Source organism: Symphalangus syndactylus, chromosome 3, assembly GCF_028878055.3.
Source record: "Symphalangus syndactylus isolate Jambi chromosome 3, NHGRI_mSymSyn1-v2.1_pri, whole genome shotgun sequence".
Classification (NCBI taxonomy): Eukaryota; Metazoa; Chordata; class Mammalia; order Primates; family Hylobatidae; genus Symphalangus; species Symphalangus syndactylus.
The window spans coordinates 29,295,878-29,367,966 of NC_072425.2; positions in this window are offsets into that span (position 1 = coordinate 29,295,878).

Here is a 72,089-nt window from a genome sequence, read left to right on the forward strand (position 1 = left end):
TTTTAAGTCCTTAAGTGTTGAGAGAAATGCTAGATGGGGCTAAATAACTGGAAAAAAAAAAAAAAGAAATTAGTGTGAACGTGACAAAAATATAAAATACATGGCATTGGCTTTGGGACCAGGCTGCAAGCAGAGGCCAGAGGGTGATGAAACTCTTAGTGGAGGATGGTGCAGAAGTGTGGAAATTGCTTTGGAGGCTGCAGGAAGGGTGATGGGTGTTATGAGTAGAAACATTATTACTTACAGTAAAATTGAAATTTTAAGAAAAAATCGACCCAATGAACTTGTGAATCTTTCCGAGATTTTCAGGAAGAATATTGACAATATTAATTGGGTCTTTTGTCTGCCTATTATGAGAATGGAGACTCAGTTAAGAAAGGGATGTTCATTTCCCAATCAGAATTTGGAGAAAATACTTCCAACCTAGGATTTACAGGACTCGAAAATAGAACTGTATCTAATTCTCAGCTACTCCTGCTGGCATATGACTAGAAAGTAAGATATGACCTCGGGGCAAATGTAATAACCTGTATACTTCCAATGAAACGTGAGGATGGGATCAAGGTCAAATCTAAGGTGTGGTTTTATCACCCATTATGAAGACATCAGACATTTTTAAGTTGTTACATTTAAATCTTTCTCAGATAGTCCACAGAGCTAAAAATCTTTAAGGGTATTGTTCCACAGCACCTTGATTCTGAGTCCGAAGTGGAGAGAGTTAGAATTTGAAGAGATAATTCAGGTGTGAGAGTATCTCAGGTCAATTATAACTGGATATTTAGAGACCCCATAAAGTTTTTTATTGTTATTTTTTAGTGTGATTATTCTGATATCTTTAAAAAACTAGTTCGACTGATGGATTTTTATGCCAAAAAATTCACCCACTGTAAGTATAGTTTTTTGAGTTTTGGCAAATGTCTATAATCATGTAACCACCACCAAAGTCAAGAAATATTGGTTAGAAGTGGTGGCTCACACCTGTAATCCCAGCACTTTGGGAGGCCGAGGTGGGCAGATCACCTGAGGTCAGGAGTTCAAGACCAGCCTGGCCAACATGGCGAAACCCATCTCTACTAAAAATACAAAAATTAGCCTGGTGTGGTGGCACACGCCTGTAATCCCAGCTACTCAGGAGGCTGAGGCACCAGAGTTGCCTGCACCCAGGGGCGCTGAGGCACAAGAATTGCTTGAACTAGGAGGTGGAGGTTGCAGTGAGCAGAGACCTCAACATTGCACTCCAGCCTGGGCGACAGACCAACCACAACAAAAAAAGATGTAGAACTCTTGCAAACACCTCTGCCAGGCAAAGATTCATAACAGCTATCAATTTGCTATCTGTTACTCTAGTTTTAACTTTTCTAGAATTTCTTAACAATTTAATTATATAGCCTGGAGGAATTTTTGCCTGCCTACTTACCCTTAGAATAACCTTTTCGAAATTTGTCAGTGTAAATGTATCAATAGTTCATTTCTTTTAATGGCTGATTGGTATTTGGTTGGTATGAGTATAACATTATTTATTTATTTATTTATCAGTTGATAGATTATTTGGTTGGTATGGGTATAACATTATTTATTTATTTATTTATCAGTTGATAGATATTTTGGTTGTTTCCTACATTTAACTATTAAGGAAAACAACTGCTCTGAACATTCTAGTACAGGTTTTATTGTGAACATAGGTTTCTACCTTTCTTGCATAAATACCTAGGAATTGTATTGCTAGATTATATAGTGAATATTTATTTAATTTTGTAAGAAAAATCAAACTACTTTCCCAAGTAGCTTACAATATTGCATTCCCACAGCAATGATTGAGAGTTCCAATTGTTCTACAGTCTCATCAGCACTTGGGATGGTCAAACCAATGATACCCATTTGGGTATGCATATAGTGGTATCTTCTGGTTTTGATATGCATTTGTCTAATGGCTAATGATATTGCACATCTTTTCACGTGCCTTGGCCATAACATTTTTTTTAACTTGGAGTTTTTATTTTCTTGTTATTAAGCTTTAAGTATATATATGTGTGTGTGTGTGTGTGTGTGTATGTGTACATATATATGTATACATGCATACATATATAATACAAACCCTTAATCAGATGTATGGTTTGTAAATATTTTCTTTCAGTCTACTCTGTGACTTACCTTCATTATTTCTTAACAATGTCTTTCAAGGAGCAAAATTTTTAACTTTGGTAAAATACATCTTAGACATTTTGAAGTTTTTGGTTCATGATTATGCGTCCTTTCTAAGAAATATTTGTCTAAACAAGTAGGAAGATTTTTCTCACTATACTCACCAAAATAGCATGTACTAGTATAAAAATAGGCACATAGACCAATGGAATAGAATAGAGAACCCTGAAATAAAGCCAAATTATTATAGCCAACTGATCTTTGACAAAACAAATAAAAACATACAGTGGGGAAAGGACTTCCCATTCAACAAATGGTGCTGGGATCATTGGCAAGCCACATGTAGAAGAATGAAACTGGATTATCTCCCACCTTATGCAAAAATCAACTCAAGATGCATCAAAAACTTAAATCTAAGACCTGAATCATAAAAATTCTAGAAGATAACATCAGAAAAACCCTTCTAGACATTGGCTTAGGAAAAGACTTTGTGACCAGGAACCCAAAAGCAAATTCAACAAAAAACAAAGATGGAACTTAATTAAACTAAAAAGCTTCTGTACAGAAAAGAAAAAAAAATCAGTAAACAGACAACTCACAGAATAGGAGAAAATCCTTGCAAAATATGCACCTGAAAAAGGGCTAATATTCAGAATCTATGAGAAACTCAAACAAATCAGCAAGAAAAATACAATGCCAACAAAAATTGGACTAAGTTTATTAATAGACAGTTCACTAAAGAAGATGTACAAATGGCCAACAAACATATGGAAAAAAAAAGCTCAGCATCACTAATGATCAGGGAAATGCAAATCAAAACAACAATGCAATACCACCATACTCCTGCAAGAATTTTTTTTTTTTATTATTATTATACTTTAAGTTCTAGGGTACGTGTGTATAACCTGCAGGTTTGTTACATATGTATGTAAACATGTGCCGTGTTGGTTTGCTGCACCCATTAACTCGTCATTTACATTAGTTATTTCTCCTAATGCTATCCCTCCCTCATTCCCCCACCCCACGGCAGGCCCTAGTGAGTGATGTTCCCCTTCCTGTGTCCAAGTGTCCTCATTGTTCAATTCCCACCTATGAGTGAGAACATGCGGTGTTTGATTTTCTGTCCTTGTGATAGTTTGCTCAGAATGATGGTTTCCAGCTTCATCCATGGGGCTACGAAGGACATGAACTCATCATTTTTAATGGCTGCATAGTATTCCACGGTGTATATGTGCCACATTTTCTTAATCCAGTCTATCGTTGTTGGACATTTGGGTTGGTTCCAAGTCTTTGCTATTGTGAATAGTGCCGCAATAAACATACGTGTGCATGTGTCTTTATAGCAGCATGATTTATAGTCCTTTGGGTATATACCCAGTAATGGGATGGCTGGGTCAAATGGTATTTCTAGTTCTAGATCCCTGAGGAATCACCACACTGACTTCCACAATGGTTGAACTAGTTTGCAGTCCCACCAAAAGTGTAAAAGTGTTCCTATTTCTCTACATCCTCCCCAGCACCTGTTGTTTCCTGACTTTTTAATGATGGCCATTCTAACTGGTGTGAGATGGTATCTAATTGTGGTTTTGATTTGCATTTCTCTGATGGCCAGTGATGATGAGCATTTTTTCATGTGTTTTTTGGCTGCATAAATGTCTTCTTTTGAGAAGTGTCTGTTCATGTCCTTCGCCCGCTTTTCGATGGGGTTGTTTGTTTTTTCCTTGTAAATTTGTTTTTCATTGTAGATTCTGGATATTAGCCCTTTGTCAGATGAGTAGGTTGCAAAAATTTTCTCCCATTCTGTAGGTTGCCTGTTCACTCTGATGGTAGTTTCTTTTGCTGTGCAGAAGCTCTTTAGTTTAATTAGATCCCATTTGTCAATTTTGGCTTTTGTTGCCATTGCTTTTGGTGTTTTAGACATGAAGTCCTTGCCCATGTCTATGTCCTGAATGGTAATGCCTAGGTTTTCTTCTAGGGTTTTTATGGGTTTAGGTCTAACATGTAAGTCTTTAATCCATCTTGAATTAATTTTTGTATAAGATGTAAGGAAGGGATCCAGTTTCAGCCTTCTACATATGGCTAGCCAGTTTTCCCAGCACCATTTATTAAATAAGGAATCCTTTCCGCATTGCTTGTTTTTGTCAGGTTTGTCAAAAATCAGATCGTTGTAGATATGCGGCGTTATTTCTGAGGGCTCTGTTCTGTTCCATTGGTCTATATATGTTTTGGTGCCAGTACCATGCTGCTTTGGTTACTTTAGCCTTGTAGTATAGTTTGAAGTCAGGTAGTGTGATGCCTCCAGCTTTGTTCTTTTGGCTTAGGATTGACTTGGCGATACGGGCTCTGTTTTGGTTCCATATGAACTTTAGTTTTTTTCCAATTCGGTGAAGAAAGTCATTGGTAGCTTGATGAGGATGGCATTGAATCTATAAATTACCCTGGGCAGTATGGCCATTTTCATGATATTGATTCTTCCAACCCATGAGCATGGAATGTTCTTCCATTTGTTTGTATCCTCTTTTATTTCATTGAGCAGTGGTTTGTAGTTCTCCTTGAAGAGGTCCTTCACGTCCCTTGTAAGTTGGATTCCTAGGTATTTTATTCTCTTTGAAGCAATTGTGAATGGGAGTTCACTTATGATTTGGCTCTCTGTTTGTCTGTTATTGGTGTATAAGAATGCTTGTGATTTTTGTACATTGATTTTGTATCCTGAGACTTTGCTGAAGTTGCTTATCAGCTTAAGGAGATTTTGGGCTGAGACGATGGGGTTTTCTAGATATACAATCATGTCATCTGCAAACAGGGACAATTTGACTTCCTCTTTTCCTAATTGAATACCCTTTATTTCTTTCTCCTGCCTAATTGCCCTGGCCAGAGACCCATCAGTGTGCTGTATTCAGGAAACCCATCTCACATGCAGAGACACACATAGGCTCAAAATAAAAGGATGGAGGAAGATCTACCAAGCAAATGGAAAACAAAAAAAGGCAGGGATTGCAATCCTATTCTCTGATAAAACAGACTTTCAACCAACAAAGATCAAAAGAGACAAAGAAGGCCATTACATAATGATAAAGGGATCAATTCAACAAGAAGAGTTAACTATCCTAAATATATATGCACCCAATACAGGAGCACCCAGATTCATAAAGGAAGTCTTGAGTGACCAACAAAGAGACTTAGACTCCCACATAATAATAATGGGAGACTTTAACACCCCACTGTCAACATTAGACAGATCAATGAGACAGAAAGTTAACAAGGATACCCAGGAATTGAACTCAGCTCTGCACCAAGTGGACCTGATAGACATCTACAGAACTCTCCACCCCAAATCAACAGAATATACATTCTTTTCAGCACCACACCACACCTATTCCAAAATTGACCACATAGTTGGAAGTAAAGCTCTCCTCAGCAAATGTAAAAGAACAGAAATTATAACAAACTGTCTCTCAGACCACAGTGCAATCAAACTAGAACTCAGGATTAAGAAACTCACTCAAAACCGCTCAACTACATGGAAACCGAACAACCTGCTCCTGAATGACTACTGGGTACGTAACGAAACGAAAGCGGAAATAAAGATGTTCTTTGAAACCTACGAGAACAAAGACACAACATACCAGAATCTCGGACACATTCAAAGCAGTGTGTAGAGGGAAATTTATAGCACTAAATGCCCACAAGAGAAAGCAGCAAAGATCCAAAATTAACACCCTAACATCACAATTAAAAGAACTAGAAGAGCAAGAGCAAACACATTCAAAAGCTAGCAGAAGGCTAGAAATAACTAAAATCAGAGCAGAACTGAAGGAAATAGAGACACAAAAAACCCTTCAAAAAATTAATGAATCCAGGAGCTGGTTTTTTGAAAAGATCAACAAAATTGATAGACCGCTAGCCAGACTAATAAAGAAGAAAAGAGAGAAGAATCAAATAGATGCAATAAAAAATGATAAAGGGGATATCACCACCGATCCCACAGAAATACAAACTACCGTCAGAGAATACTACAAACACCTCTATGCAAATAAACTAGAAAATCTAGAAGAAATGGATAAATTCCTGGACACATACACCCTCCCAAGACTAAATCAGGAAGAAGTTGAATCTCTGAATAGACCAATAACAGGCTCTGAAATTGTGGCAATAATCAATAGCTTACCAACCGAAAAGAGTCCAGGACCAGATGGATTCACAGCCGAATTCTACCAGAGATACAAGGAAGAACTGGTACCATTCCTTCTGAAACTATTCCAATCGATAGAAAAAGAGGGAATCTTCCCTAACTCATTTTATGAGGCCAGCATCATCCTGATACCAAAGCCGGGCAGAGACACAACCAAAAAAGAGAATTTTAGACCAATATCCTTGATGAACATTGATGCAAAAATCCTCAATAAAATACTGGCAAACCGAATCCAGCAGCACATCAAAAAGCTTATCCACCATGATCAAGTGGGCTTCATCCCTGGGATGCAAGGCTGGTTCAACGTATGCAAATCTATAAATGTAATCCAGCATATAAACAGAACCAAAGACAAAAACCACATGATTACCTCAATAGATGCAGAAAAGGCCTTTGACAAAATTCAGCAACCCTTCATGCTAAAAACTCTCAATAAATTAGGTATTGATGGGACATATCTCAAAATAATAATAGCTATTTATGACAAACCCACAGCCAATATCATACTGAATGGGCAAAAACTGGAAGCATTCCCTTTGAAAACTGGCACAAGACAGGGATGCCCTCTCTCACCACTCCTATTCAACATAGTGTTGGAAGTTCTGGCCATGTCATCTGTTAATACAATAACTTTACTTCACATTTTAAGGTTTGAATATGTTTTATTATTTTTTCTTACATAATTACTATAGCTAGAACTTCTAACACAATTTTGACTAACAACGTTCAGAGTGTGAAACCTTTTCTTGTTTCTTTGGGAAAAATATTTCAGCCATTTACCATTGAGTAAGATGCATGCTGTGGGTTTTTCATAAATGTCCTTTATCCATGTTAAGGAAGTTCCCTTCTATTCCTAGTTTCTGAGTACTTTTATTTTATTTTTTATATGTTTTTTTATTATACTTTAAGTTCTAGGGTACATGTGCACAATGTGCAGGTTGGTTACTTATGTGTACATGTGCCATGTTGGTGTGCCGCACGCATTAACTCATCATTTACATTAGGTTTATCTCCTAATGCTATCCCTCTGCGCTCCCCCCACCCCACAACAGGCCCCAGTGTGTGATGTTCCCCTTCCTGTGTCCAAGTGTTCTCATTGTTCAATTCCCACCTATGAGTGAGAACATGTGGTGTTTGGTTTTTTGTCCTTGCAATAGTTTACTGAGAATGATGGTTTCCAGCTTCTTCCATGTCCCTACAAAGGACATGAACTCATCATTTTTTATGGCTGCATAGTATTCCATGGTGTATATGTGCCACATTTTCTTAATCCAGTCTATCATTGTTGGACATTTGGGTTGGTTCCAAGTCTTTGCTATTGTGAGTAGTGCCGCAATAAACATACATGTGCATGTGTCTGTATGGCAGCATGATTTGTAATCTTTTGGGTATATACCCAGTAATAGGATGGCTGGGTGAAATGGTATTTCTAGTTCTAGATCCCTGAGGAATCGCCACACTGTCTTCCACAATGGCATCTCACACCAGTTAGAATGGCGATCATTAAAAAGTCAGGAAACAACAGGTGCTGGAGAGGATGTGGAGAAATAGGAACACTTTTACACTGTTGGTGGGACTGTAAACTAGTTCTGAGTACTTTTAACATGACATGATATTAAATGATTGGATTTTTGCCAAATGGTTTTTTGAAATCAATTGAGATAATTGTGGGGGTTTTTTCCTCTTTATTCTATGAATATGATGTATTACTTTGATTTTTTTTCAATGTTGAGCCACTCTTGCATTTCTGCAGTAAATCCTACTTGGTCTTTTAGATATGCTATAGAGTTCACTTTGCTAGCATTTTGTTGTGGCTATTTGTATCCATTTCAATGATGAATATTTGTATGTAATTTTATTTTCTGATGTGTTTATCTTGCTTTGGTATATGGTTAATGCTGGACTCATACTATAAGTTAGAAAGTGTTTCCTTATACATTTTTGGAAGATTTTGAGAAAGACTAATGTTAATTCTTCTTGAAATATTTTACAGAATTCACCAGTGAGGCTGTCTGATCCTGCACTTTTATTTTTTAGGTAACATTAATTTTTTCTTATAAACTTTCTATTTTACAAATTTGCTAAACTAACTTATTATTTCTAGTAACATATATTGTAAGATTATAAGGATATTTGAAATAGAGAATCATATCATCTGCAGATAAAAACAGCTTCATTTCTTTTTAACATTATATGATATTTTTCTTGCCTTGTTGCACTGGCTAGGACCAATAATATAATGATAAACAGAAGTTTTGAAAATGAACATCTTTGCTATTTTCCCTCATTTTAGCGGGAAGCATCTCTCATTTCACTGTTAATTTTTATGTTAGCTTTAGGATTTCTTAGGTGCCTTTATCAGTTTGATAATTTTTTCTTATTTTTTTCTAGTTTTCCTAAAAATTACTTAAGAGTAAATATTGGATCTCATCAAAAGTTTTTTTCTGTATCTATTGAGAAGCTTATATATTTTTATTTTATAGTCTAATAATAGGATGGATTGCATTGTTTCCCAATTGTTAAATTAATTTTACATTACTGAGTAAACCCATTTGGTAATAATGTACTAAATGTTTTAGATTTTGCTGGATTTGTTTGGAAAACATTCTTGCACTTGTGTTCATGAAGAATGTTGGTCTATAGTTGACTTTTTATAATAGTTTTAACTGTTTTTGGAACCAAAATAAGAGGAGTCTCAAACTGAGTTAAAAATTAGTCCTTCTTGGCCGGGCACGGTAGCTCACACCTGTAATCCCAGCACTTCGGAAGGCTGAGGTGGGTGCATCATGAAGTCAAGAGATCGAGACCATCCTAGCCAACATGGTGACACCCCGTCTCTACTAAAAATACAAAAATTAGCTGGACATGGTGGCACACACCTGTATTCCCAGCTACTTGGGAGGCTGAGGCAGGAGAATCACTTGAACCTGGGAGGCAGAGGTTGCAGTGAGCCGAGATCGCGCCACTGCACTCCAGCCTGGTGACAGAGTGAGACTCTATCTAAAAAAAAAAAAAAAAAAAAAAAAAAAATTAGCCCTTCTTGGCTGGGCATGGTGGCTCATGTCTATAATCCTAGCACTTTAGAAGTCTGAGGCAGCAGGATTGTTTGAGTACCAGACTAGGCAACATAGTGAGACTTCTCTACTAAAAATTTTTTAAAAAGCTGTACGTGGTGGCCCATGCATGTAGTCCCAGCTACTTGTTAGGCTGAGATGGGAGGATCACTTGAGCGTTAGAGGTCAAGGATGCAGTGAGCCGTGGTTGTGCCACAGCACTCCAGCCTGGGCAACAGAGCGAGACCCTGTTTCCAAAAAATGATAATAAAATAAAAAATAGCAATTCCTCAGGGATCTAGAACTAGAAATACCATTTGACCCAGCCATCCCATTACTGGGTATATACCCAAAGGATTATAAATCATGCTGCTATAAAGACAAATGCACACGTATGTTTATTGCGGTACTATTCACAATAGCAAAGACTTGGAACCAACCCAAATATCCAACAATGATAAACTGAATTAAGAAAATGTGGCACATATACACCATGGAATACTATGCAGCCATAAAAAATGATGAGTTCATGTCCTTTGTAGGGACATGGATGAAACTGGAAACCATCATTCTCAGCAAACTATTGCAAGGACAAAAAACCAAACACCACATGTTCTCACTCATAGGTGGGAATTGGACAATGAGAACACATGGACACAGGAAGGGGAACATCACACTCCGGGGACTGTTGTGGGGTTGGGGAGGGGTGAGGGAATAGCATTTGGAGATATACCTAATGCTAAATTATGAGTTAATGGGTGCAGCACAGCAACATGGCACATGGATACATATGTAACAAACCTGCACATTGTGCACATGTACCCTAAAACTTAAAGTATAATAATAATAAAAAAAATAAAAAATATATAATTCATCCTTCCTATTTTCTAGAAGAGTTTATTTAGACTTGATATTATTTCTTCTTTGAATATATGATGGAATTCACCAGTGAAGCCATTTGTGTCTATAATTTTCTTTGTAGAAAAAATTTTAACTACAAATACAATTTTTTTAGTGGACATATAATTGTTCCATATATCTATTTCTTCTGGAGTGGATTTTGTCTCTCAGAACATTTGTCTATTTAAGTTTTAAAATTTATTGGTATAAACTTGTTCATAATATAATCTTACCTTCCTTTTGATGTCTATAATATGTATAGCAACATTCTCTCTTTTTATTTTTTTGTCAGTCTGGGTAGAGATTGATCAATTTTATTGATATTTTCAAAGAACAAGGTTTTGGGTTTATTAATTTTCTCTACTGTATTTCTTTTTATTTTGGTGAATTTTAACTCTTTTTTCCATCTTCTGTTAACTTTGTTTTAAATTATCCTCTTTTTTTTCTTGTTTCTATAGGCAAAAACATATTATTATTAATTTGGATTGTTTTTCATTCTCTAGTATAAGAGTTTAGTCCTTTTGATTTATCCATAGAGTCTATTTTAACTGTACACCACAAATTTTTGATATTTTCTCTTTCCATTTTGATTAATTTATTCTTTGACACTTGAAGCATTTAAAACTGTGTCAATCCTAAACTTCATATGGAATCACATAAGACCCTATATAGTGAAAGCAATCTTGAGAAAAACAGATTTAAAGGCTTCATAATACCTAATTTCAAATTATATTACACAAATCCTAGTAATCAAAACATTATGGCACTGGCATAAAAGCATACTCATAGATCAGTGGAACAGAATAAAGAGCTCAGAAATAAACCCATACATATACAGTCAGCTAATCTTTGGCAAAGTGTCCAAGAATACACAATGTAGAAAGGATAGTCTCTTCAATAAATGGTGATGGGAGAACTGGATATGAACTTGTAAAAGAATGAAATTTGATACTTATATGTTAAAAAATCGTCTGAAAATGGAGTAAAGTCTTAAACATAAGATCTAAAACTGTAAACATGCTAGGAGAAAATATAGGGAAGAACTCTTTGACATTGGTCTTGTCAATCATTTCTTGGATGTAACACCAAAAGCACAGGGAACAAAAAGTAAAAATAAACAAGTAAAATTATATTCAACTAAAAAGCTCTACACAGTAAAAGAAACAATACACAATGAAAAGGCAAGCTACAGGATGGGAGAAAATGTTTGCAAATCATATATTCAATAAAGTTTAATATACAAAACATATAAGGAACTCACATAATTCAATAGCAAAAACAAAATAAAACAAATAACCTGATTATAAGATAGGCAAAGGACATGAATAGACACTTTTCCAAAGAAGGAATACAAATGGTCAACAGATACACGAAAAAATGTTCAACATCACTAATCATCAGGGGAATGTTAATTAAAAAACAAAAGATATCACCTCACAATTTTAGGATGGATATTATAAAAAAATCAAAAAGTAGCAGTGTTGGTAAAGATGTGGCAAAAAGAGAATGTGCACTCTTGGAAGAATTGTAAATTGGTAAAGCTATTATGGAAAATAATTATGAAATTTCTTCAAAAAACTAAAGATGGAATTACCATATGACCCCAAAATCACACTTCTGATATATATTAAAATGACAAGAAATCAGTATTTTCAAGAGATAGCTACACTCACATATTCATTACAGGATTTTTCACAATAGCCAAGACATGAAGACAACCTAGGTTTCCATAGATGGATAAATGGATAAAGAAAATGCTTACCTATATATACATGTAATTCATCCTTAAGAAAGAAGAAAATCCTGTCATCTGCAACAATCCTGATAAACCTAGTGGACATTATGGTAAGTGAAATAAGCCAGACACAGAAAGGCAAATGCTGCATGATATAACTTATATTTGGTATCTAAAAAACTTGAACTCAGAGTAACAGAATAGAATGATGGTTGTCTTGGGTTGAAGAGGCAGAGGAAAATGAGGAGATGTTAGTCAGATGGTATAAACTATCAGTTGTAAATTGAATAATTTCTAGAGATCTTAATGAACAGCATGGTGACTATGTTAATAATAATGCATTGCATACTTGAAGTTTGTTAAGAGAGTAGATCTTAAGTATTCTCACCATAAAAACAAGTAAATGAGCAATGAAAGTAAATAAAATAATGTTGCTTATTATTCAAGTATTTGGAAATTTTCCAGACATCTTTGAATTACTGATTTGTAGCTCATTTTGAGAATGTATTGAGCATAATTTCAGTCATTTTAAATTTATTGCAATTTGTTTTATGTACTAGAATATGGCCTATAATAGTGAATGCTGTTTGAAAAGAAGGTGTGTTCTATTCTTTGGGGGTGAAGTATTCTATAAATTTTTATCAGGTCAGGTTGGTTTGTGATTTTGTTCAGGTTTTCTCTATCTTTATTGATTTTTATGTTTGTTAGCTTGTTTTATCAATTCCTGAGAAGAGAGTGTTGAAATCTCCAACTAGATTTGTACATTTTTCTTTCCTTTTCTATTACCAGTGTTTTTTGCTTTATGCATTTTGCAGTTTCAATACTTGATGCATTCACATTCAAGATTATTATGCCCTGTTGATTAACCTCTTATCATTATGGAATGTCTCTCTTTGTCTTTAGTAATATCCTTATTCTGAATCTGTTTTGTTTAATATTAATATAGCTACCCTAGCATTCTTTTGGTAAGATTTTCCTTGGCATATCTTTTTTTTCCTTTTACTTCTAAACTCCCTATCTTTATGTTGAAATGAATTTCTTATAGACAATATATACGTATGGTTTACATTTTATCCAATCTGAAAATCAATGTCTTTTATTTGGTACATTTAGACCCTTTAAATTTTATGCAATTAAAATTTGGTAAATCTACTATTCTGCATATTGTTTTCTATTTGTCTCATGTTCTTCTCTCCCCATTTCTTTTGTTAATTGACTATTTATATTATTCCATGATACATGTACTTATGTTTTATTGGTTATAATGCGTTTTACATTTTAGTGGTTGTTCAACAATTAACTAATATTATACCACTTTATATATAGTATAAGTACTTTATAACATAGCATTTTTATATTATTCTTTCATCCTGTGTGCTATCAGGTTCAGAGTTTTATTTCTACATGTGCTATAAATAGCAAAATAGATGATTTTGTCTTGTTCTATTGGTGGCCTTTATTGAATGAAGTCTTTTATTATTGTCACCACCATTACCATTATCATGTTGACATTTTCTATCTGTTTAACTCTTTAGAAAAATACCTGGTATTTTTGGATTTTTAAAGTTTTTTATCTATAAAACAGTGAGAAGATTTTTCTCATAAAATTATAAGAAATTTTTCTTCATAAAATATGGCACATTGCAGGCATTTTATAAGGGCTGAGTGAACCGAAATAAGTATGAAACACATGTATAGCTCTGTGCTAGGCACTAAGGGAAACAGAAGTAAGTATAGGAATATTAACCTGCATTTACAGAATTAATTATGAATTTCAATTATAGAGAAAATAGAGTATACATTAAATATTGATTTGGAAGTTCAATTTGAATTTCTTATAAATCTTAATAGAAGTGATATAGACATGCAAGATTAAACTCAGATTAAGAATTGTGTGTAATAATAATTATTGGAGTCAAAAGAGATATCAAAGAGAGAGCAGTGACTATGTGCTCTGATATAAAAGCATTTCTAGAAATTGGAAACATTAATTTCAATAGGATAAGTGAGGACTGTAGCTGAAACAAAAACATAGAAGCAAGATTGTTCAAAATGTATTTGCCTATCCATATCTTCTATTTCACTGATAGGCCAACTAAATACAGGGTGCCATTAAACCTTGGCTGAATTAAATTAATTGTTTTTTCCATCTTTTGCAAGCTCAGAGTGAGACATCAAATCCATTCCCTCCTTATATTCTGTCCTTAAGTATAATAGTAACCATCTATCAGATTCCCGGTAGTGAAGGAGGCAAATAAAGAGAAGATACATGAAGTGTTAAAGAATTGAAGTTAAGGAATTTGCATGCTCTGTGGGGAGATAGGATACGAAAGCATTTATGCAGAGGCAAGAATCTCTAGGATTGTTTTTATGGATGCGTAACAATTGTATAGATTTATGGGGATACATGTGATATTTTGATACATGTATACAATGCGTAATTATCAATCAGGATAGTTATGCCATCCATCACCTCAAATATTTACCATTTCTTTGTGTTGAGAATATTCCAAATCTTCTCTCCTAGCTACTTTGAGATATATAATAAATAGCTACTGTTACCCTACTGTGCTATGAAACGCTAGAACATATTCCTTCTCTCTAACTACTTTTGTACACATTAACCAACCTCTCTTCATCTTCTACTTCCTCCTACCCTTCCCAGCCAGTGGTAATAATCTAGGATTATTTTTGATTTCTGACAAAGAATCATTGTAGTAATAAGTTTGTACAAACTTAACTTTCTGGGTAAAAAAAAAAAAAAAAAAAAAAAATTACAGACTTAGGATAAAAGTAGAAATAAAACCTGGAAATCATCCTTGATTTCTCTGCCTCTTGTAGACTGTCTTACAGTTGAACACAAAATCTTGTGTATTCTACTTTCTATGTATCTACTAATTCCATGGAGCTATTTCCATCCCACGGCCACCATTCTAATCCCAAGCACTATCATTTCTCCTCTGATTAAAGTAGATCAGCAGTAACCTCACTATCTGCCAGCTTCCACCCTTGTCCTTCAAAATCCGTTCTGCAAATTGCAAGCCCAGTGTTTTAAGGATCATTATTTTTGACATTCTATGATTTTATGGTAAAAAAAATTCTCATATCCTTAAGAATCTTTCACGACAATAAAATCTTTCATGTTCAAGTTTTGCTTTGAGCACTTACTAGCTTGTGTGGACCCAGTTAAATGCAGACCTGAGAAATTTGGCCATCAAAATCTCTTTATGAGAATAACCACATAGTGACAATCATTCATTTCTATTAAAAATTGTACACTGGGAATGTGATAAATGCCTGCATCAGTCATTGTACAGGAAGCCATAGCAGTGAAGACAGTGGGTGAGTGTGGGAATGTATCAGAGAAACAAGGAGATTCTATGTGCATCAGGTGATGAAAACTTAATGACAAAGGGGAAAAGAAGTGTAAGAATTTCTTCCTTCCTTCCTTCCTTCCTTCCTTCCTTCCTTCCTTCCTCCCTCCCTCCCTCCCTCCCTTCCTTCCTCCATTCCTTCCTTCCTTCCCTCTTTCTTTCTTTTTTTTTTTTTTTTTTTTTCAGAGTTTTGCTCAGTTGCCCAGGCTGGAGTGCAATGGCATGATCTTGGCTCACCACAAACTCCGCCTACTGGGTTCAAGCTGTTCTCCTGCCTTAGCCTCCCGAGTCGCTGGGATTACAGGCAAGCGCCACCACCCTCGGCTAATTTTGTATTTTTAGTAGAGATGGGGATTCTCCATGTTGGTCAGGCTGGTCTCGAACTTGCGACCTCAGGTGATCCACCCCCCTCGGCCTCCCGAAGTGCTGGGATTACAGGCATGAGCCACCGCGCCCGGCCAGTGTGAGGATTTCTTAAGAGCTCAATGTAGCCATATAAAGAGTGTCTCTAGAAGATGTAATGTATCAAGCTTAAAAGATTACTCAGAATTTATTCAATTATTTTATTTTTCAGAAACAAAATATGTTATCCCCTTTGTGTGGCTATTTCAAGAAATATTTTTGCAGGGGTCAGAATCTTAAAGAGTGAGAACATTGTAATTCCTTCTTCCAGGAAAATACACACACACACACACACACACAAATATTTTACAATGAGTATTTTTAAATAGCCTTCAAGGGATGACTACAATAAGTTTATTTTAACTTAATATCTCTTTTTTCAGCATTTGTATTTGATGTGGTAGTTTTTGTATGAAGGGAGGCTTTAGAAAAGATACAGGTAAACTTTCAAGCAGGATTCTACTCTGATATCTCTCTGCAAAGAGTGCAAATGTAGGGCAAAAAAGTAAAAGCTGGCCAGTTAAATAAATTGGGAACACATTATGCCAGAAGTGGAAAATATTTCAAACAGCTCTTATAGCCTGGACATCCCTTCATTTATGCATTTGGTCATCTGGCAAATATTTATTAAGCATGTTTCACTGTAATAAAATAAATGCATTTTATATTTAGGATAACTTGGTTCCAAACTCTGAAATTTATAAACTGATTTGGGGTAAATCAGTTATTTTATCTTATCCCTACATTATTTTATCAGGAGTAAATAATCAGAATTGCTTTATAGGATTCGAATAAAGATAAACTGAGATGACTTTTGAAGGTGCTAGTCCAAGGTTAGGAACATGTGAAATACTTTGAGCTTATCTCATATAAAGAGGAAATTTGGATGCAAAGATGGATAAGGTGCTTCCTTTATCCTTGAGTACCATAAATACTTGAAGATGAATATAAATTACTGGATATTCAATAGCGAGAGACACAGATAAGTGGAAGGTTTGGGTTGCAGCTGTGATCTAGACCTGAGTTCACTTTCTTCAGAGTAAGAAAAATGAGTGTCGTTATACTTAGAACTGAGGATTGCATATAACTTGCACCCTCTTTACTTGAGTAAAAATGGCCAATAGTGCTCTGTCACTATGTTTGGAGTCTGCCAAGATGTAAATGTGATCCACCAAATGTAGAACTGGGATTAAAAGATTGAGAACCATTGCAGTGCAGTGGAGTCAGCATATTGACATAATGTATGCCATATTCTCACCTCCTGTGCATTGGCAGATGTCACTATCAGATTTCAGTCCTCTTTGCTATTGAACAAAGATGTAACCACAAGGTTTTCTCCAGTGACTTCAGGATCAAATAAATATGACACCTTAGAAGAAATACACTTCACTTTTTGTTTTAGATACAGATAGGAATGGTAAATAGGGTTTCCATTTATTGACAGACTTCAATCAAAGGGTAGTGATTGCGTCATGGAGTAGAGAATTCTGGAACTTTGTTCAGGCTTTTGAGGAAAGAGAAACATTAGTGAGTGATGCCTGCTCTAGTGTATTTTTAGAGGCCCTGGAAAAGCATTTTTGTTCCTCAACTTATCTTTCAAGTCGAATATTAACATAATTTGTTTATCCAAAGTGACATGCAAAATGCTAGATCCATAAAATGACAATTCCACTTAATTTAGTAAGAGTAACCATAGGAATAATCATCAGATCCCATGGGAAAACGACTTTGGGGGAAGAGGATGTATCACAGGATGCTTCGAAAGGAGTAACCCACGAAATGAATCTTAGAGAAGGAGAAATCATGAGACAAAAGAGGGAAAGGGGTAGTATTCTAGACACAGGGATTTTTTGAGCAGAGATTAGAAGCTGAAACTAGCAAAATATATAAGGGATGCCAAGAAGAGTCAGTTGTGCTGAAACATGATGGGAAAAGCAAGGAGTGGTAGGGATGAGGCTGGGCAAGTAGGCTAGAGCCTGCATCAAAAAAGGTCTTGATTGTCGTGCTAAGTTGTTGATACCATTTACTAAAAATGGAAAATCATAGAAATAATTGACGGAAAAGTGACATGATCAGAATTGTGTTATTAAGAAAGACATTGTTAGTTGCACTGAAACAACAATTAGATGAAATAAGGAGTTTGGAAGCAGCAATCTTGGCTTCCAATTCCTGCTTGGGGACTAAATTATTACATGGTATTGAGAACAAAAGTTCCCCCTTTGGATCTATCTGTTTAAGTGAAAAATGATTGAGTTGGGCAAGGTGATTTCATTGGGCTCTTTTAGATACAATATTTTATACTAATCATTTGGTAACTGGATTATTTGATTATCTGCTCCTCAATTGTATCGTTGGAATAGTAGAGAAACTTATCTTTGGGTTTCCTACCATGTACAAAGAGATCGTATGATGTAAATGAGGTTACAGATATTTTGGAGAATAAGAAAATAGGCAAGCAAAGATGACAAATTGTCGTTTTGTTTTCTAAATAAATAGCTAGCCCACAGATAATGGGGAAAATACAAGTTTAATGCATTTCCCCAAACTTGCATTTTCCCATTTATCTGTAGATAATTTCTTCTTCTATTGTGAAACATATCTTTGTGTATGACTAATGTGGGAAGTCTTTGCTGGACCTCTATAGAGATGGGAAAATGCATTAACCTGACAAAGAATGGAGACAGGACTGGGTCACCTTTTTTACAACTTAGAGATCTAGTTCCTCAGAGCTGCAAGAAATGTTATATATCTTCTTGTCCCATAGTTTTCCGGTTCTGTTCTTTATGACTTAGATGTTCTATGGAGGCGCCTGAGGGATAACCTACCAAGGAAGAGAGCAGAGATGAGGAAGATAACTTTTTTTTTCTTTCTCTTCTCCTAAAACCATGTTGCTGCCACACATTGAGAGTGCACTGAGAAGAAAGCCAAGTAGATATAGGTACATAGGAAATGGAGATGTGTATCTCTGATGACAGCTTTAAATTCTTCACCCAGCCATATCTGACATGGTTCTTCCACTTAGATTTCCTGGTTATTTGAGGTAATAAATTTCCTGTTTTACTTTTAAGCTTGTTTGAATTCAGTTTCTGTCCCTTTTGAGAAGTACTTTATATGAGAATTTCATGTATGACTTTATTTAATAAAATATTTTTCCACTGTTTATCGTTGGGAAAATATAAATTTGGGAACCACTGATTTCATGCAATGTAATCTTTTTTAGAGGAAGTGACTGAAACTAAATCCAGGTTTATTTCCCAAAGTTACACATCAAATACATGGCACTGTTGGTGCCAGAATGCAAAGCCCCTGATGTTTGTAGCTGCTCATCTCACTCTAGTTATCTTCCCACATGCACAGTATCACCACTTATCTCCACCCAACATCACTGTGACTTACCAAATATCGAGGAATAATATTCCCACACTGGCCAACAGGAAATTATTTGAGGAAGAAGGCTTATCCATCTCTATAGAGGTCCTGCAAAGACTTCCCACATTAGCCACACATAAAAATGTGTTTCACAATAGAAGAAAATTTGCTCAATCAACCAGACAGTGTGGAAAGACCTTGTAGGATTCTTGGAATCCCTTAGCCCCAACAGGGGCAATACTGCTTGGACACTGTTAGTGATGTGTCATCATGGTACTGGAGCACCACCTCCTGGTTGTGTTGAAAGTTTAATTTACCTTCTTAAAGAAGGTCTGGTATTTACTAGAAATTTATGACCTTGGAGCTAGAAGGGCCTTTAAGAATGACCTGGTCCATCACTCTTCTTTCATGGATGGGGAGATAGGCCAGAAGAGGAAAAGTGATTTCCTCCCACCATAATAACCAATTAAGAGCAGGGACACAATGAGAACCCAAATGTAGTCTCCCTTTCCAGTGCCTAATTCTATGGTTGTAAAAGTTGAGAATTGTTTAGTGTAAGAAACCAAAAAGAGTCTGAATTTACCTGAGGAGAAGAAATAGTGAAAGTAAGTACAAACAACTTACAGAATTGAGAAGTCATTGAACAATTGAGTCACAGGCAAGAGATAATTGGGGATCTAGATAGAAAGAACTGTAGGCATTCTGTTCAGGAACTATCCCAATTCACATGAATCAGCTTTGAATGTTTCCCATTCACGCATTACTTCACTCAAGAGTTATATCCTAAGGAAACGAAGACTGATTGGCCTAGATTGAGGTACTTGCCAAGCCATGGTGTGAAAGTATAAGAGCCTCTGACATAATTTCATCGAAACTTTATAGGAACTACCCCTATAGGGAGGGGTATTTTCTCAAAGGAAAATTCAATGCTATTCCCATAAGAAAAGGGAAGGGAGCTGGGAATGGTGGCTCATGCCTGTAATCCCAGCGCTTTGGGAGGCTGAGGCAGAGGAATCACCTGAGGTCGGGAGTTCGAGACCAGCTTAGCCAACATGGTGAAACCCTGTCTCTAGTTAAAACAAAAAAATTAGCCAGACGTGGTGGCATGTGCCTGCATTCCCAGCTACTCAGGAAGCTGAGGCAGGAGAATCGCTAGAACCCGGGAGGCGGAGGTTGCAGTGAGCCGAGATCATGCCATTGCACTCCAGCCTGGGGGGCAGAGCAAGACTGTGTCTCAAAAAAAAAAAAAGAAAAAGAAAAAGAGAAAAGGGAAGGGATGCCAGCGAACAAAAACAACAGATGTCCAATGCAGAAACAAAGTCAAGTTATTACTCAGGCATTTTCAAACTAGTGTCATGAAGCATCTACTCATACACCAGAACACAAAATTCACATTTAAAATCTTCCTATGCATCATAGATGCCCTAGCTCCAAAGCATGGACAGCCATGACTTTACCACCTCTGAGTATCTGATACACCTCCTCTTTGGCACTTTCTGTTCCACTGCTTCTTGATATCGAAATGACAGCTGTTTTACTTATAGCTATTTCAGGAACAACAAACCAGGTCACAGAATAAGACCATATAATTAATACCTGGGCCTTGCTATTGATGGAAAATATGAAGGGCTCAATAGAAAAGCTCCAAAACCATAGCATTCTAAGACCTCTCTTCTAAGAGGGGGTTCCATCTATTATACGGAAGGTCCCCTTTAGGACAGGGCTTTTCTACTTTGGCAAAGTTGACATTTTGGGCTGGAAATTCCTTGTTGTGAGAGGCTGTCCTGTCCATTGTAGGATATTTAGCAGCATCCCTGGCCTCCACATACCAGATGCTAGGAGTACCTTTCAGTTGTGACAACTAAAAATGCTGGTTGACTTTGCTAATTTTCTCCTAGTGAAGGTGACAGGGAGTGTGTAATGTATTCTAATTGAAATACATTACTGGCATATGTATTTGGAGGTGACCCCAGGATACGTAAAACTAATTTCATTTTTTACCTCAGAGGGAACTTTTTATCAGTCAACACGACTCAACAGTGGGAGACTTTGCCTTGGAAAGTAAGAGGTGTTTTAGGGATATTGAGCTGAAGCTGGGTACATACTGGTTAGTGATGCTGTTGGGAGTGGAGCAACATCAGATAGATGGTTTTTTTGTTTGATTTTTGTTTTGTTTTATTCTTTAAAATGAAAAAAACCCTCAGATACAGTTATTATATCATTTTATTGCTCTTTGTCCAATAGATATGTGTTTCTGTTCAGTTCTTTTGGTTACAAAGAAGCCAATAGAAACTCAGTTTAATGCACAGAAAGGAGTACATGTGAATCGGATATGGAAAAGAGAAGTCATATAAACAATTAAGGTATTCTACAGGACCCAATACGCTCTCCATCTCTCCTTCCCTCAGGGAGCCCACAGTCAGTCTTTTAAAGTGCCTCTGACCTTTTCCTCTGTTGTCCTCTTCCCAGCAGCTGGCTACCTTTGCTTACTCACAGTCTTTGCTTCCTTAGGACTTGCGTTGGCAGTGACTCATTAAGGCAATTCCAACGTCTTTCTCTAATTAGTATCCTTGGGGATTTTGCTACTAACCTAAAATTTCTCTTTTTCCGTTGTTTCAAGTTCCAATTTCTGAAAAAGAAAAAAGAATTAAAAGTTAGATTATCTTTCTGCATGTCTGCATGTGACAGCAACATGGTAGTTGGTCTATGTCTAAATTTGCTGTATTTGTTACTGTGTTCTTAGTTACAAATAACAGAAAACCCTGATTCAATTGGCTTAAACAATAAGCAACGTCTGTTATCTAATAACATAAAGTCCTGAAATAGGGCCTTTCTGGGCCAGTTAATCTTTATATCATCCCTGCAAATCCCATTGATGACCCAAGGATCTAGGTTCTATACATGAATCTGATCTGCTATGCTCAGTGTGGTGGCTTTGTTCTAGGGCTAACTCCTCGTCATGATCATTACTGTATCCTATCTAAGCCATCTTAGCCAGACATAGCAACATCCTGTGTAAGAAGGCACTGCTCTTACTAAGTTTTCTTTTTAAGAATGAAGAAACCTTTTCCAGAAGTTCACCCGGAGACTTTCCCACAACAACCTCACATTTCATTAACTGGAATTATGACACATGCTATGACTAAGCCAAATGCTGACAAGGGGAATGAGACTACTATGTTTGACTTAGACTAATCATGTTTTAAATGTGATCAGGGGAATAGAGTCAACTTTCCTAAACAATTGATTCTTGTACAAACATCAGATTGTATTATCAAGGACAAGATGAAATAGAATGTTTGTGGTAAGGGTGCCTGATTCACCTGGCTTTGGATTGAGTGGTTACTTCTTGCCATTCCTTCTGTGGTCAAGGAAGATGAGATTCATGACACAACCTTGCTGCCTAGCTAATCTATGGATGTATCTGTCCTTGGATCTGGTGCCCATCTCAATTTCAATAAATTGTTATAAATCATTCAGCTGGTGGAAATGACAGCTTCGTATGTAGCAGGGACCATGACTATGACAGTTTCTTTTCAGATGGGGGAGTTGCTAGTACCATGATCTTGTGTCCAGTAAAAATTTTTAACTCCATCTGTTTTTATATATATCCTCATCTTTCTCATTTGTTCAGTTATAGGTCTATCAGTCCTGTACTGAGTGCCTACTATGTGTGAAGTACTTTGGATACATAGATGAATAGTACATACAACAGAAATTGAGGAATCCATAGTAGCAGTGCCACAAACTGGAGGCTGTGTTTACCGGCATGAAATGAAATCTCCTAACAATTTCAGCCAGGACAATATATTACCAAGAAAGGGTCAAACAGTGGTATATATGAGAAAAAATAGTTGGCTTATGAAAAAATAGCCTCTTTGCTTAAGTTTTTAATTTTTAATAATACTGAAAGTAATCATAGAATTACTTTATATTCTGATACTGTTTCATAGTGCACAATGCACTTTCACTTAGCAAAGTTAATCTTTATATCATCCCTGGGAATCCCACAGCAGAGCTATCTTGATTCTTACCAGAAATGGTCTTAGGATAATAATTCTCACCTGACCTCAAGTATGTAAAAGGTAACATAAGTAAGAAACAGAAGAATAGGGGTTAAACCCAAGATCTCTGTTTCCATATCCACTCTTTATTCTAATTCATAGGCTACTAAAAACATTGTGTTTCTTTCTTGATAAAAATAAAGTCATAGGTTATTAAGTGGAACTAATTATGGCACTCATGGCCTGTCCAAGTTAGTATCAATATTTTAAAAGTTTGATGATTACAAAATAAATGAAACTGACTTCTCTCAGGAACTCATACATTGGGTCAAACTAAGCCAAGTCCCATAGGTAGAAATCACCATAGGGACCTGCTATAATAAATAGATAAGAATAATCTGTAACTAGCATGTCATCTCTCTATGTATAAATTATGTTTTAAATATATTGGGGGAAAGTTTGCTCGCTTAAAGAGGTTAAATATTGCTGCCTGCCATCCTGTTTACACTGTTAATTTGCTTTCTAAATCCTTTTAGCTAGATAAAGCAAAGGTAAACTTCAGAATAGGCTCTGTACAAATTATCACCAATTGTAAATTAATGAGCTTTTTGCTTTATCTGAGTTGCAGAAAGACTAAACAAATGAGCTGGAATCATATATTTTCTTTCCATCTGAAGGGCTATATTCCCCCCTTTACCACTATTTCTTCTCTCAGGAAATTCAAGAGGTCCACTGATTTAATACATCCAATGTTTCAATATAAAATGGACAGCCAGGCCACCCTTTACCTTTTTTTGTTTCATCCAGTTGGTGACTAAGCCTTACTTACTGGTTTAATCTAATTTTTCCCTTTCCAAACTTACATGCAACTTAATCAAACACTAATGTAATTGTGTATGATGTCTTCCTTTCTTCACAATTCTATAACGAGGGGAAAAGGTTTTGTCAGTAGGAGTGGTATCATATGTAGTTTAACTAAAGGAGCAATGACTTATTGTACTCTCTCCCATTATGTGGCCCAGTTGAGGCTAATTAACTCCCATTTATATACCCTTTACCTCAATTCATACCAGGAGTTTGAACCTGCTTTTCCCAATTCATGAATTTTGTAATGGAGAACATTGGATCCAGACAAATCCTGATTTAATTTCAACTTTACACCCTCAGGCGAGTTACTTCCCTTTATTAAGACTCCATCTTTCCATATGTAAAATGAGACTATCTGATGTGATTAAGATCTCTTCAAAATATTCAAAATGTTTTACTTCCACTTTGCTAAATTTTTATCAAAGTAGTGTTCTCTAATTACCCACATCATCAGAACTACTCAAATATTGTTCATGCACTTCTTTAGAGCGCTTTGGAAAATTTCAACAGAATTGGTTGTCTGGTAAACCCAAGGTCACAGGCATAGAAACCAGTTTATAGCATTCTCTTGCAAAATATCTAATGATATCCATAATGTAGAAAGCAAACAATAATTTTGTGTCCAAAAATAGAATAAACTATTCTACCTGGCAACCTTTGCCAGGAGAACAAATGCTTGCTTTTGAAATTTATCCTTCCCTACACCATGACCGGGCTGAATGTATATGTTCGTGACCTATGCATTTTTCCTGCCACCTCCAAAAATTTGTTTTTCACCATTTGTCATTTTGTCTGGATAATGTGCATGATGATTTCAAAACCTAGTAAAACCTATACATGTTTGATTTGTTCCTCTTTCTACAAATAAAACAAAATAAGAAAAAAGTGACAAAAAAGCAATACCTTACAGGTAGCTACATTTTATAAAACCTATTTACTCTCTTTTCTTATTCAATAATAACAGCCAAGCAAGCAAATAACAGAAAAAGGAAAGGAAACCAAACAACATCAAAATTTAAAACCAACCAACTAGTTACGTGTGGTGCCTCATGCCTGTTATCTCAGCACTTTGGGAAGCTGAGGTGCAAGGATCACTTGAGGCCAGGAGTCTTAGACCAGCCTAAGCAACATAGCAAGACCCTGTCTCTACAAGAAAAAAATAAAAATAAAAATTAGCTAGGTGTAGTGTGTACCTGTAGTCCCAGCTACTCAGGAGGCTAAAGCAAGAGGATCTTTTGAGTCCAGGAGTTTGAGGCTACAGTGAGCTGGGATTGCACCCTCACTCCAGCCTGGGCAAGAGAGCAAGACGTGTCTCAATAAACAAAAACAGAAATAAAACAAAAAAACCAAGTAACCAATCACCACCACCATCACCACCACCACCATAACAACAACAACAGAAAATGCATGGTTTCAATCACCACCTGTTTGTAGAGAACTGTTGATTCCATAGACCCAGGCCAGATCTCTCACCCCCTGGGCTATAAACTTGTGTACTTTTTTTGCCCCCTAGACATTTCTATCTGCATATCTCACTGAAATTTTTATTTCTATATACATATCTAACTGAAAATGCTTAAAACTGAACAAATTTCTCCCCAAATTCTGTTGTATTATTCATGTTACCTTATTTCAGTGAAGACGAAACCAAGACAAAAATATAGGGATTATTTTCGACTCCCCTTTTTGCCACACCTTTTATAATGAATCACTTCCTAAGTCTTTATGATCTAACTTTTCAGAATTCTCAAATCTTTCTCCTTACTTTTATCTCCAATTGCAGCATACATATTAGTGTGTGTATGTATGCGTACTACCATCATCCTTGCAGCTGGCTTCTTAATGATGCTACTATTTGCTGATCAATGGATTTTCTATATGGCAGTTTCAAATGTGAGTGGGACTCTTTACTCTTCTGCTTATTACTCCACAGTGGCTCCAATTGCCCTCCAGGTAAAGTCTAACTCATTAACATGGATCACAAGTCTTGATGAGATCAGAACCCTGATGATTTTCTCGTTTCACTTTGACTCTGTTCACTGTCCTCCCCTTAATCTCTGATTCAGTATTCTCAATCCTGACTGCAACTTAAGATCATCTGGAGAGAAAAAAAATGCTTCTCCACCCCTCACCCTCATACAAATGATGATTTAATTAGTCTGAAATAAGGTTATTAATCAGTAGTTCAAAAAAAATTGCCACAGATGTTTCTACTATGCAACTACATCCAAACACACAAAGAGCTCTTTTGTCTCTAGATTCTTTCTACTAAGAACCCTCTATTTACCTGTTTTACTACTCCTGTCTGTATCTCAGATAGAGACTTTATTCATTAAATATTGGCTACATGTGTTCAGACAGGCATTTAGGCGGGTTGGGTATGGAGAGAAATAACAACGTGTGCTGAAAGAGAATAAAAAAGATCTGGATTTGAATCTCCATTCTGATAGATAGTAGATGTATTCAGAACATTACTTAAACACGGTAAACCTTGGGTTCATTATTTGTAAATTACAGAGAATACTATCTACTGCCCAGAGTTTCTTTGATAATTAAATTTGGTAGCATATGTACATTTCACAAAACAGGGACTACAAGAATACAACTTTAGTAAAGAACACTGGCTTTGGAACCATCTAACACTCATAATCAAGTTTTAAGTCATATGCTTAATAACAATATCACCTACTTTAAAAGTTGCTTAAGGCCGGGCGCGGTGGCTCAAGCCTGTAATCCCAGCACTTTGGGAGGCCGAGGCGGGCGGATCACGAGGTCAGGAGATCGAGACCACGGTGAAACCCCGTCTCTACTAAAAATACAAAAAATTAGCCAGGCGCAGTGGCGGGCGCCTGTAGTCCCAGCTACTCAGGAGGCTGAGGCAGGAGAATGGCGTGAACCTGGGAGGCGGAGCTTGCAGTGAGCCGAGATCGCGCCACTGCACTCCAGCCTGGGCGACAGAGCAAGACTCTGTCTCAAAAAAAAAAAAAAAAAAAAAGTTGCTTAAACTCTCTTGGCCTTAGTATTTGTAACCTTAAATTAGGAATGATATTACCAAAGTTAAAGTTTGTAACAAAAATTCAGATAGATATGGAGAACATTTGTAATACATAAAAATTCTCTTGATACTCTCTTCTGTGTATGCGTTAGGCTTGAATAAAAAGTTTAAAGTCTGTATAAATTCTAGATATTATAATAATTATAGAATCCATTATTATTAACGTTATTTTCTTATTTGTAAAATTTACTCCTTTTCATAACCTTGTTCATGTCCTGTAAGTACCTATAAAATATCAGTTACTTATTTTATGTAACACTTCCCACTATAATGGGAAGCCTTTCTTCAGCAACTAGTGTTTTAACTTAGTGTTGGAACCTCCAAACAACTATTTGGATGATCAGTGCTAGGCCCTGTATTGACTCTCATTTGAAGATTCTTCTTTTCTCATTTTATCTGACTACTCAGGCTGGAAACTGGAGACCCTTGCAATATTGCTCTGATATTAATCCCATCTAGAAATCATGTTGAGTCATAAAATGCAAGTCATTCTTCAAATTGTTCAATGTCAAAAGATTCTTCTATATTGGGTCTGATGTCACATGTGATGAAATTAGCTGGCTATATTTTCTGTATGTGAAGTCACACATTGATCATGCCGTTGACACATACTGAGTAGTCTCATTTTTCTTGATTTATAGTTTTCGGAAAATATAAATACACTCAATATTCCATTTATCAAAATATGTGAAGAAAACTGGTATTAATAACTTATACAGGGATTCATTTCTGTAAGTGTTCATCACAAACTAGCACTTCAAGATGGGGAGTTATTCATTAAGTGGAAGGTATGCTTAGCCAATTTGTAAATGAGAATTGTTTGGAAGATATAGAGGACATGGTTAGCTGTCAGACTCAGTATGCAGATAAATAGGAATAAAGTAGAGCAGAGATAAATTGTTTGTAACAGAAAAACACCTAGAAGAAATAAATTCAAATTCCTTCTTTTAAATGCAAAGAACTAATTCCACAGGAACTGTTTATGGAGTTGTCACTAAGCAGAATCACTGATGGAAAGGGATGTGATTAGTTGACATAAGCTCACCATATCAATTGTACAGTCTGCCACAGAGAGAACAGGGGTAGGTCTTTATTGTATACTCTGCTGGGTTATTACCATTATTTTATTTAATCCTCACAATAATGATGTGAAACCATCTTTAGTTGAACAACTGATGTCTTTAATAAAGAACAAGTTTTACAAGTTTACTAAATGGAAAAAAACAGAAATAAAATCCAGATAAATTGGGTCTCTAAACATTTTTATAATATTTGGTTTCCTCCACCTGAAGTCTATATAAGTTCTGCTTCCACCAAGGTAGACTAACACGAACAACTTACCTTTCCATCTAAAACAATAACACACACACAAACAAAAAACAGACAAAATACTTGAAGCAACACATTTTTTTTTCTGATTTTTTGCTTTATTTTTTTTTTTTATTATACTTTAAGTTTTAGGGTACGTGTGCACAATGTGCAGGTTTGTTACATATGTATCCATGTGCCATGTTGGTGTGCTGCACCCATTAACTCGTCATTTAGCATTAGGTATATCTCCTAATGCTGTCCCTCCCCCCTCCCCCCACCCCACAACAGTCCCCGGAGTGTGATGTTCCCCTTCCTGTGTCCATGTGTTCTCATTGTTCAATTCCCACCTATGAGTGAGAACATGCGGTGTTTGGTTTTTTGTCTTTGTGATAGTTTACTGAGAATGATGTTTTCCAGTTTCATCCATGTCCCTACAAAGGACATGAACTCATCATTTTTTATGGCTGCATAGTATTCCATGGTGTATATATGCCACATTTTCTTAATCCAGTTTATCATTGTTGGACATTTGGGTTGGTTCCAAGTCTTTGCTATTGTGAATAGTGCCGCAATAAACATATGTGTGCATGTGTCTTTATAGCAGCATGATTTATAGTCCTTTGGGTATATACCCAGTAATGGGATGGCTGGGTCAAATGGTATTTCTAGTTCTAGATCCCTGAGGAATCGCCACACTGACTTCCACAATGGTTGAACTAGTTTACAGTCCCACCAACAGTGTAAAAGTGTTCCTATTTCTCCACATCCTCTCCAGCACCTGTTGTTTCCTGACCTTTTAATGATGGCCATTCTAACTGGTGTGAGATGGTATCTCATTGTGGTTTTGATTTGCATTTCTCTGATGGCCAGTGATGATGAGCATTTTTTCATGTGTTTTTTGGCTGCATAAATGTCTTCTTTTGAGAAGTGTCTGTTCATGTCCTTCGCCCACTTTTTGATGGGGTTGTTTGTTTTTTTCTTGTAAATTTGTTTGAGTTCATTGTAGATTCTGGATATTAGCCTTTTGTCAGATGAGTAGGTTGCGAAAATTTTCTCCCATTTTGCAGGTTGACTGTTCACTCTGATGGTAGTTTCTTTTGCTGTGCAGAAGCTCTTTAGTTTAATTAGATCCCATTTGTCAATTTTGGCTTTTGTTGCCATTGCTTTTGGTGTTTTAGACATGAAGTCCTTGCCCATGCCTATGTCCTGAATGGTATTGCCTAGGTTTTCTTCTAGGGTTTTTATGGTTTTAGGTCTAACATGTAAGTCTTTAATCCATCTTGAATTAATTTTTGTATAAGGTGTAAGGAAGGGATCCAGTTTCAGCTTTCTACATATGGCTAGCCAGTTTTCCCAGCACCATTTATTAAATAGGGAATCCTTTTCCCATTGCTTGTTTTTGTCAGGTTTGTCAAAGATCAGATAGTTGTAGATATGCGGCATTATTTCTGAGGGCTCTGTTCTGATCCATTGATCTATGTCTCTGTTGTGGTACCAGTACCATGCTGTTTTGGTTACTGTAGCCCTGTAGTATAGTTTGAAGTCAGGTAGCGTGATGCCTCCAGCTTTGTTCTTTTCATCCTGATACCAAAGCCCAGCAGAGACACAACCAAAAAAGAGAATTTCAGACCAATATCCTTGATGAACATTGATGCAAAAATCCTCAATAAAATACTGGCAAACCGAATCCAGCAGCATGTCAAAAAGCTTATCCACCATGATTAAGTGGGCTTCATCCCTGGGATGCAAGGCTGGTTCAACATACGCAAATCAATAAATGTAATCCAGCATATAAACAGAACCAAAGTCAAAAACCGCGTGATTATCTCAATAGATGCAGAAAAGGCCTTTGACAAAATTCAACAACCCTTCATGCTAAAAACTCTCAATAAATTAGGTATTGATGAGACGTATCTCAAAATCATAAGAGCTATCTATGACAAACCCACAGCCAATATCATACTGAATGGGCAAAAACTGGAAGCATTCCCTTTGAAGCAACACATTTTAAGATACTGAACATTAGGCAAAAAGAATAGTGATCCCTGAAATATGACACAAATACAAAATAAGCCTTACAATTGCCTTCTGTTATTGTATTGAGAGGTTTTCCAGACTATAACACAGAGAGAATAAATATAGACAAAGTCCCAAGGAACTTTTTGAGTTTAGAAAATAGAACGGTAAGTCCAGGGAGGACAAGGCATTTAGAATTCCTGGGACAGCATACCAGGAAATAAAGAGCAGCACACAGAAATTCACAGATATCCAGAGGATCCCTCTCTAGTATTCAGTTGTCTACTGAACAATTCTTGCATGTAAGAAAGATAGTGTAAAGTGGAGGAAAACAACCAAAAGAATTAGAAGAAACAGCATTCGGTACTCAGGGTCAAGAAAAGTGTATTTTCTCATCAGCCAGACTAGAAAACCCCTAATTCATGAGGCATTGGGTGGAAAACACAGAAAGGCTGTGCCACAGTAATGAGGAGTAATTAGCTCTAGATTGAACATTGTTCTGGTCTCAACTAATAAATCTTAAGAGCAAAACGTGAAAGTATTCACAACTAGTTTAACTTCATTATAAAACAAAGTGTAATAATATAAGTATATAAATAGATCCAGCTCTCAACAAGATAGTATTTACAATGCTTAGCATCCACTCAAAAATTACCAGGCACACAATGAAAGAGAAAAATATGACTTATAATGAAAAATCAATCACCTGAATTCAACCCAGAACTGACAGGGATGTTAGAAGTAGAAGGCAAATACATTAAAACAGTAAAAAGACATAATTAGACATAATTATGAAGACAGGGAAGTAACATCTTTAAAATAATAAAATTATAATTTTTAAAACTGCAGGCTGGGTGTGGTGGCTCATGCCTGTAATTCCAGCATTATGGGAGGTCAAGGCAGGTGAATTGCTTGAACCCAGGAGTTCAAGACCAGAGACCAGCCTGGACAACACTGCAAGACTTCATCTCAAAAAAAAGAAAAGAAAACCTCAAGACCTAGAATTTTATGCCCAGTTTAAACATCTGTGTAAAAGAAAACAAAGAATAAATAAATACGAATATCTTCAGACATACCAAAGTAAAATATTCAGTTAATCGGACCTGAACTCAAAGAAATGTCAAAGCATTCCATCAAGCAGAAGAAAAATAACACTAGAATTAAATATAAATCAACAAAAAGGAATAAAGAGCACTGGAAATGGAAGCTACATGGGTAAATATATGAGTTTTCTTAACATTTAAAACCCTTTAAAAGATAATTGTTTAAACAAAAACAAACATGTAGAGTAGTTTATATGACCGTGTAAAAGTAAAATATATACAAATAATAAAGTTCAGTAGGGGAAAAATGAAGTGGTACAATATCACTTGGAGGTAGGCTAATAAGTTAAAAATGCATATTACACATCCTAAACAAACAACTAAAAGAACAACTAAAGAGTTATGATTAGTAAGCCAACAAAGAAATTAAAGTGGGATAATAAATACATTCAATTAACTCAAAGACAGAAAAATAGGGAGCAAATATCAGATGTGACAAATAAAAAACAATGGTAATTTCATCAGCAATGATAAATGTAAATCTAATAATATCTGCAATTACTTTAAATATAAATGGTCTAGATAATTTAATTAAAATTCAAGGATTATCAGAGTGGAGTAAAAAAAAAAAGAGGACTGAACCATATGCACTGTTTTGGTAATATTTCAAATAAAAACATTATCATTAAAAGGATATGAAAAGATATTCCTTGCTACCACTAATCAAAAGAAAGCTAAAGTGGCTAAATTAATATTATAATAAATAGATTTCAGAGTAAAGAATGTTGCAAGGGATAAAATAAGTTTGTTCCATAAAAGGAGAAAATACATCAAGAAGATGTAACAATCCCAGACCTAAAAGCAGACCTTCAATATACATGAAGAAAAAAAATCAATGGGACATCAGTGAAAGTGGACAAATTCATAACTATATTCAGAGGTATCAATACCCATCTTTCAATAAGTACTAGAAGTAGTAACAGAAAACAAAAAAGGATATAAAATATTTGAAAAAAATTACCTAATTTGACTTAATTGGCTTTTATAGTACACTTCTTTCAAGAACAGGATAATAAACACTTTTTTTTCATGTGTACGTATAACCTATACCTAAACTGTATTCTGGGCAATGAAACAAGTCTCAATAAATTTCAATGGATACAATTCATTCAAAGTGTGTTCTCTAACCAAAGGGGAATTGAGTTAGAAATCAACAACAGAAAGATCTCTAGAAAATCCAAAAACATTTGGCAATGAAATAACACTTCTAAATAACCATGAGACAAAAAGAAAATACATAAGCAAATTTGAGAACATTTTGAGATGAGCAAAGATACAAACACAATATACCAAAATGTGTGAGTTGCTATTAAAGCAGTTCTTAGAAGAAAATTTATAGCACTAACATATACATTAGAAAAGAAAAAAAGATCTCAATGAAATAACCTCAGATTTATCATTTAAATATAGAAAAAGAAGCATAATTGAATCTAAAGTAAGAGAAAGAACATACTAAAGATCCACATGGAAACGAACAAATAAAAAAACAGAATAATAACAGAAATAAATTGGTGAATCCAATATTTATTTTTTTCTGTATATCAATAAAATTGATAAATAACTAGAAAAATTTATTGGGGGGAAGAGACGAAGAACTGGAGAGAGAGAGTGTGAGAACACAAATTATAAAAATCAGGAATGAAAAAATTGATGTCATTACAGAGTCTACAGATATTAAAAGGATAACAAAGAGATGTTATAGCAATGTTATTCCAATAAATTCAACACTCATACGAAATGTGAAAATTCCTTGAAAAACAGAAAATGTCAAAGGCTCATTCAAGAAAGAACAAAGTAAATAGCCCTGTATTTATTAAATGAAGTGAATTTGTAGTAAATATTCCACAAACAAAACCCTAGCACCCAGTAGCTGTACTGGTAAATTCTACCAAATATTTATGAAGAAAATAAGCACCATTTACATAACTTCTTCCAGAAAATTGTAGAGGAGGTAATGCTACCCAACTTACACTATGACCCCAGTATTCTTTTAACAAATCTAGATTAAAAATATTGCAAAAAAAACTACAGAACAATATTCTCTATGAATACAGATGCAAAATTTTGAATGAATGTTTATTAGATCAAATAAATAATATGTAACAAATATAATCCTTAGTTACTAAGTAGGTTTTATCCTAGGAAGGCAATATTTGGTTAATATTTGAAAAAAACTAATATAATTATCCAAATTAACAGACAAAAAATAAAAACATGATAATAGATGCAGAAAATCATTGACAAAATCCAATATCCATTCCTAATAACAATTTTCAGCAAACAAGGATACCTCCTTAATCTACAAAGGGCATCTAGTAAAACAAACAAACAAAAACTATAGCTAACATCATACTTAATGGTGAAAGACTGAATGATTTTTCCTAAGAGATCTGAAACAAAACATGTCTGTTCTCACTACTCATTTTTAATATTGTACTGGAGTTTTAGCCAAAGAATGAGGCAAGAAAAAGAAAATAATGACTCCCAGTTTGGAAAGGAAGAAATAAACTGCCATTATCTGCAGATGACATGAAAAATCTACTCCCCGCAAAGTAAAACATAACCTAAACTTAATAAGTGAGTTTAGTAGGGTTGTAAGATGCAGAAGTAACTTTAAAACTAAATTTCATATTATAAGCAATAAACAGTCAGAAATTCAAATTAAAGAAAAAATACCATTTACAATAGCATTGAACATATAAAATACCTATGGAAAAATATGACAGAATATTTGTACATTGTTAATTGCATAACATTGATGAGAGAAATTAAGACCTAAATAAGTGTAGAAATATATCCTGTTGTGGGACAAAAACTCAATATTGTTAAGCCATCAATTCAATTTCATATAGATCAATTTGATCTATAGATTTCAGGGCATCTCAAAACCATAGCCAGCATTTTAATATAAATATGATTTATAGGAAATGTATTTAAATTCATATACAATTGACAAAGGGAAACTAAATTAATTTTCTTTGTCACAGTAATTCAGTTTGGGGTATGGCATTTAACAGATATTTTCTTAATGATTTAATCTTTAAGTGAACAAAATGAGGAATAAGTTGAAACTTGCAGACAGAATTGGATTTATTAAAATAAATAACTTCTAGACTCACAGTTACTGAAGTCAGGTTGGATTTCCTTGGAGAGTTCAAACTCATAACAGAGGAAACAAGTATTATACAATGTTAATAGTGGAATCTAAATGGTATATAGGAGTTCAGTTAAATTTTTTTATATATGTTTGAACATTTCCATAGCTTAATACTCAGATTTTCTGTGAGATTTCTCATCTACTCACTCTAAATTTTGGGGAGAATCCAAGACCTTCTCCCATCTCCAACAGACTTATTTTAGGGAAAATACACAGTTGTTAAGGAATGATAAATTTTTTTTAATCCCTCTTTTATATGCAGATCTCTTTGGGAACTGTTTTCCACTCCTATCCACACTCCTGTTTAAAGAAGTGTCCCATGCCCGTTTTCCTTATCTCCCTACCTCCCTTGAAACAAAACAAAAACTAAGCAATTAGTATGTCAGATATTGTGCTGAATATTTTAACACCGACTCATTTCATTTCTAATTTGGCATGAATATTGGGATTCTCCAGAGAAACAGTACCATTGGGATTAGGATATTTATTTATTCATTTGTGTATTCACTTATTTTAAGGGATTAACCCATATGATTATAGGGGCTGGCAAGTACCCAAATCTGCAGAGTTAGTCAGCAAACTGAAGACCCAGAAGAGCCAATGGCTTAGTTTCAGTTCAAGTCCAAAAGGCCTGAGAACTAGGAGAGCCTATGTTGTAGTTCTAATTCAAAGGCTGGCAGCTTCAAGACCCAGAAAAATCCTATGTTTTAGGTTAAGTCCAAAGGCCAGAAAAAAAGCAGATGTCCAAGTTCAAAGACAATCAGGCAGGAAGAATTCTTTCTATTTGAGGAGAGTCAGCTTTTTTTGTCCTATTTTAATCTTTATCTACTTAGATAAAGCCCAACCACATTAGAAAGAGCAACCTGCTTTGCTTAGTTTACTAATTTAAATGTTAATTTCTTTTTTTTTTTTGCACTTGGATATTATTCTGTTTTATTTATTTGTTTATTTATTTATTTTTTTTTTCTTTTTTTATTAATTTTTTTTGCACACAAAACAATAAACATTTTCTAAAAATACATACAAAAAGATGCATATCAAACATATTAGGAAGGTTGCACATGGGAAGATGGGGAATAGAAATGGGGGGTGGGAATTAAAGAAAATAAATGAGAGAGGGACTTTGTATGGATCAATGATAATAACTCAATCCTCTATTTGACAAAGAAGAAGGAGAAGGAAGAGGAAGAAAAAGAAAGTGGATAAAGGATTGGAAAGGGAGGAAAATAGAAAAAATTAGAGTATGACTCCAGGGTAGACCTGTTTTGTTGTCCCTAGGTTGGTTGGTTGGTTTGTCTGTTGTATTTTTCATAGGTTTCGCCATGTTGGCCAGGCTGGTGTCGAACTCCCAGCCTCAAGTGATCAACCCACCTCGGCCTCCCAGAGTGCTGGGACTACAGGCGTGAGCCACCACGTCCGGCCCCCACATTGCCTCTGGCCTCCATGGTAGACCTCCCAGATGGGGCGGCCGGGCAGAGGGGCTCCCCACATCCCAGACGGGGCGGCCGGGCAGAGGCGCTCCTCACTTCCCAGACGGGGCGGCCGGGCAGAGGCGCTCCTCACTTCTTCTCAAATGGGGTGGCCAGGCAGAGGCGCTCACTTCCCAGACCGGGCGGCCGGGCAGAGATGCTCCTCACCTCCCAGACGGGGCGGCCGGGCAGAGGCGCTCCTCACTTCCCAGACGGGGCGGCCGGGCTGAGGTGCCCCTCACTTCCCAGACGGGGCGGCCGGGCAGAGGCACCCCTCACTTCTTCCCAGACGGGGCAGCCGGGCAGAGGCGCCCCTCACTTCTTCCCAGACGGGGTGGCCGGGCAGAGGCGCTCCCCACATCCCAGACGGGGCGGCCAGGCAGAGGCGCTCCCCACTTCCCAGACGGGTCGGCCGGGCAGAGGCGCTCCTCACTTCCCAGACGGGGCAGCCGGGCAGAGGCGCTCCTCACTTCCCAGACGGGGTGGCCGGGCAGAGATGCTCCTCACTTCTTCCCAGATGGGGCGGCCGGGCAGAGGCGCTCCTCACTTCCTAGACGGGGCGGCCGGGCAGAGGTGCTCCTCACTTCCCAGATGGGGCGGCCGGGCAGAGACGTTCCTCACTTCTTCCCAGATGGGGTGGCCAGGCAGAGGCGCTCCTCACTTCCCAGATGGGGCGGCCGGGCAGAGACGCTCCTCACTTCTTCCCAGATGGGGTGGCCAGGCAGAGGCGCTCCTCACTTCCCAGACAGGGCGGCCAGGCAGAGACGCTCCTCACTTCTTCCCAGATGGGGCGGCCGGGCAGAGGCGCTCCTCACTTCCCAGACGGGGTGGCCGGGCAGATGCACTTAGCTGGAGGATGGTGGCTCATGCCTGTAATCCAAGCAGTTTTAGAGGCTGACACAGGAAAATAGGTGGAGTTTAGAAGTTCAAGACCAGCCTGGGCAACATAGGGAGACCCTGTCTAGAAGAAGAAGAAGAAGGAGAAGGAGAGGGAGGGGGAGGGGGGGGAGGGGGAGGAGAAAAGAGAAGAGAAGAAGGAGAGGAAGAGAAGGAGAAGGAGAAGAAGAAAAAGAAATAATTAGCTAGGCACGGTGTTGCACACCTGCAGTCCCATCTGGGAGGCTGAGGTGGGAGAATCACTTGAGCCCAGGCGGTTAAGGCTGCCCCAACCTGTGATAGCAATGCTGCACTCTAGCCTGGGCAGCAGAGTGAGACCTTGTCTCAAAAAAAATAAAATAAAATTTTTAAAAAGACACATAATATTAACTTTCACATGTTCATCCTTTGCCAGCTTAGTGCAGATACACATCTCCCTAAACCATACTTCATCTTCAAATAAAAACAATAACAGGGCCATATGCCACATAACATGATATAACTATCCTGTGTGCAACTAAAAACACACTAATTCCTTCTCCAGAAAAGGAGATAAAGTACATGAATGATGTTTACTCTTCTTGATATATTGTAAGATAAATATTATGATGTAAAGTTTAAAATACTTAAATACTATGATATAAAGCCAATAATCTTATGTTACATGGTAAGGAGCTAAGGCGGGGAAGAAAACAAAGATATTTGCTTAACATGTATACACAAACATATTCATAACCAGACAAAGGAGGAAATACTCATGACAATTACAATCCTTGTTTCTGTAGGGGTCACATGGTCCTAGGTGGCATTTATAATGACCTTCTTCTATGTATTATGCATTCTTTCTGCATTCAGCAAGCACCTCAGCTGGTCATGGTTAACTACCTGATAGGGTGACCAAATCTTCATTCCTGAAGGGTCTGGTTTATTAGTAGTCCTTCCTTAATTGGGTGGCTATAATTTTCCATTGACTTTAATCACAGGGCATGAAAATACCCAAACCCCCTAAGGGATCTCCTGTATTCCAGACATATGCTTCCTTACCTCCAGTGTAGAGTAGTAGTCCAATTTCCCTTTAGGAGTCAGGATCAATCACCCAATTCAACACAGTAACTCTCTTTGCATATCAATTCAGAGGCATGAGGAGCCCAAAGTGGCCTGGTGGCAGTCTTAACTTCCACTTCAATTTAATCACTATTGTGTCTTCTCATGCAAGCATTCCTCCCCCTGGAACTAAGACCTCCAGGCCAGCAGAATACATCAGAGGATAAGATTGCGGTGACAGGAAACAAAATTTTGCTAGTGGGTCACCAGGGATAATGGTGAGATGAGCCACTCTCATTTCCACCACTTGATTCCTGGACCATTGGAGAAATAACATCATTTAGTAGATGCTGATTCAGAGCATATGCAGCCTTCTGTAGAACTTTGCCCGAGGCCTGCAAGGTATTTTCATTTAGCTGGCACTGCAACTGAGTCTTCAACAGGCCATTCCACAACTCTATCAAGCCAGCAGCTTCTAGATGGTGGGGAACATGAGACCAGTGAATTCTGTGAGCATGGCCTCATTGCTGCACTTATTTTGCAGTGAGTTGAGTTCATTGATCAGAAGCAATGTTGTGTAAAATACCAAGACAGTAGATAAGGGACCCTGTAACTCCATGGACGGTATTTTTGGCAGAAGCATTGTATGCAGGGACAGCAGATTCATATACAGATTTTGTCTATTGCAGTGACAACAAAATATTGCCCTTTCCATGATAGAAGCAGTACATCGTAATTAATTTGTGACCAGGTAGCTGTCTGACCACCTCACACATTTATTTCTCACAGTCATGATTCAAGTTGTGAGTTCTAAACCCTCCCAGGGTAGATGAGTTTGTCTTAAAAGACAAATCCACCCTAACATACTGTGATGGTTAATACTGAGTGTCAACTTGATTAGATTTAAGGATACAAATTTTTGATCCTGGGTGTGTCTGTGAGGGTGTTGCCAAAGGAGATTAACATTTGAGTTAATGGGCTGGGAAGGGCAGACCTACCCTTAATCTGGTGGGCACAATCTAATCAGCTGCCATCATGGTTAGATTGTAAAGCAGGTAGAAAAATGTAAAAAGAGAGACTGGCCTAGCCTCCTAATCTACATCTTTCTCCCATGCTGGATGCTTCCAGACCTTGAACATTGGACTCCAGGTTCTTTAGTTTTGGAACTCAGACTGGCTCTCCTCAGCCTGCAGAAGGCCTATTGTGGAACTTTGTGATTGTGCGAGTTAATACTTAATAAACTCCCATATTATATAGAATATATATGTATATTGCATTACTTCTGTCCCTCTAGAGAACCCTGGCTAATATACATACTAATCCCCCTAAGCTTTTAAATCCCTTTCTCCGAATTAAACCAAAGCAAGTACAGTATTTCTGACTTACTAATTATTTGTCACCTTTTGGTCCCTGTTTCAGCCAACCAACAAAACAAACTATTAGAACCCCTTTTAACTCCTTGAGCTGCAATGTTAGTTAAGAATCACTGCTTATGAGCTGAGATCGCGCCACTGCACTCCAGCCTGGGTGACAGAGCGAGACTCCGTCTCAAAAAAAAAAAAAAAAAGAAAAGGAATCACTGCTTAGTGAGCTTATATGAATAATTTGACTTGATCCAACTTTATGTTCCTTTCACCATTATCCCACACCATTAGTATATATCCCCACACATGTTCCCTGGATTTTTTGTCTGTATAAATTAGAAAGCACAATGTAGTTCTTTTGGAATATAGTGCACCTCTTTGTTTTACTCATGAGGATGTATACTTCACCTTAGGCACCTTCTGGACTTTAGCTATAAGTCTAAAAGCAAAGAGGGATCATGGGGATGGGTCCTGAGGAGAACCATTAGTCTTACAAGATAACTATCTCGGGAGAAGCCATTAGAGTTTCTTCAGGCAGTACATAGTAAATCCCCTCAAATGGGGATAGAAAAGATGCTTCCACTATGTCTGGAAAGTCTGCTTCCACTGGCAAAAACGATGCAGAATTTAGAGGCTCAGTGTCTTAAGCTTCATCAGGATCTTCCCACATATCTCCATTTCATCTTTCAGGAACCCCATTACTTCCTTTGCAATCAATGTCCACATTTTAACAGAAGGCAACCTGTGAGGTTGGCGGTTCAAACTTGTATTGTAATTCAGCCAGTCTCATGATAAGGATTTGGTTTTCCACAACCTCAGCCCTGAGCTACAGGAGATAGCAGTCTCCTTCAGGGCTCATATAGAAGCTATCAAGTCATTTATGTAGCACTTGAATTGGGACGTTGAATCCTTGAGTTCATCTTTTTCTTTTCCTACTTAATTAAGCAACATTAGGAGCAACCAGCCAATCTCATTATACTTGTTAGTCAGAAGTGTTTAAAAGTATCATATATAATCGTGCAGATCCTTCTAAGATTCTTATATGCTGTTGATCAATAGTATGCAATGGTGAGATTTTGTGTATCTCTACTGTCAGACCATGTCACAGACCATCAGTACTTTTTCTACCACTGAAAATAGAATCATTAGCATATTTAAATCTAATCAGATTAGAGAGCAGATTTCATAAACCCCACAACCCATTCAGAAAACTCATCTTAAAATTCTGTTTCTCTTAAACAATAAACATAAGATGGCAGTCTACAAATTGAAAAAAAATTGCAAACCATATTTCTGACAAGGGGTTAATATACTATATTCATGAAGAATTCATACAACTCAATAGTGGGAAAAACATAACCCAATTAAAATACAGGCAAAAAAACCTGAATAGACATTTCTCCAAAGAAGACATAAAAATGGACAACAGGTATATAAAAAGGTGCTCAACATCATTAACCATCAGGAAAATACAAATCAAAACCACTATGGAATATCACCTCATACCCATTAAGATGGCTATTGACAAAAAGTCAAAAGATAATGATTGTTGGAGAGATTGTGAAGAAAAAGAACTCTCGTAATGCTGTCATTGGAAATGTAGACTGGTGTCGCCAATGTGGAAAACAATATAGAAGTTTCTAAATAAATGAAAAGTAGAATTCTCATATGACTCAGCAATATCTTTTCTGGGTATATACCCAAAGGAAATGAAATAACAATCTCATAAAGATATATATACTCCCATGTTCGTTGCATCGTTATTCACAATAACTAAGATATAAAAACAACCTAAGTTCCTGCTGACTGGCAAATGGATAAAGAAACTGTACTGCATGCATACAATGGACTGTTACTCAGCTTGAAATAATGAGATCTTGCACTTTGCCACAACATGGTTGAGCTTGGAGAACATTATGCTAGGTGAAATAAACCAGACACAGAAAGAAATTTTTCACATTATCTCACTTATATGTGAATTTTTAAAAATTGTTTAAATATACAGAGATAGAGAACAAAACAGTGGTTACCAGGTGAGGTGATGGGGAAAGAGGGAGGTGTAAATCAAAGGATATGAAGAAGCAGATACATAGGATGAACAAGTATACAGATCTAATGTGTAGGATGAGAACTATGGGTAATAAAATTGTACTGCATATGGTATCAGGCTAAATGAATAGATTTTAGCTGCTCTTGCTACAAAAACAACAACCAAAAAAGAAAGGGCATTTTTTTTTACTATCTATGCATATCCCATAACATCATGTTGTATGCCTTATAATAAATATGCACAATAAGTATAAAAAAGAAAGAATATAATACATATATTGAGTTTATAGAAAGAGACTTCTAGAAGATTATTGAACCACTAGATGGAAGGGTCTTGGGTGCCTAAATGACTATCTGAAGCAGATCAGCATCACACTTCTTCCCCAGCATGCCACTGACTATGACATGTGACATGAGTATGTCATGTCTTTTGGCTATGGCATTAGAAAGAGAATAAACTGTTAAAATATATGTTTTAATTTTTTTATTTTTACTTTTTAAATTTATTTCCCTGTCACCCAGGCTGGAGTACAGTGGTGTGATCTCTGCTCACTGCAACCTCTGCCTCCCAGGTTCAAGCAATTCTCCTGGCTCAACCTCCTAAGTAGCGGGATTACAGGCACCTGCCGCCATGCCTGGCTAATTTTTTGTATTTTTAGTAGAGATGGGGTTTTGCCATGTTGGCCAGGCCGGTCTTGAACTCCTGACCTCAGGTGATCCACCTGTCTTGGCCTCCCAAAGTGCTGGGATCCCCGGCCACAATATTGTTAATAGAAAACAAATATTCCTCTAGAACCACTCTCAGTGCCAAAATTCGTATTTGTCAGAATTCTCTAGAGAAGCAGAACCAATCATTATCATCTGTTGGTATCTGTTGGGGGTTGATTCTAGGACCCCTCCATCCTCGAGTAAACCAAAATCCAGTGATGCTCAAGTCCCTTATATAAAATGGTGTGGTATCTGTATACAACCTACACATATTCTCATGTATGCTTTAAATCATCTCTAAATTACTTGTAATACCTAATGCAATGTAAATGCTATGTAAATAGTTGTTATACTTTATTATTTAGGGAATAATAACAAGAAAACAAAAAGTCAGTACATGTTCAGTGCAGATATACCATACTTCTTTGTTTCAAATATTTTATCTGAAGTTGGTTGCCTCCATATACATACGGAGAGAGAGAGAGAAAGAAAGAAAGAAAGAAAGAGACACAGAGAGATATACTTATTATAAGGAATTGGCTCATGTGATTATGGCTACTTGAAAGTCCCAGGATCTACAGGGTGAGTCAGGAAGCTGGAGTGGAGACTGAGGAGAGCTGACGGTTTAGTTCCTGGCTAGACTGTCAGACTTGAGACCTAAAAAGAGCAAATGCCCCAGTTCAAAGGTCATTAGGAAGAAAGACTTCTCTGTTACTTAGCCTTTTTGTTCTACTTTGACCTTCCATTGATTAGATGAGGCCCACCTACATTAGCAAGGGCAATATTCTTTACTCAGCCTACCAATTTAAATGTAATCTCATTCCAAAACATCCTCACAGAAACAGAATAATGTTTGTGTAAATATTTGGGCAGCATATGGCCCAGTCAAGTTGACACATAAAATTAACGATCATGGCGCTACTAAATCTTAGAGCAGAAACTTCCACCATGGTGGAGCTAGGACTCTTTAAAGATGTAACATTTGAGCAAAAACTTGAATATTATGAAGGAATTGAAGGAATCATGAGATTCTCGGGTAAGAGCGTTTTCCTCAATTACAGAGGGAAGACCAGAGCCAATGATCATGAGTCACAGCGGGTTACATGCTCTAGGAATAGCAAGGATGCTAAGATAGCTTGTGTGAGAATGAGTGTTGGAAGCAGTGATAATAAAGTTCATAGATATAGCTGGGGTCAGATCATGTGTGGCTTTGTAGGACATCAAGAGTCACATCTATTATATTCTATTTGTGACAAGTAAGGACTAGAAGAATTTGAGCAGGGAAAGGACATTCAGTGCTTTGAGAAAAAACATTAAGATTAGGAGACAAGCATAAAAGTAGGAAGATCAATTGAGAGCCTGTTTGTATAATTCAGTTTCATTTTCTTGAAATTAGACTACAGAATGTATACTGGCGGGTTGCAGTAAGTGTTCCAATTTGAATGCTGCTCACTACATAGACAGCCCAATCTTTCATGTGTACCTTCCTTAAGAATTCTAGAGTAAAGTGTGGAAGCTGACATACCTTAAGGTTATTGACCACCTCTGATCTCAGAGGGCAGATATTACTCTCAGGATTTCCTTTGCAGCATTAGAAGCTGCAGGCTCATTAGACTCCAAATATGTGAACCACCACCACATGTCAACTTTGATTTAAAGCAAAGGACCTGGCATTGCTTGAAGGTGAGGTCACTGGAATCGGAGCCTTGATGAAGTTTCTCAGAAAGAAAACATTGTGCTGTGTTTGTGTCTCCCTCACATTCCTCCTTCCCCCTCGCCTCACTTCTCACCACATGTGGGTTGGCTGTTCCTAAGGCCGCAGGGATTGAAGGAAAGGCATTGAGTTTGGAGCATATCAAAGAGTCTACACAAAACCAGGGAGAAGTCCCCCTCAACCTGGGCACAGTTTTCCAAGGAAAGATATTCTAATTTTGATGGGAGAAAGACTGGAAGAAGAAGCTACTTCAGCCTGTTACAGAAAACAACTCTTAGTGTGTGTTCATGGAATTCACTACATAATAAGGAAGCTGATTCTCCAGCTGTGAGTCAGAGTCTGGCTGATGTAAAACGATGAAAGAAAAAGCCCCTAGAGGTTTACACACAGGCAAAATTTCCAGGATTATGTCCCCATTAACAAAGGCTGGGACCAGGGAGTAAGGTTACCTGGGTTTCAAGATCAGTCCATTCATAGGTGTCATGCAAGCCTGAGCTAGTTAATTTTCTCCTTTGGCTTCAGTGTCCTCTTCTGTAAAGTAGGGGTAATAGTGTTATTTCCTTTGTAGGGTTAATATGAGGATGAGAAGACATAATGCATGGGAAAATGCTTTGTAAATTCCAAAGCTATTACCAGTATAAGTTTGTTTTACTTCATACCATTCAACTAATATTTATATTGAAGATCCCTTTGCTTCTATTCCTGTTCTAGGTCTGGAGATTGAACCACAATCGGGTACCTAGTGGAGACAGAAAGTTAAAATCATGTTGTTTGTTTGTAAAAGTGAAAGTGTGGGTTGGGTGTGAACAGTTTGATTCCTTAGAAGTGAGCTGGAACTCACCTTAGAAGATAGTTATTCATTGTATATCCAAAATTCCTTTCTACTCCAGTCTTTCTAAAAAGATGCTATTATATGATACCCATCCAATTGCTCAAAACAAATGCCTAGGAGTCTTTGTTGATTCTTTTTTTTTTTCTTTTTTTGAGACAGAGTCTTGCTCTGTTGCCCAGGTTGGAGTGCAGTGGCATGACCATGGCTCACTGCAGTCTCAAATTCCTGGGCCCAAGTGATCCTCCCACCTCAGTCTCCTAAGTAGCTAGGACCACAGGCATGCACCATCACCACACATGGCTAGCCCAGCCCTTTTTTTTTTTTAGATACAGGGGTCTCCCTACGTTGCCCAGGTTGGACTCAAACTCCTGTGCTCAAGCAATCTTACTGTCTCAGCTGCCCAAAGTATTGAGACTATAGGCATGAACCACTGTATCCTGCCAATTCTTTTCTTTACTCCTTCCACATCCAGCCTATCAGAGAGTCCTATTTCCTCTGCCTGAAGAAAATATCTTGAAATCTCTCCTCCCCTAACCATCTCTACTGCTATCACTCTGATGCAAGGCCTTCTATCACTCTGCCTACACGAAAGTTACCAACTGCTTTCTCTGTCTCCAGTATTATCCTCTATCCTACAGCAAACAGGTCTCTTAAAGATACCATACTATTTCTTCAAGAAGCTGAGGTAGGAGAATCACTTGAATCCCGGAGGCAGAGGTTGCAGTGGTCGCACCACTGCACTCTAGCCTGGCAACATAGCGAGACTCCGTCTAAAAAAAAAAAAAATGCTATACCATTTCTTGCTAACCCCTCTAACCACCTAGATTTCAAACTCCTTAGCATGGCCACTCATGCCTTATGTCATCTGGCCTCTTTGTCTTCCAGCTAATTCCTCTCTCCAATGGTTTAGTCTACTATAAGTACACTGGCATTCTTGCTGTACTTCAAGAGAATGTTACTCCTATCTTGGGGCATTTCACTGGCTGTTTCCTTTTCCTGAAAAGCTCTGATCCCAAATCATTGCCTCCTTCTCAGGTCTCAGCTCAAATGTCTTGACCTCAGAGAAGCTTCTGTCACCACTCCATATAACGACTGCCAGCCTAGTCACTTTCAGACTATGCTGCTTTTTGTTTCCTGAATATTTATCATTATTTGCAGTGATCTTGTTCACTTGTTTACATCTTTGTTGTCCGTGGTCACCTATCTCAGAAACTCTATGAGAACTGGCATCTTCTTTGTCTATCTAGTTCAGTACTGTACCTGGCTGCCAATCTCACCATGATACACAGGAAACCCAGTCAGGTCCACAATCAATAGCTTCAGAGTGGATCCAAAGGCCCCTTTTATTTTTAGAAAAGCACTTTATAGTACCTTTTAGGGATAAATCTAAAAATCTAACCCACCTAAATCCACCCTAGTTATGCAGGGAGATCTAAGGTGAATGACAGGATCTAAGGTAAATTCTGCAGATTTAGAGAAGTTTTCTGTTCAGTGATACCAATTGGGTGTTTTTTATGTTTTTAAAAAAAACAAATCATGCTTTAGAAAATTGCTTCCCTGGAAAACAATATTTTTCCTAAATATGGATTTTGACTTGCCCAGGGCTATAAATCATAGGGTATTCTTGTGGAGTTATCAGCAGCTACATGCAAAAGGAGAGTAGATGGTAAGGAATTGTCAGCAGGGGCATGATGATTGGACATGTTCATCAACTCACTCTGGTGAAAAGCTTGTTAAAAAAAGAAAGAAAGGAATGAACAGAACTCAGCATTAGAAAGAACACAGACTGAATACCCTTACTTGGTATTATTTACCAAAGCATAGAGATGTACCAAACAAGGAAGACTGTCTACTCTGATAAGTGTAAGTGGGTAAGTGTAAGGTAAGTTTAAGGTGAGTAAGTGTAAGGTGAAGCAAATATGTATTCTCTGTCATCAGTTACATAGGAAATTTTGTAATCCTGTTGCAGAAGATGAGGCCTGGGGCAAAATGGCTTTAGAAAGGGAAAACAAGGCCATGCGCGGTGGCTCACACTTGTAATCCCAGCACTATGGGAGGCCAAGGTGGGTGGACCCCTTGAGGCCAGGAGTTCAAGACCAGACTGGCCAACATGGCAAAACCCCATCTCTACTAAAAGTACAAAAAAATTAGCTGGGCATGGTGGTGCATGCTTGTAATCCCAGCTATTTGGGAGGCCGAGGCAGGAGAATCACTTGAACCTGGGAGGCAGAGGTGGCAGTGAGCTGAGATCGTGGCACCGACCTCCAGCCTGGGCAATAGAGCAAAATTCTGTCTCAAAAAAAAGAAAAGAAAAGAAAGAGAAAGAAAGAACGAAAAGTTTCCACTTTATTTATTTATTTTATTTATTTATTTTAATTTTTTTATCTTTTTCTGAGATGGAGTCTCGCTTTGTCGCCTAGGCTGGAGTGCAGTGGTGCAATCTCGGCTCACTGCCACCTCTGCCTCCTGGGTTTGCCTCAGCTTCCCGAGTAGCTGGGACTACAGGCACATGCCACCACCCCCGGCTATTTTTTTTTTTTTTTTTTGTATTTTTTAGTAGAGACCAGGTTTCACCGTGTTAGCCAGGATGGTCTCCATCTCCTGAACTCGTGGTCTGCTCACCTTGGCCTCCCAAAGTGTTGGGATTACAGGCGTGAGCCATTACTGCCAGCCAAGTTTCCACTTTTCTATGGGGACATTACATAAGACTAATGTCAAGTGTCAAGTAAAAGGCAGATGCTTGGAAAACCCCATGCAATTGTTGGGGGAGGTGAGTGGGGGTGGGATGGCACTGGGAACTGATACCTGCTTTTAAAGGAAGACTGAGAGCTAGTCAGGTATGAGTAGGTCAGAAACCATGGCATTGCATTTGACCTGTGGATTCTGAATGAAGCCACTTCTAGTGGCAATTATAAGTTACTCTCTGTGTTGTGTATCAATTTCATTATCTCCAGCTTCTTAGGAGTGTCCCCTCACCCTTGGTCAAGTCAGGAGGTAGGAATGATCCCAGCCTACTGAGGACACTGTGCCCACTGGAGTGGCAATCTGGTGAGGACCAATGGCAGCCAACGAAGTTAGATGATATCACAACCAAGAGGCAGATGGCAGGAAATAAATAAAGAAATGGCTCTGTCTACATGTGCTAAAGTGGAACTTGGAAAATCTCCTACAGGATCTAGAGACATAGGTGGGGTGGAGCACCATTTTTTGGCAATTAGGCTGGTTGAAGCTGATACTAGAGTAGTTTTGCTATAAAAGGAAATGTGGCTTATTTTAGAGTACTGAGCTGCTTGTCTAGAGGAAAACAGCTCACACAGAGATAAGGAAGACACAGCTCACAGGATACTTACAGTTGGAATAAGCTATTTCAGTGCCTTTCAGGACTCACATAATCCTTTCGTTGCCCCTCAATGAGCTATGCACAAGTGTTCATTTTTCAATTCCCATTTTGGAAAATAGCTGAGCCCTTTACAAAGCCTAGCAAGAATCCACATGGGAGGAAACATGGAAAAGGGCTTCTGAAAACTTATCCTGAAGAAACAAATTCTTCAGTCTGGAAGGGAAGATAAGTCAATCACACATTCCAGAAGAGGTAAGTTACGCAACATGTTCTTATGTTGCACACAGGCCTGGCTCCACAAGCATGAGATAAGTGCAGCCACATAGGACCAACACTCAGAAAGGCACCGTACTTTGGGCTTAAAGCTCCACAGTCACTTTCTTGAAATCCTTAATTTTTTGTTTGAACTTGTATTGTGGAAGTGAAATCTGATAGGACAATGGAGCATGTTTCAGGACTTGGAGTCTTAGTCCTATGGACCCTATAGCTTGCTGCCTTCCCACCTCCCCTGGATAGGTTTTCAGCCACCTGCTCCAGGTCTCTGGTACTTAGTACCTGGGATTCCAGCCAGCCATCCCCTCCAAGCCCCTGCTCTGTGACTGTTGCTGCCCTCCAGCCAGGATTGTGAGGACCTTGGTAGTGTCATCGGGGTGAGAAGCCTATGATCACTGTCATCATCCATCTCCAGTTGGGGTCTGCTCATGGTGCAGGGTGGGCAGATCAGGATCAGACGTGCATGCCCTGTGGTGTCTCTAGGGGTGTACGGCAGCAACATTCCCTGCCACGGGTTAGTCACAGTATTAGGACTGCAATTCTTTAGTGGTTTCCTATCCTAGTGGATTGGAGCAATGCACTCTGGAAAGAAAAGACTGAATTCTGTGCTCCCAGTTAGGGCATTCCACTCCAGTGTCGAGGTTGATGGGAAAGGGAACCAGGCAGCCAGATGCACACAGCAGATTATGGGACAGACCTTGGTCACCTGGGAGGGTCTGCTCACATGCAATTAGTATATTCTTGTTAGAGAGAGGGTGACATTGAATAGTGTTAAATAAAGTTTATAGGAGGTCGTAGGTTTGGATTGAGCTCCTGCACTAGGCCAAACAGACAGAACCAAAGTGGAGTTACTTATGTGGAAGTTCCACACCACCAAGCCAAAACTAAGTTATCTATCTGACTTTTCAAGAAGTCAGAAGAGAGAGAAATAATAGCTAAATCCCCAAACAGGCCAGTTTACCCTCATGATAAGAAAGTCACATTTGCTTTAACTTCTACAAAGAAAATAACTTTGAAACAACCAACCCACTTTCTATTCTGTTTCTGCTTTCCTCAGCCCTTTTCTGTCTATTAAGTGAACTTCCTCTGCTCAACTCATCAGAACACTCATACTATTTGATAAAATGAGGTGCTGTCCAATTCTGGAATTGCAAAAGAAACCCAATTAAGGTTTTTAAATTTATTGTAATTTTGTCTCTTGACAATAGCAAACACAGAACAATATGACAACTCGGGAGGAGACTGGTGAAGAAGGAAAATATTATATTTTAATATAGTTTGTGGCACTTTTTATGTTTGTTGAACAAGGAGCCTCACAAATTGTATACCCAGCCTTGGTTGCATGCATAGTTTTGTGGCTCTTCAGATCGTCCTTATGTTCCTGCCTACAGCCTTTATCTGCCCAAGAAGGCAAGCCTGGATATTTCTCAAAGACAGTGCCAGGTCTTAGAATGTTGAAAAGCTGAGAAGTCTGGTGATAGAGGCAACAGAGAAGGATAGGAGAAAAACAAGCGTTAGTAGGAAGTCTGAGAAGATAAGAGCTGTCCCCAAAGTTTCAGTTTAGCCAGCTTACTGCACTTTCTAGAAATGGGTGTGAAGAGCGCCTAAGCAAAATCTATCCCTAAAAAACCAATCTGCAGAACTACGTGAAGTCAACAGCATGGCTAGAGGGTGTGTTTCTTACTGGATTCTTAGGTTGTTTTTAGGTGTTTTTTATACCCAAATATGCCCAAGACAAACTTAAATGTTACACTTATAAAACTCCAATATATCAGAGAGGAGAAAGCAAAAGAAACGTCTTAGAGTCCACCCCATACAATTTACAGATGAGGAGTAGGAGATCTATACCACTGCCAAGGGGGGCAGAAGAAATGCCTAAATGTATTAGAATAACCTGGTTAGTGACAGAAATTTGGAAAAGAACTTCTGAGACCCAATCCAGGGAAGTTTCTGTTAAATCTGAGTCCGTCTTTCTTTCTTTCTTTCTCTTTCTTTCTTTCTTTCTTTCTTTCTTTCTTTCTTTCTTTCTTTCTTTCTCTCTCTCTCTCTCTCTCTCTCTCTTTCTTTCTTTCTTTTGTTGGCTTTCATTTTTACAAATATTTAATGTGAAAAGGCCAGAATTTGCCTTAAAATATGATACCATGTGTGGAGTGTCTGCTACATGACAGGCCTTGAACTTTCACAGTTTAACATACAACAGTGTTAGAAACATATTATCATGGCCCCATTTACAAGAGAGGATGTGTAGGCACAGAGAGTACAAATTGTGTAGTCTGTATATAAGCTGAGATTTAAATCCAGGTTAGTATACTCTAAGCCTGTTATAATGGGTTGAGTGAAACCCAAAATTCAAATCCACCTGGAACCTGTAAATGTGACATTATTTGAAAAGAGAGTCTTTGCAGCTCTTGATCTGAGGTCATCTTGGATTACCTGGATGGGTCCTGAATCCGGTGAAAAGCGTCCTGATAGGATACAAAAGAAAAGATACAGGATATGGTTTGCCTGTGTCTTCACCCAAATCTCACTTGAATTGTAGCTCCCATAAACCCTACATGTCGAAGGAAGGGACCTGATGGGAGATAATTGAATCATGGGGACGTTTACCCCCATGCTGCTGTTCTTGTGATAGTGAGTGAGTTCTCATGAGATCTGATGGTTTTACAAGTGGCTTTTTCCCCTTTTGTTTGGCACTTCTCCTTCCTGTCATCCAGTGAAGAAGGGCTGTTTGCTTCTCTTTCCACCATGATTGTAAGTTTCCTGAGGCCTCCTCAGCTAGACAGAATTGTGAGTCAATTAAACCTCCTTCCCTTATAAATTAACCAGTCTTGGGTAGTTCTTTATATCAGCATGAGAATGGACTAATACAGACACACAGAGAAGATGATGTAAAGATAGAGGCAGAAAACTGGAATGATGTGTCTATAAGTCAAAGAATGCCAAGGATTTCTGGCCGCTCTTAAAAGCCAGGAGAGAGGCATGAAACAGATTCTACCGCAAATCCTCCAGAAGGATTCCACACTGCTGACACCTTGATTTTAGACTTCTGCCCACCGACCTACGAGAGAATAAATTTCTGTTGGCTTATGCCACCAAGTTTGTGATAATTTGTTATGACATCCCTAAGAAACGAATACCTTTCTTTTTCACATCTTACAGCTTTTTATATATACTTTGTTTTGCTCCCTTTTAGTCTCAAGGCTTGTCCCGACAGGAAGATTCTATAGATGGTGGATAAAAAGGAATTAAAAGAAAACATCTCATATCTGATTGCTATTTTCAAAGCCATTTCTGGATCAGTTGATTCCATTACACAAGCACGAATTCTTAAAATAAATTTCCTTGGAAAAATGAGAGGAAGCACCAGTAATAAATTACAAGCCATTGCTCCAGTTGCTTTTTGTTTAAAAAACAAAAAAAAGAAGCACAGACCACTGAAATGATTCATAAATCATGTGATTTTAATACTGAAGATACCATACAAAACTTTGTTGTTTACCAGGACTTTTATTTCACATGCATGATCTCATATCATTCCCAAGTCAACCTATATTTTTGTGTTATTTTATTCATGAAAATACAATGTATCAGTGAGTTAACTTCCCATGGTACCATGATTAGTATGTGTTAGAATAGGGACTTAAGCTCAGCTCACTTGCTCAAATGCTTTTACTATTATGAAATAAAGGCACAGCCCCCTCGTATTCTTGATGGAGAAGTGACTTACTTGTTGAACTTTTTGTAGAAGTAGAAGAGAAGCCAAAAGACAATTGGAAGGATTACACTCCAGAATTTTGCTTTTCTTATCTGGTCTGGTTCAAAGCATTTTCTGAATAAAGAAACACTTTATTGTGTGAGGCGTTTTGGAATTCAAAATTGGGATTAAAGTCATAAAACTACCAGATGTTTTAGAGCAAAATCTCTAAACATGCTAGAGAATGTACTGTGATGCCCGCGACTTAAACACATTTGAGACACAGACTTGGAAGAGGAGCCTCATTTTTCTAGTTTCTACAAATGGAAATATTCAGGGTAGTACTAAAATGGGAGTGGGGGAATGCTTTGAAGCTTATGACATTTGTACATTTTCCCTGCCTTTGTAACTTTGATCCTATCCCTGAAACAGAAGATATTGTCATCATTTTACAGATGAGGAAATTGAGGCTTAGAGGAATCTAATGACTCACCCACGGTAACAGAGCAAGAAAAGCTTCGTGGCTGGGATTCTGTTTCTGGATTTACACACTCCTCATTCCATCAAACTTCATAAGGAAATCACACTGTAGGGGTAAATTTAATTCCTGTTAATGGACCAGAAATGTTATGAAGTGTCATCTGCAGGGTAGGACACTGAGTGACAGAAATCATTAATGGCTCCAAGTAGCTCACAGTCAAGTAGAAGAAAGGGGAAAAAAATGCCTCAGCACAGTACCTACATTACAACTACCATTCTGAAGGCAGTTGTCCCTCTGTATCTGTAGGGAATTGGTTAAACAACCTTGAGAGTACATCAAAATCCAAGGATGCTCAAGTCTGTGTTACAAAATGGCGAGGTATTTGCATATAATGTATTCACTTCTTCTGTATAATTTAAATCATTTCTTGCCTACTTATAATACTTAATACAATATAAATACTTTGTAAATAGGTGTTTAACTCTATTGTTTAGAGAATAAAAACCAATAATGAGTCTGTACATGTTCAGTAGAGATGCAATTTTTTTTTTTTTACTATTTTCAACCTGTGATTGGTTGAATCTATAGATATGGAACCCATGCTGGCCTCATAAAATGAGTTAGGGAGGATTCCCTCTTTTTCTATTGATTGGAATAGTTTCAGAAGGAATGGTATCAGCTCCTCCTTGTACCTCTGGTAGAATTCGGCTGTGAATCCATCAGGTCCTGGACTGGTTGGTAAGCTATTGATTATTGCCACAATTTCAGAGCCTGTTATTGGTCTATTCAGAGATTCAACTTCTTCCTGGTTTAGTCTTGGGAGGGTGTATGTGTTGAGGAATTTATCCATTTCTTCTAGATTTTGTAGTTTATTTGCGCAGAGGTGTTTGTAGTATTCTCTGATGGTAGTTTGTATTTCTGTGGGATCGGTGGTGATATCCCCTTTATCATTTTTTATTGCATCTATTTGATTCTTTTCTCTTTTCTTCTTTATTAGTCTTGCTAGTGGTCTATCAATTTTGTTGATCTTTTAGAAAAACAAGCTCCTGGATTTGTTAATTTTTTGAAGGGTTTTTTGTGTCTCTATTTCCTTCAGTTCTGCTCTGATTTTAGTTATTTCTTGCCTTCTGCTAGCTTTTGCATGTGTTTGCTCTTGCTTTTCTAGTTCTTTTAATTGTGATGTTAGGGTGTCAATTTTGGATCTTTCCTGCTTTGTCTTGTGGGCATTTAGTGCTATAAATTTGGATGTGGAGAGCCAACTTTACTTACAATTTTAACAGTTTATACCTGACCCTTTACCATCAGCTCTGTGTAGTTAGGCACATATTCTGTACTATCTAGCATGCCAACTAGAAACAACAAGGTTCTGACTATTAGTAATTAATACGATACAGAAATGTACTAGCTGTTTTGTTTAGAATGCTAATAATTGACAATTCCAGGGCTGGTTCTGTGGCTGAATGATGCCATCAAGGACCTAGGTTTTTATCTATGTGCTTTTCACTTCATGGTTATAGAATAGCTGCTCCAGCACCAGACCTCACATACTAGTGTCCTAAAGCAAGGCAATAAGAGTTCTGTAAAACGGTTCTCTTTATCACCAACTTACTCTGAGCCAAGCATTGTACTTCTCTTATTTAATTTTCATAGAAACAAAACAACTTTGAGAATATAATATTTTCCACACCTTACAGGTAAGGCAACTAGAGGGGTTATTCAATTTGTCCCAAGTATGAGCTTAGAATTCAAACTCAGGTCCAAAATATTCTGAAGGGCAGGGCTTTAACCATCAAGATGCTATAAAACTTGCTTTGTTAACATGATAAACCCATTAAGGTAAAATTCATACATTAGTCATATATTTGTAGGCTTATAATATTGTGGTTCAAATAGTTATTAAAATTTATTTCCCTCCTTCATTTTACAGACAAGGACACTGTAAGAAAGAAGAAAGAGAATGTTTGAAAGTCATACCACTGTTTAGTGGAGAGCCAGGTCCCAGGCCTCAACTCACGTCTTCTGCTCTGCCTTTCTCCTTTTATCCCCTTGGTTTTATTCTATTTCTGCCTACGACGGGATGGGCCTAAGATGAGTATATGCTTTGTATATTTCAGTGAGGAGGTGGGGAAAGGGAAGCAGAGAGGGGTACACTTTGCTGCCATATCTCAGGCAAGGCTCGAATACCAAGAATTTTCCTCCCTTTCTCATAAGAAAATATCAGGAAAGAAACCACTTCAAGATGCTCCTATCTTCCTATGCAGGGGGTGGGGGTGGGAAGGAGGGAAAAAGAGAGAAAGAAAAGAAAGTAAAAGAGAGCCTAGATGTCTTTCCATCTATACTACCAGAAAAAACATACTTTTAACCACTGCTTACCTGCTTACATCAGATGAGAGACTTTTTAAAATCATTTTTCTTTTTCTTTTTTTTCATACCTTCACTTCCTGAGGTTTAAGACAGTGCTGGTGAACATAAGCAAATGAGGTGGAACAGTGTGCTTAGATTTGCCCTGGCTGAGAGAATCATTCCTCTAATGTTCTTTCTATTCTTTTCTCATTCGTGGCTATGCTGTTGTCACTTTCTCTGCACTGAAATCTTTCCAAGCCTCATGATTCCTTAAGTCTTATGTATAGTCCATAAAAAACACTCATGATTCCTTGTTTTGGTAGCAATTTTTAATTAGCTTAGACCCTGGTGATCCTCTCCAGGGTCCTATGATTTTTGTTGCCTCATTTAATGTAACTGATGAATTTGGGTGGGGCATGGAGTAGAACCTAATAAAGAATTGTACCTCTGTAATGGAAAACAAAAGCCAATAATATTTTTACATACATTCTGAAAAATTTAAACTATAGAGAGAATGTAGCATGCATATTGGGTTCTTAAATCAGCCTAATTTTCCAGACAAATTAGGTAATTAACAAAGATCTTCTTAAAGGGTCATTAGCAAAGTAAGATTTGAACATGTGACAATTACAATACATGTTTTTCTCATAAAACAGCCAACATGATGACTAGTAATTAACCTCAGAACTGACAGAGCATTATTCCTTCTGTTTCTTTCCCAAGCAAAATTGTACCAAAATGGCAAGCAAATCCCAAGGGATATGTTAATTTTTTCAGTGCAAATTATGTATTTATTATTTATACCATACATTTGACCAAACAAAATCTATCTGACGTCTCAATGGTAATGTCAGTATCTTGAAATCTTATTTATTTCTCACAATCTATAGTAAAATGATTTCAAGTCATATCTCCTGCTTATAGAGATAATATGTCTAGTTTTTTTTCATAAAACAGGAGTTCTAGATAATATATGTTTATTAAATGGAGGGTAACTAGCATTTTTTGAGTACATATAAAGTGCTAGGTATGAAACTAGATGACTTTTTCAGTTCATTTAATTCTTCCAACAACCTTATTGGATAGGTTTTATTAATCCCATTTCATGGGTAAGAACCCTGAGGATTAGAGGAAAGTAAAATTATTGGAATAGGATCCATCTGGTTTCTAATCCTGTGCTTTCTTTTATACCACAGTGCATATGCACACACACTTACAAACATATACTATAAGCCCATTTATATTTTGTACTACAATTCTTCTAATATGACTGCAAGGTAGAGCATGAAAGATGACCCATTTATGTTGAGTCCTTCTATAGTCACACATTCAAAGTCAACAAATGCAAGGCATACCATTGTCATTTGTGATCCTTTCCAAATATCTAAGTGTATCTGTGGGAGATATAACCTGTGCTAGCTTGACGACACTCATTGCATAGGCTAGCCATGAACCTTTTCGAAGAATGTGGAGAAGGAATGGCAAACAAAATGTGGCTGCATCCTATCCATCTTCTTGGGTTGCCTGGGTGTTTCTTCCTCCAAGAATCATTCCAACTGCAAACTTAGTGTTTCTTTTTCCCTCAATTCCCTTTTTTAGAGCAGCGTTGCTACAACACTCATATACATACAAATTATCTGGAACATATGTTAAAATGCAGTAGGTCTGAGGTGGTGCCTGAGACCCTGCATTATCAAGCTTCCAGGCGATACTGATGCTGCTAGTCCATAAACTACTCATTGACTATACATTGCAAGAGCTTCAAGCACTCTCCACTTCTTGCCTCATCTGATTCTTTTTTTTAATTTATAGGCCTTACTTCTTCAACTGAATTATTGTCATTTTCTTGGCAATCTGATTGCAGCTTTAAAAATTCATGTTCAAGAACGTCCCTGAACAATCTAAATGGACATTGAGTGACACTATCGCATACACTTGTTTTAATTATTGGAATGGGATTTATCCTTTCTCTCCACACCTCTCTCCCCGCCCACACACATTATAGAGTAAGAGTGTAATTTTTTTTCAGCTGGAACCCACACATTAAAATATTACATGATACAGAGTAGACAAACTGTTTTTTTCTTACTACCAATTTCATTTTCTTTATAGTTAATGTAAGATTCTACCATAAACATGGTATGGTAACTCTAATAGTTTTTCTGTGTTCTTTAAAGTTCATTATTTTTGTAGTTTATAGCAGACAGTTAGGCTGAATTGAGGGCCACTAACAAAAAATGCCATATTAAACCAAAAGCTTTTGTGTATGGATACAAGTGTCTGTGTAAGTATAAAATATGCATAGTATAAAATATAAAATAAATTATATGTATTTCCACTTGGATTCCTATCCTATCTGTGCTGTTTTTTGAGATTCGTGATTAAAATTAAGTAAAGCACAATCTTTTTCCTGGGAAGAAAAAATCCAGTATTGATTTTTCTTTATTGACCAATCATACATTGCAGCATAAATATTTATGATGGCTACACATAATAAAAAGAATAAGTTAAATACCACAGAGGAAAATGAAATGTAAATGGGAAATGATTCCTCGTGGGTAATACATCACTTTATAATTTTATGTTACTCTAAGAAGCACCTAACAGCTTTCTAGAATCAATGCTCAGATTACAAAACCTTCATCATCACAAACAGACATTTGCAATTTGGTCTCCTGTCCTCTTGGGGCTCACCCGTGTCAGGTTTATTTGGCGATTTAGCAAGTGAAATACAATATATATGCAAAGCCCTTCTAAAGTGGCCAGGTGTTTAAATTGAACTCTTCTAATATTTTAGAGCATTTTTGTAGACTCCCCAAATGTCAGAGTTGAAAGGAGCCATAGAGATCATTATTCCATGGTTCTTATTTTATGGTGAAGGGAAAGAAAATACAGAGAGGAAAAGTGCTGGTCTGAGATCACACACAGCACGTTGTTAGTTGAGCAAGAGTTGTATGTGGCTCCCAGTCTTCCAGTACAGGGTCTCTCCTGAGCAAGTCTCTAATTTTGAAGAGCGGAGAGCGATGTGGAAAGGGCAGCAGGGATGCAGTATGAGTAGAGTGTGGATAGCTCAGATAATAAAAGATGAATTTTCCTTAAATACTTAGCCAGGCAGGTTTAAAATCCAAAGGACACAGTAAAACAGTAAACAGCAGCTCTTTTTTTTTCTGGAGTTGTTAATGACTTGGTTAGAATATATAGAGATAGCCATTTGGTTGGACATCAATTTCTGTCTTATTTATCTCAGAAGGCTGGTGAATGATACTGAAGGGTTTTCAGTATCAGTCTCTAAAAGTCTTTAAGTGGTAGTTACAAAGATGTTTAAGAAAAAGTGGGTTCTCATTGCCACCTTCTTTTCCATTACTTAGTCTTGTGAGGCAAGTAACTTCCATTTTTATAGACTTAGGCCCCTTTTGATAATTCAAGAAGGTGGAAGATGGGATACCCCAGTAAATATTATCTACAGAGTTAGAGATTCTAAATATACAATGCATATGTGTTTGAATGTGAGCAATATTAGTAAATTAAAATTTATGTTATACAGTTAAAAATACACTATGCATTTATCTTCTACATACTATTTATGGGAAAGAGAAAGAGAACATAGGACTTCTGCCTTTTTTATTATCTTTCAGTCTCCTCCCAATTGTTGTAGCAGGAAATACATAACGCCTCCCTTCTTTGTCATCAACCTCCTTAAACATGCTTACTGAACAAGATTCTCAAATGGCAAATGGTTATGAAAATACACTTCAATGAGATAACTTCAGGGATCAGACATATATCTAAACTGGGTGGAGATTATAAACCCTTTATTCAAAACTGTTATGTTTCTCCTCAAAAAGAAGTGCTTTTTGGGTGAAACGTGTGTCTCTCTGTGTGTGTGTGATTATATCTATCTATCTGTATGTCTGTCTGTCTGTCTATCTATCTATCTATCTGCATGTATGTGTTTTTAAAGAAAAGAGCAGAAGAAAGTAATAGCTGCTGTCTTGCATCAAAAATGCAGATATGCAAGGTAACTTGAGTATTCATAGCAGGTCAGCAATCCAATGCAGTTTGAGAGTTAAAAGAACTCCCTCAATAGCTCTAAAACCAGAGTCCAGATGACGAGAAGGATACCTGATGTTTGAATTGCCTTTGCAACTACATTTTTTAGGGCATTCAAATTGCTGCTCGCTAACATTTATAGTTCTCTGCAGCTATAATATACCTCCATGGGATTTGAAAGGAGATCAAAGAAGCAGGAAAGATATTTCTGTTCCCAAATTCTTACTAGGAAAAGATCGGTACATGTCAAATAGCTTTTAATGTCCACAAACCCAGTTATGTATACACACAAGGCCATTTCCATTAGTAAAACCTACACTTTTCTCATCGAAAATCTGTTCGACTCCAAAGGGGAAACTCTGCTGTGAATGTTAATAGTTATAGATGTTAGCCTTCAAAGGAACTTTCTCAACATTTTAAGTCCCTTTCCCATTGGTTACAGAATATAAACATGCCTTTTATTAAGAGAACTTGCTCTACATAAATTCCTGCTTTTGCTTAAATAATTGAAGTAGGTGCAGGAAAAGTAGAATATTTTAAAGAAAGGATTTTTCACTTTGTAAACAAGGCTTGACAAATTTCAGAAAAGCATACCGTATGCATAGCATATCCCTTCTCTAAGATCCACGTTGCACATATATTAAAATGGAACAGAAGCAAAAGTAAACAAATTAAAATGATTTTCTCTACAGAGGAGGGAGGAGACAAATAGAGGGTACAAATAAAATCTAGATTTCTCTGAATGTATCTCATTTTGTAAATTTTACTTTGGAGCCATGGTAAATATATTACATCATTCTAAAAAATAAATCAAAAGAAACCGGGAAATATATAAAAATCGAAAGCAAAACATAATAAATGGATGTGTGTATTCAGTTGGTGACAAAGACACACACGAAAGATTTATTTTAGTTGACTATAAATCACAATAAAGTGGAAATATAAACCAGGAACAAAATAAAATGCAAGAAACTTCTTAACTTGCTTTCAACAGTCATATTGATAGTAAAAACATTGGCTTTTATTCTAATATTATTAGCTATTTCAATTGGATGAAACATATAAGTGCTTGGGAACCAAAATTTTTCATCAGATAACTTAAAATCAAGATGTTAAACCCAAGATTACCTAATTTTGAATTAGAAATAGTATGACTTTGTGAAATATTTTACCTCAAAAGTATACGTATTTCCTAGTTCTGTCCACAAAAAGCATTTGAAACAACGTTTGACCAGTACTAACCAGTAGCAAGAAGTCCCTCTAATTTCCAGGTGACTGCTTCAAGATGTCAGTTCCCATTAACGAGAACAAGGGCACCTTGAAGAAATGATTAATTACTTCTGGATCTGGTGTCAGAAACTTACGAGATGAGTCTGAGATATTGTATCATACCTAGAAAGCAACTCTATTAAGAAATGAGAATATGTCAAAAGGACTTAGGAGTTCCCCAAAAATATTATCAGGAGTTGGCCAAAAAGTGGGAGAATTTGGGCCATAAAAAGACTAGTAACTGAAATAGATTAAAATATATATAATGTTTTATAATTCATGAGTTCATAAGGATACCTTTAAACAAAAATCACAAACTCACATTTTTCACCTTTGTATGAGCCAATATATTCTGAAAACTTCTAAAGAAGAAGAAAAATGCAATCATTAATTCTTCTCTACAAGAACTGTATCTTATTATCCAAATACTTATGGAAGATATTTCTTTATAGAACAATTGCCGCTATTAAACCTAGGGGTAATAATAGAATCTTAACATTTTGGCATCCCTCATGAAATAATAATAAATCTAGGCAATGAACATTCATGGATTTTAAAACCTTAGGTGAAATGCCAATGAGGAACTTTGAAAAGTTTAATCATCATTTAGCTCCTACTTATAAGTGAGAATATGCAGTATTTGGTGGAGAGTTCTGTATATTAGCTAAATGATGAGAGCACATGGACACATAGAGGGGAATAACACACACTGGGGCCTATTGGAGGGTCAAGGGTGAGAGGAGGGAGAGGATCAGAAAAAATAACTAATGAGTAATAGGCTTATTACCCGGATGATGAAATAATCTGTAGAACAAATCCCCATAACACAAGTTTACCTGTGTAACAAACCTGCACATGTACCTCTGAACTTAAAAGTCTGACATTGTGGAAAGATTAAAAAAAAAAAAAAGAGTAAGATAAATTAGTTAAGTCATGGATGTGCCAAACACTAAGTTTGGAAACTTAAACAAGAAGCAGGAGACAAAAATTAACAATTCATAATAAATCTGATAAGGCCTAAAAAACGTTCAGTCAGATGGAAAACACTTGAATCAACTAATTAATCTTAACATCAGAAGAATAGACATCATCAAACATGAATTATTTTCTGATATGATGGAATAGGAACTGATAGATTGCCTCCTATAAAGTATTCAAACCTTAGCAGGTCACAGAAAATACAAGACTAAAGTAAGATATTAAATAAAAATGCAATATAAAAATTCAGAATGAGAAAAATTCTGCAAGACAAAATACCAAGTTTCTTCAACACACAAATTACGTACAAGCTCGGGTGCACAAACACATACTCACAAAGAGGGGTAAGGAACCTGTACGTTAAAATACATCGCAGAGACATGTCATTCAGATTAATTGTTTTAGATCTTGTTTGCATCCTGCCTTAAAACTATGCTAAAATTCTATATATTAGACAATCAGAGAAATCTGAATACTGGGCACATATTTTACAACATGGAGGGATTTTTTTTGGTATGATCTTTGTATTGTGGTTATATTTTTCTGAAAGGTTCTTAACTTTAGAGATGTATATTGAAATATTTATGTTTGAATGACCAAGTGGTGTCTGGATTGGCTTCAAACTAATCCAGTAGTGTCTTGGGTAGAGGGGAGACGGGCAGGGAAATGGGGTGAATGAAACAAGATTAACAACATGCTAAAACTAGTTGAGGTTAAGTATTTATTATACTAATTTCTCTGTGTGTGTATATGTTTGAGTATTTCAATGATAAAAAGTTTTTAAAATGGTAAAGTAGGGTTTAGCACATATTTCTTATAATGATAAACCACACTAAAGAATTAGTACATTTTTTATAGCAAGTAGCAGAAACTCAATTTAAACTAGTTTAAGCAGAAGGGAAAAAAACGAAATGTATTTGATGTATTTGTTTAAATTACTGAAAGTTCCAGAGATGGAGCTGGCTCAGAAACTGAAGATTCAAATGTCAACTTGTTCCATTTCTTTTTCCTTTTAGCCCATCCCTGTCTCTCTGTAACCCCATCTTTCCTGTTTCCCTCATCCTCTCTCTCCTCTTGTTTCCACTTCCTTTTCTTTGTAACTCATTTCTCCTTCCTGCAGCCAGCATTACTCTATGAGAAGAGGGAGACAAATCCAATAATATACAATACCAGTTTAGTATCCCTAGAAAAGACAGACTCTCTCCCAGTGAAGGTCTTACTGGTTTCAATAACAGAGTTGAATTGAATTATTATAAGCCCCAGTCATGGCTCAATCACCTCTCGTCTACTTAAGGATCCTCTCTGGTTTACTTTATTCTAATTTTTGGCTCTTTCATCCCTAATTCTTATTATCATTTATTTTCCCTGACCCTTAGCAAAAATGTTGCCTCATATTTTGTTATAATATACTTTTCTATATAAGTACCTTTGTAAAATACATACTATGGTTTTGCATGCGTATATACTTGGGATAAATATATCATCTAAAATTAATCTTTTTTGCCTTTAAAATAGTGTTTTAAAAATAATTTTATTCGGGTGTATTTACATGCAGTAAGATGCACCGTTCTTAAGTGTACAGTTAAATGAGTTTGACAAATGTCTATTCCCGTGTAATGGACACCCTAGCCAAAACATAGAACATTTCCATCACTCTGGAAAATGTCCTTCTCTCCCTTTACAGCACATCCCAAAATAGATGCAACTACTCTTCTGATTTCTATTACCACAGATTAGTTTGCATGTTTAACTTCATAAACATGGAATCATATGGTATGTACTCCTTGATGTCTGGCATCTTTTATTCCACTTAGTATTTGTGAGATTCATCCAAGTGTTTGCCTGTATCAGTAATTTTTGAATTATTATTTTGTCACTTATTAATACTCTACAGTAAAAGTATAACACTATGTTTTAAGAAAGGTATGTGTGCATCTAGTTCCTTTCTTCTGACTACTTCATAGCATTCTGCAATATGCACCTTGTATATTTTACTCATCCAGTCCCCTGGTCCCAGACACTTAGGTTGTCTCTCAACCCCTACCAGCAGAAAATAATGCTGGAGTAAACATCTTTGAATCCATTCCCTTGGGGATCTGTGTGAGAATTATTTGAAGCCAATAAACATTCTCATTTCATTAAAAAACAGTTGCTTTCTAGAATGCTCACATCAGTTTTCATTCTTCTCAGAAGCACTTCCAGGCACTGTTTACCCATATAATGGCCATGGATAACAATACAGTAAGTTAAAAAATGCTAACCCGTTTTCAATATTTAGAGCAAGACTGTACAATAGAAATTTCTGTGATGAAGGAAATATTCTATATCTTCATTGTCCAAAATGGTAGCTACTTGCTACATGGGGTTATTGAATGCTGGAAATGTGGCTAGCATCACTAAGACACTGAATTTTAAATATAATTTTCATTAATTAGTCACCTGTGTTGCATGGATACCATGTTGGACAGTGTTCGTTTCCAGTCCATCAGGATGATGACATTGGACTTAGATTCTGAGACTAGTGGGGAGTCACTGGAAAGAGTTTGAAGAGAATGGTCTAATACAACTTGCACTTTAGATCATTCCAGCAGGGGTGGAGAATGAGTGAGTGGAGTGGGGTTAAACAGAAGTCAGAGAATATTAGCTGGAATGCTATTGTAGTGATGCTAGCTAGAGAAGATGGTGGCTTGTGTAAGAGCTGCAAGGCTTAAGAGAACAGATAGTCAAGAATTTAAGTAGAAACACTAATAAGACTCACAGAGTGACTTCAGTAGGGGATCAGAATGAAGAATCAACAATAAATTTGAAGTTTCTAGCTTGAACACCAAGATACATGGCTGTACATCATCTCTGGTAAAAAAAAAAAAAAAAAAGTCCCAGCAAATTCACATGGAAAAATCACCCGTCAACCAGGGGTGGTGATGCGAACTTAGTCGCAGTCCTTTGAGTCATGGAAAGATTGTGTCTGTGGACAGATTCTCTCAGGCTCAGGAACCCTGTCTATTACTGCTCTTGTTTCACCAAGGTTCACACCAAAGGTCACCTTGATCTTTCATAAGCCATCTTTTGCTCAGTCATATGATGACATCTTTTAGCACAAGAGGAATGAAGCGACCTGGGGAAACTTGCATGTATCTGGAAGCTGTGAGGTTGACACAGAAGGAAAAGTCTGGGAACTGATGTGCAACCATTGTTTAATGTTGCAGGCAATTAGTGAGCAGGCACAGCTGCTATGGTTAAACTGTTAAAAATGCCAAAGTAAGTGAAACAGAGCATATGTGATAGGTTTTATCTCCAAAGTACTACTTTGAGGATTATATTGACATAATTTGCCTATCATATTTTCCCCCTTTGAAATGATTTGCATAACATTTCCTAGAAATATGCTCCATATGCGTTTTAGTAATTTGGTGGTAGAAGTGTAAACTCAAGCTCACTGAAGGAGAGCCAGCTAGAAGAAGAGCCATGAATCTCCAACTGGAGCCAGAGAATATCTCTCTTTATGGGGAAAGAGGATCCACAGGGAAAGTGAGCTGGAAAATGGACAGTTACATGAGTCCTTTCGCATGCCAAACACTATACAGGGCACATTATGCTGCCTGTAGTAGACATTTCAGGTATTTATTACCAGCCCCATTTATATATTTGCAAACTGAGACTGCATTAGAGAAGGTAATTCTCTCAAGTTATAGTTAAAAAGTGCCAGATCCAGGATATAAATCCATTTTACTTGACTAAAAAATGACTTTTTTAGACAAAAATTTCACCTATGGAGTTGGACTAATGTAGTATCTCTCCAAGTGTGATTCCAAGTAGGATAGACCTTATGTAAAAAATGTTTTACAAGTATGAATCACCAGAATCACTACTTCAGACTTATTGAATCATAAATTCTAGAGTTGGCCGCGAAATATGTATTTTTACACAGGTTCAGGTAATTCTGATGTATGTTCATGTTTTAGAACCACTGGAAAAGTGAGATTTAATTAATCATGGAGGAGTCAGTTATCCAGGAAGACTATAGCTGGGATTATGGAAGATCAAAAGGAATATATGTTTTCCACAAAAAGTAGTTGCAGAATATTTGGGGAAATATGCATTACTGAAATACTGGCAACTTGGCTTAATTGAAAGAATGCTAGATAAGTGATGCTGAAACTTTGTTTTCAGCCCCAGATCTGATGCTAATGTGCAGGTTGTCTTTGAATAAATTATTAAACTTCTATATGTTTTCTTTGATCATCAATTATAATGATAATGGTGATGGTGATAAGAGTTAGTACATTTGCATGGCCCTATGGAGTTTACAATGCGTTTGCATTATTTTAGAGGTAAAATTGAAGGTGTTTGCTTAGAAAATCTCTGATATGTTTTCTAGATTGACACTATGGGAGACTTTCCATATAAGCAAGGTTAAAATATTCAAAATTATAGATGACCATGTTTATGGGTCTCAAGCATAATTGCACTTCAAAGTCACCTGAGAGCTTAACAGAGAGCAAAAAAAAAAAAAAAAAAAAAAAAAAATCCAGGCCTCTGTCTTCAGAGCAGAGGCTCATGCCCTATGTATATATGTATATATATATATGTGTATATGTATATATATATATATATATACATATACACATATATATATATACATATATATATATATCATCTGAAGGGTGTGTGTGTGAACCAAGGTAAGTCATATTACAATCACCATATTAGAATCACGCACATGTTCATATATTCTTCTGGTGATTCTAATATGTTTCTAAAGCTGAGAACTATGGCTCTAAATGTGAAGTGAGTTCAAATAAAGGAGAGATAACAGTGGCTAATGGTAATTCTCTGAAGAGGTAGGAGGACATCCTAGCCAGTCATCCTCAGTGACTCTCTGCCATCCATGAGGAAATTCTAGTTTCCCTAGCCTGGAATTCGAAACTTTTTATGTTCTGTTTCTTGAGAACATTTCCTGCTTTCTGTTCAATTAATCACTCTTGTAAACCCTAGCTTTAGCCAAATTTGATTCCTTGCTCTCCTCCAGCTATACCCAGAGATCTACATCTTTTGTAGTTTTTCTAGTGTTGTTTCCTATGTCTGATTTTGTCTGTTAAAAGTATACCCTTCTTCCACAGCAAGATTCAAGTGTTAGATCCTTCATGAAACCTTCCCTGCTGGTATTATCTAATGAGCATCTCTCCTTCCTCTGATGTCCTATTACATTTTGGATATTTTATTGACTAGGGTGTTATTGACTGCCTTTAGAATTCCTTGTCTCAAATTGCTTCCATAATAAAGACAATGTATTATCTTCATCACATATCTGGAGGTGAAATGACTACAAGGCCAATTAATTTAACAGCTCAACAATGTCATAAAAGACTCACATTCTTTCCACCCTCCCCATCTTCTAACCTAGCTTTAGTTCCCTTGGTAAATCTAAAACAGCCACCCAGTTACAAGTGTCTCATACTGATATAAAAATGTCCAGTGGGTGATGGAAGCTTTTGTTGGTTTCTTTTGAAGAACATGAAAACCTTTCCAAGAATCTGCCTATCAGACCTCCCCACATGTTTCATTGACCAAAATTGTGTTACATGCTCATTCCTAAACCATTCATTGGCAAGGAGAATGCAATTTCCATGACTGGGTTCATTGAAATACATGTTTAACTGGAGGATTTTCTAAACAAATGAGAGTGCTCTTAGCAAGAAGTGGTGGTAATTGGTGAACAGTTGGCTAAGCTGCTAACTTCAAGCAAGTATACTCTTTCAATTTATATGATAGTTGTCTATTCCTGTGTTTTGTTTTTTATTAAACTCAAGTCTCCTTGAAGACAGATTTTTGCTTTATGATTAAAGGCATCAGCTTTGAAGTCAGGACACACCTGGATTGAAATTAAGGTGACAAACTCATCCCAATTTTCCCAGCATTTTCCCAATGTTAGCACACAAATTCCCACGTCCATAGAAAGTTCTTAGTCCTGGGAAAAGAAGAATATTTCATCACCCTAGTTGAAATCTCTGCCATATACTGACCACATAAGTTGGGATTCCAGTCATTACATTTCCCAGTGTTTCATTCAAGACCTGCTTCTTGAATGTCCGTAATGTGCCAGACACTGCTTTCAGAAAGCTTTTTGTGATCACTCTAGCACTAGCTGTTTGATTTCCCGCAATCGTGCTAAAGCTTCCCCTGGACTGCCTTGTGCGTGACCCTCTCTCTGCACCCCATCACTCAGAGATGATGTCAGAGGAAGCCTGGCCGCCTGACGAATGGGGCTTGGGAAATCCCCAGGAGTTTTCAGACACTGTTTCTGGCCTGAAAAACAAAACACTCGTGAAACAGCCAAGGGTCCCAATCTGCTCAGGGAACATGTTGTCCTCTCCTGTTTGCAGGGCCATTTCTTGGACAAGCAGCAGCTCTGTTTGCTGGACTTTTGGCCCCATGCAGTCACTGTGAGGCAAGGCACATCTCACACAAACGGGCCAGTGAAATGAGGTAATTGCGGCTTTCGATGAATGCTATTTCTGTCTCATGGGCTATGCTGGCTTGGATATGAAGAACAAGAGTTAGTGTATCTGACACATTATGGCTTTCTCCACAAAGTGGAAATAGATAACGCAGGAATGGGAAAGTCCCTCTCTGTTTTCTCCTCCTAATGATGAGTGAATATTCCATGCATATGCTATTTTTAGGCAAGACCTGCACCATGTTGGAAAGTCTTTACAATTGCCAGAACATTTCTGTTTGGGTGCAAAAAATGACCTTTCAACATGATTTAATACAACTGTATGGAACATAATCTATGTGTCGAGCGTGTTATACATGTCATCTATTTTCCTCTTCACAAGGACCCTCAGAAATAATTAGTTTTCCTACTGTAGAGACTAGTAAATATGACTCAAAGTGGTGAAACTCCAGGACACAGAACTAACATGTATGTGCAAGGCCAGGGTGGGTACCAAAATATCTTCTCTCCATAAGCTAAAGCCATTTACTGCACCAGTGCAAATTTTAGTCATTTAAATTGGATTATTTTCCCCTGAAGTATATTTTATTCTGTCATATTACTTCAAAATGGGAACTATAACATAATTTCTTTTTAACCCAGAGTTATCACTCTTCATAGTGACATTCTGGACCGGAATATAGTGACAATTTCGCTGAATTTAACATTCAATTTTCTCACACTGACTGTTTCTGTTTTCTTGAATTCAATGTTTTGTTTTGTTTTGTTTTTGTTCTTTTGTGTCCTCTCTCATTTAATTTTCCAGTACTCGCTGACATTATCCACAGGCCTACCTCTTGGATTCCCTCATCACTATGACTTATTAAATTTATGGTTTTTAATGTGTCAACTAGATAACCAGGTATCATTAAGTTATCGTATAAAAAAAGAGTAAAGGAGCTCTACTCTGGAACTTAAGGGGCTATTTCATGACTAAAATTCAAAACTGGGTTTAGTAGGCACGTTTAGTTATCCATAGGAAGAAGCCTCAGGTTGAAAATATTTGGTAAATAGCAGGCTTTTTGGAATTAGAGTTCTAGCACTAGTCTGTCATATTCTAACTTATAGACCTTGGCATCCATTTAACCTTTCCAAGTCTCACTTTTTCTACCAGAAAAATTGGAAACATGCATAATATGCACGCTATCTTTGCAAATGTTAGGCACATCATGTATGAGAAAAACTCTTTACAAAGTGCCTGGTGCTTAGCAAGCTTCATAAATGCTAGCTATGCATTATTATTGGGGATTATTTTATATCCTCTCATTTCACTGCCTACTCCTAGGTCACAGGCTGTGCTGGAAATAGTAATCTCCAAATAAGTGAGATATCTTTGTGTTTATAAATGTGTCTACAGGTTCACAGTGCCATTTTCATGAAGACTGCCCAAGCATGTTTTGGTCTAGAAAGTGGTAGATAGACTGTAACTGTGCCATTAATTACTTACTGGGTAATCAAATGACCTGGGCTCAAGTTTTAAATTTCAAATGTGCCTGGGATTCAGTGTCCAGTCCCTCGCCATTGTTCATTTTCCCCTCACTTCTCTGTTCTCTTCTACGCCTCAATTTTACTGATTTTTTAATGCTGAAAACAAAAATCATTTAATTTCCTGACTCTAACCATGCCCTAAGTGTCTCATCTTTCACCAAAAGCAGCTAATCAAGGTACTTTGATAGACAAAACATTTCCCACTCTGGGAGGAATTTTCATGCTAGCTGTTGGGTTAGTCTATATATTTCTTCCCTCTATGATTAAAGCAGAAACATGGGCTGTTTGTGGTGGCTTACACCTGTAATCCCAGCACTTTGGGAGGCCAAGAAGAGAAGACTGTTTGAGGCCAGGAGTTTGAGGCTGCAGTGAGATATTGTCACACCACTGCACTCCTCCCTGGGCAACAAAGAAGACTACAACTCTAAAAAAAGAAAAAAGAAAAATTATCCCCGTGTGGTGGTGCACACCTGCAGTCCTAGCTTCTCAGGAGGCCAAGACAGGATGATCACTAGAGCCCAGGAGTTTCAGGCTGCAGTGAGCTATGATCAAGCCACTGCAGTCTGGTGTGGGTAACAGAATGAGACTCTGTCTCCAAAAGAAAAAAAAAAAAAAAAGCAGACGTGCATATATAGTAAACAGTATCCTTATCAACTAGGAGGCAACTACCTGTTTGAGCCACATTTAGAGGCAGGTAGGGAAGTTAATGAGAGCTTCACTAAACATATGTTTATCTAAGCTGAACCTTAAAGGATGAAATAATCAGGTTCTCAGTCCAAGGACACCCTGTTCCTTGGTGCTATTTCAAGGCACAATAAGGTAGACCCAATTAGGTGAGCTACCAGCATGCTCAGAGAGACAATTTACCACCAGTAAAGACCATTAGAGTTAATAGAAGTTGCAAAACCAGTGAAGGGCTTATGAAGGGTGAGGATGGAAGGTGTTCTTGGACATTTGCTCTGGGTTGAAAATGCTATTGTGTATTCATTAAAACAGCAACAAAATAAAAGACCCTTCAGGAAATCCTAGTAACTAAGGTCATCAGTATCAAGAAAGCAGAGCTCTAGTCTCTGAGCAGACATTCTGTCATGAAAAGCCTCATTTAGAAATATTGACAAATTGATCTATACTATTTTTTAATGCTTAAAACACTCATGGCTGTCCTTATGTAATTGGAAGGAGGAGGCAGGAAATTGAAGGGAGGCTGTATTATTCTTTCAGAAAGTGCCTCTGAGTAAGCAAAACAAGGACAAACCTATGACAGAGAGAGCCCTAAGAATATTGCTAATAGAAGCACTGAACTGAGGCAAACAGGTTTTATACCTGGAGGGAATATCAAAGAAAGCTCAAGAAGTACAGCAGCTAAAGACTGCCATGCTACTCAAAGTTTGGCATTGAACTGACATCAACTAAAGCAGCAAAAGCTATGGCTACTTTGAGTCCAGATCCTCTTAGCCACCCAATCTATAAATGTCTGGATGATCTTTAGCTCCCCCTTATTCCTCATCACACTCACTCAAGTAATCTACTTTTAGAAACTCTCTCTTCTGCGTTTCTGTACTGTTGGATTCACTCCATCCTTCATATGGTTTGGCTATGTCCGCACTCAAATCTCATCTTAAATTGTAGCTCCATAATTCCCATGTGTTGTGGGAGGAACCCAGTGGGAGACAATTGAATCATGAGGGCGGGTCTTTCTTGTGCTGTTCTCGTGATAGTGATGAGTCTCATGAGATCTGAAGGTTTTATAAAGGGGAGTTTCCCTGCACAAATTCATTATGTCACCATGTAAGACATGCTTTTTGCCTTCTGCCATGATTATGAGGCCTCCCTAGCCACGTAGAACTGTGAGTCCATTAAACCTCTTTTTCTTTATAAATTACCCAATCTCTGGTATGTCTTTATCAGCAGCGTGAGAACAAACTAATACACCCCCTGATGCTACTTTCATAGTGAAATTCCGTCTAGTTTTGTTTGTTTGTTTGTTGGTTTTTTGTTGTTGTTGTTGTTGTTGTTGTTGTTTTTGCCTTGGTATCCCATCTCATTCTTCAAACATCAACTTGCAAATAAGTCACATGGGGATTTTGTTAAATTGCAGATTCTGCTTTAGTAGGTCTGGGATGCAGCCTGGAATTCTGCATGTCTGTGTTGCTGCTGATGAGAGGACCACACTTTAAGAGTGGAGCACTAGGGGCAAAGCCAGGTCTTGAACCCCCTACAGCCATGTTTCTTATACCACTCTCAGCAGTCTTCTGAAGGATTAGGGGAATAGACTTTCTCTATGGACCCTCAAGGCTGAAATGAGGACCACTGGGTGGAAGGAAAGCAAAATATTTGTATCCTGAAAACAATTCTGACATCAAGAACTGATGGACAATAATATGGACTGTCTTGTGAGATAATGACTATCCTATCATTGTAAATATTCAAGCAAGGATCAAACAGTATTTTTTACTAATATTTTACTATAAACATTTCAACCATAAAGGATACTTGTAAAAACTACAGTGAAAGCACATATGCTTACTTCCTAGATGCTATATTAGCATCTTACTATGTTTGATTTATCCCATAGCTATCCATTTATTAATCCCTGTATTTACCAAACAATGCAGTATTGTTTTTCTAGTCCTTGTACATGGGCCCCTCCATCCCAAAGCCAGCAATGATGTGTTGGATCATTCTCATGCCTGGAATCTCTCTAACTCTCCTACATTCAGGTGAAGAACGTTCTCTGCTTTTAAGAGCTCATGTGATTGGGACCAACCCAAATAAACCAGGACAATCTCCCTACCTTAAAATCTGAGCCATATCTGCCAAATCTCCTTCACCAGGTGTAATAGTCTGTTTTCACACTGCTCTAAAGATACTACCTGAGACTGGGTAATTATAAAGGAAAGAGGATTAATTGACTCACAGTTCCACATGGCTGAGGAGGCCT